At 31.6% G+C, this 72,089-nt stretch overlaps 1 protein-coding gene across 2 annotated transcripts; it reads left to right on the top strand.

Moving 5' to 3' along the window:
- The first annotated feature begins 17,054 nt into the window (after positions 1-17,054).
- On the top strand, positions 17,055-64,697 carry LOC100258383 (uncharacterized). 2 transcript variants are annotated; one of them, XM_010646419.3, is made up of 5 exons: positions 17,055-17,138; positions 28,110-28,223; positions 63,265-63,312; positions 63,399-63,823; positions 63,913-64,697. In XM_010646419.3, the coding sequence occupies exons 1-5, from the start codon at positions 17,126-17,128 to the stop codon at positions 64,525-64,527; spliced, it is 1,215 nt and encodes a 404-aa protein (XP_010644721.3). In that variant the 5' UTR covers positions 17,055-17,125; the 3' UTR covers positions 64,528-64,697. The 2 variants fall into 2 exon arrangements, with proteins under 2 accessions (XP_010644721.3, XP_059591434.1); XM_059735451.1 differs by lacking the exon at positions 63,265-63,312.
- Positions 64,698-72,089: the final 7,392 nt, after the last annotated feature.

Raw genomic sequence — 72,089 nt, 5'->3', positions numbered from 1 at the left:
TGGAAGTCAAGGTTCTTCAGGCTCTTCTACTAAGAAGAAGAATAACTACATCAAATAAGGAAAGTTCAAGAAAAGGAATGAGATAATAAACTCATGGGTAGTAATTCCTTTGTGTCCTTTTAGGACACTAAAAAGAGAATGCTTGGAGTGCCTAAGAATAGATAAGGACACATCATGTTCTCATTATTGAATACATAATGGTGGATCTCACCAATTGTGGTGGATAGATTCCAGGCCCACTATCTGTAGTTCTTTATAGAGTTTTCAACAAGTGAGAAGGTCACATGATGGGATTGTACTTACCTTAGCTTTAGTTACAAGGTTAGTTGTTCAAGTTTGTAGGAGGTATTACCTATTTTATGTAAGACTCCATTATCACTTTGCCAAGTAATGAGAATAATGAGATCTCACTAAAAAAAAGAACCTAGCACTAGTCAAATATTTGAATTTTAATGCCTTAGTCATATTAATCTAAATAAGATCCAAAGACTAATTAAGTCTGGACCTTCTTATTCCAGAGAATCTTTCAGTTTGTGAATCCTATGTAGATGGTAAAATGACCAAGAGGCCCCTTTATTTTTAGAGGACATGGAACCAAGAAATTTTTGTAGTTAGTGCATATTGATGTGTATGAATTTTTTTGTGTTTATGCATGGAAAGTATGAGTATGTGATCATTTTACTGATAAATACTCTAGGTTTGGATATGTAGATAGGAAATCTGATGCCTTGGATACAATCATTGAATTTTAGGTAGAATCAAATAACTTATTAGGCAAACATATCAAGGCACTTTGATTAAATCAAGGTAGTGTGTCTAGTAAGTTTGATTCCTTCTATAAGGAGCACATGATAATATCTCAGTTATGAGCACCAAGAACTCCATTAAATGGAGTAATGGAAATAAGATATCAAACTTTGAGACATAGACTGATCGATGATTGGGTTTCTCATTACTTCCCATAATCTTTAGGGATATATCTTATAGATTATGTAATACCTCTTTTTATAAAGAGGTGTATTAGTTTATAGCATACCCAAGAGAATTTCAAGATTATTACTTTATAATCAAGATTATTAGAAGGTGTTTGTTGCTACAAATACCAGATTTCTGATTAAGACTATATGATATATAATAAGGCAAACAATGATATAGATTGGAGAATACTAGAAGATAGTCCCACTATACATAAGATACTATGGATCCAATACCTGCTTCTAGTACATTGACGCCTTGTCGTAGTGGGAGGGTTGTTATACAACCAAACCGATTCATGTATTTGGGATAGTATTTTGAGCCATTCTAGAGGAACATGAGATCGATCCCATAAATTAAAATGAAGCAATGAGCGATGTGAATGCACATTTTTAGCAAAAGGCTATGGAGGTAGAGTTAGAATTCTTATGATTCTAATGTAGTCTGGGTTTTTGTAGAAGGATTTGAAGGGATAAAACCCATGGGTGTAAGTTAGTCTACAAGAGAAACAAAAGAGTAGATAGAAAAGTTCAGATTTATATGGCTAGGTTATAGCTAAAGGTTATAATTTGAAACATTATTTCAACTATAGGAAACCTTTTCACTAGTAGCCATACTCAAATCCATTAAAGTACTCCTATCTGTTGCAGTGTATCTCATTTATGAGATATTATAATAGGATGTCAAGATACTGTTCTTAAACAATTATCTTGATATTAGCATCTATATGATGTAACGAGATATTTTCATATCAAAGGGCCTTGTGTGTACAAGAAACTGCAAGGAAGCATGTTGGTGTCCTAAGATCCTATAGGTAGATGACAATCTACTCATTGAGAATGATGTGGAGATATTTTCATTAATCAAGATCTGGTTGTCTACTTGGTTCTAGATGGAAATCTAGAAGGGGCATAATATATTCTTAGGTTTGATGTCCTTAGGGATTATAAGAATAGGACAATTGTGTTATGTTAAACATATACTCAAGTATCTTTTGAGAACAAGGGATTATCTATTTGTGCTCCAAAGTGTTGCAATAGTTTAGAAGGTGATGTGATGGTTGACACAATGCCTTCTATAGAGAACTTAGTGGATTCCTCCACCAAGACATTGATAGGGAGAGTCTTTGTTGCTCACAAGGATAACATAAGTTTTAGATGAGTATCTAGTATGCTTTATAGGCATGATGCTTTGAGGGCTAGTGGGAAAATGTTAGGATAGAGCCCTTAAAAGCATGACTAATGTAATAAATTTGGAATTCATTATTTATTTAATAATGTTCCAATTTCACTTTTATCTATCCTTATTCCATGTATTATACTTTATTAGCATTCTTGTCTACATTTTTTGCATTGTACGTGACTTAGGTGCATTAGAGTTACACAAAAGATCCAAATCATGGGTTCCTTATAATAGTTGACTTGTTTACAGTTGGTTCATGGGTCTAGGCAACCCATTAGAGGTTGTAGTGCACTACCTCCTAATTAGAGGGATGACTAGTCTTAGGTATCAGGATGGTTTCCCATGGTGAGTAAACTAGTGTGTATAATTACACATTGGACACGACATACAGTGAGACATGACTTAAGGCTATCAAGTAGCCATGACCTCACTAAGCTGTTTCATTTTATTGTCTTTCCACCTTAAGAGAATATTGAACTTGTACTAAAGTTAGTAGTGACTTTGACCTATAGGTGAAATCGTAAGCTAATCATATATTCCCTGTGGATTGGGTTACTATTGATGGAAGTTGGTAGCAATAAGTATTATCAATAGAGGCACCATGATATCTCATGGGATTGAGACAGTGTGTCCCCTTAGGTGATTTTAAGGAAGTATGTTCATGGAAACTATGGCCATAGTAGTTCCTTAAGCGGAACTTGACATAGGCTCTTTGAGAGTTAAGACATGTCAATTGAATACATAATATGAGGATCTGTAACTCAATGATAGTAGAGGTAGTCTTGAAAGGCTGATAGCTTTCACTTTGTTAGACTACAAACACCAGTTCATGGAGATTGAACACAATGGATATCAAGTCATGAACCTGAGTACATAGTGCCTCATTGTTATTTACATAGGATACTGGAGTTTAGTTGATTATCTATAGTGGGATGTCGAAGCAACTTCATAATTGGATTCTAAGGGAGCTAGTACTTCTATGGGTCTCGAGGGTCCACGTTTTGAGCTCATATACCTTGTTGGCACGGATTTTGAAAGTCGGATTGGCTCTGTGCATAAGTGCGTTTTGGTAATTACACAAGGTTGTACACGGGTAAGTGAATGAGGTCTTTGGATTGGGCTAATTGATTAATTAGTAGGCCTTATTGGGTTAATTAATTAATTAGGACCCATTTTGGGTTAGATTAAGTGACCTAAGCCTATGTGGGCTCAAGTCACATAAGCCCAATTAGGAACCCTATAAATACCTTATAGGGGTTAAGGTTTTTATAACTTTTTGTCTTCCACCATTCAAAGAGAAAGAGAGTTATAGCCCTTGCCCTCTTTTCCTCCCCACCAGAAGTGTGCCTAAAACAAGATTGAGTCATCGAGCAGAAGATTGTGGATTTATGAGACTTCCAACAAATTCAAGGTTATTTTCTACAATTAGAATTTAAGGTTTGGGAACATTCAAACCTAAAGGTTAGTAATTTAACCCTAAAAGATTGTTTTTTTTTAATAAAAAAATTGGTATTGGTTTCGATGCTTAGATCTAAAATGCTAACAAAAATATTAACAAAAAATCGATAATATGCTAAAAAAATTGGTAAAAATTCTAATAAATTATCAATATATCGATATTTTTGCCTTATATATCGTTTTGAGGTCCACTATGTTGAGATTGAGCCCCTAAAAAAACAAGATATGATGTAACAAAGTTAGACTTAACCATCCTCTTGTTACCCTTTTGGGGTATTAACATTGATTTGAGTATTTAGTCCATGTCTCTTACATTGTATGTAACTTGAGTGCATTATGAGTTGCACAGAAGATACAACTCATGGGTTCCTTGTAAGTAGATAAGTTGTTGGTTCATGGATTTGGGCAGTCTAGTAGAGACTATAGTGCACCAACTCCTAATTAGAGTGATAACTTGTCTTGGTCGTCAGGATAGGTTTCCCATGGTGAGTGCACTAGTGTGTGTGATGCACAATGGAAAGGACCTATGGTAAATCATGATGCAAGGCTATCAATTATCATGATTTACCAAGTTACTATACTGCATGGACTCTCAACCTGAAAAGGATACTGAGCCTATGCCAAAATTAATAGGAGGCTTTGACCTTTGGATGAGACCCTAAAGTGCTCATATATTCTTATGGACTAGGTCACCGTTGATGAAGGCTAGTGACAACAGGTATTCTCAACATAGGCACCATGATATCTCATGTGAAGGGAAAAACCCAAATCTCTCCGTTTCCCAAGCCCGAATCAGGTTAGGAATAGGCATAACTATCCTAGGATTTTTCTAAATCCTATGAACAACAAAAAAATAACATTTTAAAGACTTTGAAGGGATTTAGAAATGCTAACGAAAACCATACCTCAGATTTAGATGTTCTTGAATCAAATCCACATGGTGAAGATGAAGAACGAAATTAAAGAAGTCTCATAAACCAAAAGTCTTCTGCCTGATGACTCCAGCCTTGATCTTAACACACTTTTGATGAGGATGGTAAGAAGAGTGGATGCTATGACTCTCTCTCTTTGTGGAGATGGAAGACGACTCTCTAGAAAAAGTTATGAGAACCCTAACCCCTAAGGGGGTATTTATAGGGTTTCCTACTAGGCTTAAGTGACTTGAGGTCATTAAGGGCTTGGGTCACTTAATCTAGCCCAAAACGGGTCCTAATTGATTAATTAACCTAATAGGGCTACTAATTAATCAATTCGCCCAATCTAGAGACCTTGTTCACTTGCCCCTATGGAGCCTTATGCAATTACCAAAACACCTTTATGCATAAAAGTGATCCTAGAGCCAATCCAACACTCATAACCCATGCTAATAAGGTATATGAGCTCAAAGTAGAAACCACTAGGATCCATAGGAATATTGGCTTCCTCATAATCCAATTCTAAAGTTGGTTCAACATCATACTACAGATAATCAACAAAACTCTAGTATCCTATGTAAATAACAACGAGACACCAAGTGTTTGGGTTTATGACCTACTATCCATTGTGTTCAGTCTCCCCATGAACTGGTGTTTGTAGTCTAATAAGATGAAAGCTATCAGCCTTTCAAGACTACCTCTACCATCCTTAAGTTATAGATCCTCCTATTGTGTATTCAACTAATATGTCTTAACTCTCAAAGAGCCTATGTCAAGTTCCATTTAAGGAACTACTATGACCATAGTTTCATAAACACACCTCTTTAGGATCACCCAAGGGCACTCATTATCTCAATCCTATGAGATATCATGGTGCCTCTATTGAGAATACCTATTGCTATTAACTTCCATCAATAATGACCCGATCCACAAGGAATATATGATTAGCTTAATATTTCACCCGTAAGTCAAAGCTATTGCTAACTTTAGCACAAGTTCAATATTCTCTCAAGGTTAAGAGACAACACAATGAAACGGCTTGGGGAGTTCATGACTACTTGATAGCCTTAAGTCATGAATCACTATAGGTCCTATCTAATGTGTAACCATACACACTAGTGCACTCACCATGGGAAACCTGTCTCAATAACTGAGACTAACCATCCCTCAAATTAGGAAGTAGTGCACTACAAACTTTAATGGGTTGCCTAGACCCATGAACTAGTTGCGAACAAGTCATCTATTTGCAAGGAACCCATAACTTAGATCTTTTGTGCAACTCCTAATGCACCTAAGTCATGTACAATGCAAAAGATGCAAACAAGAATGCTCATAAAGTATAGTACATGGAATAAGGATAGATAAAAATCAAATTAAAACATCATTAAATAAATAACGAATTCCAAATTTATTACATCATGTCATGGTTTTAAGGGCTCTATCCTATCATCATGGGATTGAGACAATGTGTCCCCTTGGGTGATCTAAAGGACATGTGATCATGAAATCTATGGCCATAGTAATTCCTTTAGTGGAATTTGACATATGCTCATTGGAGGTAAAGTATGTTAGTTGATCACATAATAAGTGGGATCTGTAACTCAAGGATTTAAGAGATAATCTTGATAGGTGATAGCACTACCTTGTTATATTACGGACACTAGTTCATAGGGAGTCTACATGTGGTGGATAATAGGTCACTGACCCAAGCACTCAGTGTCCTGTTGTTATTTATATAGGGTATTAGAGTTTAGTTGATTTTCTGTAATGGGATGTCTAATCAACTTCAAAATTGGATTTTGGAGCTAATATTCCTATATCCTAATGGTTTTGTGCATAAGAGCATTTTAGTAATTATTTAAGATTGCCTAGGGATAAGTGAACAAGGTCTCTTGATTGGGCTAATTGATTAATTAGACAACCATATTGGGTTAATTAATCAATTATGACCCATTTTGGGCTGCATTAAGTGGCCCAAGCCCATATGGGCTCATGTCACTTAAACCCAGTTAAGATCCCTATAAATACCCCCTAGGGATTAGTATTTCTATAACTTTTATCTTCCACCATCTAGAGAAAAAGAGAGTCATAGCCTCCACCCTCATTTCCTCTCCACTGAAAGCAGGCTAAGAACAAGGTTGAGTCATCAAAAGGAAGATTTTGGGTTTACGAGACTTTCAACAACTTCAAGATTGTTTTCAACACTTGGAATTTAAGGTTTGGAATCATCCAAACCTAAAGGTTAGTACTTTAACTCTAAAAGATCAGTTTTTTTAAAATTAGTATTACTTCTGTTGCTTAGATCTAAGATGCCAACACACCAAAACTCTATATATCATCGAAATATCACAACATTTTAATCCTTGTTTATATCTCTAGCTTTCTTGAAACTCTCTTGAAAGACCAAAGGTAACTCTATCCTTAACTTAGTCTCTCAACATCAAAATTTTCTTTGTTTTTTTTTTTAATGATTTTTTCTCTCACAAATCATGGTCAACTATTAAAAAAACTAAATAAATAATTAAAAAAGTTGAAAGAGTACTCATTTTTTTTCTCATTCAAGATATTATCAGTTCATAAATTTAACATAAATTAAGAAAAAAAATTTCACAATATGTAATGGCTAAGTTCATTTATTTTTTTTATTAGGGTTAAATTTTGTTTCAGTTACAAAAAAATTGATTAAAGTTATGTTTTTAGTTAGAATGTTTGTATGAATGTAACTATCGTTAAGTTTCATTTATGAAATCCTGAGATAATAAGATTAAAGCCCCGATTCTTCAACTAATTGAGTGTGATTCAAGATTTTAATTAAAGAACCTATTAAAAATCAACATATTTAAAATAAAATAAAAAAATCCAACAACACTAACTAAAATCTTACTCATGACAACTTTTTATTCAACCTCATCTTCAATATTATTGAACTTCATATGAAATCCTTAATGAAGAACAAAGAGAAAAATGAAAGATGAGAAGAATATTAGAGAAGAAAGATATATACAAGAACTTCACTCTATAATTTTTTTTACATGGGTAAGACTTTTCATATTTAGGAGGTAGTAGAAACGAGTGGAAAATGAACAGGAAGTGAGAGAGAATTGGTGTTTTAAAGGGTTTAAAGAAGGATAAAAATGTCTCAAATGGGTCATTTCCATAAAGAATAAAGATGAGGAGGTGGGGGGAGGTCATTTTTTCTGATTTCAAACTTCTTTTAATCCTTTTAACCAAATATCCCTCTCACTTTCTTTGCCTGGGAAGTCTTACAAGGGTTGGGTTTCAATTTTTTGGAAGACGTGTATTTATACACATATAAGTAGTTATCAATTTGTTTTAGAAAATACAAATGAGGATCAAAATCGTAGCATATCTATTAATTAATAATAAATCATATTTAGGTTGAACACATTTTATACCCAATGTTTTTATGGACCCACATTTTTCATGTGCACTCCTACTTGTCAGTGAGACTCACTTTTTAAGGGTGAAAAATTAGTTTTAGTAAAATCAGAGTCACCATTTATTTTATTTTATTTTAAAATGGAAAATAAAACAAGAAATAAAAACCCTAATAAAATGTGACTCCATAGTTTTGGAAAAACATGTCTTCAAAAAGCCCGAGTCTAAGTCTAGGAATTAGGTTACCTATCGAGAAGGTACCTCAAAGAGGTAGAACTCCTCTAAGCCCTAAAGAGGTCTCTACTGGCTAAGTTAAGGGAAATATGGTAATTAATCAATTAATTATGGATACTTAGAGAAGCTAAGGTGATTTCAAAATTAACGTGCCAAACAAGAAAGCCAATCACAATCATAAAGAAGAGTTAGGGTGTGTACCTGGATTGCTTCTTAGGCATTATCACAAGACGTCAAAGTTAGTTTAACAATATAATACTACATACCTCATGCATTCAATCCCTTCAAATAATCAAGCAATAAATCAAAGCAATCAAGACAATATCAAACACGAGAGTATTCACAAACAAAGTTTGCATATTTACAGAATTAAAAAAGAGAAAGGGTGTATAGGATGTACATGGATAACATGCATAACTTACAATGCGCTTGCATGTGGCTGGAGAAGGTTAGCACACAAGTAATAACAAATAACTATGACAATAAACCCTAATATACATGGTATATATAAAACTCAAATCAAATGGCATGAGCCTAAAGAAACAACAACTATCACATAGGACACGCATATGGACTCATTGTTAAATTTAAACCAATGCTCTAGATAGTTATAAGTATCAAAGTTAGTAACTAAGACAAAAACATGCAGTAAAGGGGGAAAACAATTGCATTCAATTTAAAAATCCCAAACAAATATCTAAAAACATTATTTTGTCATAAAAAAAATTAAACAACATCCTCATTATGTCTATATTAGAGAATAAAATCCAAAACCAAGTTAGGATATGTCAAAAAATACTAGGTTAAAGTATAAGTTAAACACTATACAAAAGTTCTAGCATGTTGTCAGAATAGAAGTTTTCACAAAAAAAAAAATGATAAAAAAATATATAGAATGCAAATTAAATTGCAAAAAATTCTAAAAAAAAACATCTACTACATGTCTAGTCTATCATCCACATGGCCAAGTAATCATTTAAATAAAAAATTTAAACAAAAATTCCTAAAAGTTCTACAAGGTCCAAAACTAGGCAGAAAAATAATGACATGCATATACTGAATTAAAAAAAAAACATGCAGATGTCTCCTAAAATCATAAAAAAAATCATACACGTCATTTAAAGTGTCTGAATTACACAAAAAATAAAGCTAGGGTTAAAAAGCACTCAAAATTATTTTTAAAACACTCAAACTCATTAGTTGTCCAAAATCAATCATGTACAGTATATACAACTTTAAAATGATAGAAGCTAATTTTAAAATAAAAAAATATAAGAAACAAAATGCCAAGCAAAACAAAAGAATTCCCCTCATTTGTGAATCCATTCTGGTTCCTATATCCCTTAAAAAAAAATTTTGGTTCCTATATCCCCTCAAAAAACATTTTGGTGCTTATATCCCCTCAAACAAGTGATAACAAAATAAAAATAAACAAGTGATTGATAATAATAATAATAAAAATAAAATATAAATAAATAAATAATTGAGCTCTGCAAGCCATGCAAACCATGCAACCATGCAAGTCATACAAGTAATGCTAAGAATGCCTAATGGGTCAAGTGGGCCTAAGTGACCTAGGTGGGCCTAATGAGTCTTAAGAGGGGTAGGGGTGTCCAAATGGGTCTAAGTAACCTAAATGGGCTTAAGTGAACATAGATGGACCTAAGGTGGTGCCTAATGAGCCAAGTGTGCCTAAGTGGGCTTAAGTGACTTAGGTGGGCCTAATGAGTCTTAATGGGCCTAGGTGGTGCCTAATGGGTCGGATAACCTAAATGGTGTCTAAGTGCCTAGGATGATTAGAACAATGCTTAAGTGACATAGGGCAATCGGGAAATTGTCTAAATGACCTAAACATGCCTAAGTATGTTATCCTAAAGGTGTACTTAAAATAGCTATCCTAAAAAAAAATAAAAATAAAAATCCTAAGTCTAATTCAGGGCTGCCAAGGGTCACAATGAGGGGCTAGATAAATCCTCATCCATAGTCTCCAAAGTGGCTCAAAAAAAGGTAAGGTGTATGAGTAGTAATGGGCCACTAGGAAGTTGCTATGAAGTATTGAATGAACACTTAATAGGATATGTGCTAAGAGGACAAAATGAAGAGTCTACAATTTTGCATTTGTTTTATTTTATCCACTTATATTCAAAATCCAACCTCCAACTTGTTAAAGAAGTAACACTTTACTCCTTAAACTTGTTAAATAGCAATATTTTATCCTCTTCAAGGTGGAGAAATAGATTGTTAAGGGTGAAATATAAAAAAATAAATAAATAATCCATTTGTTCATAATCGCATGAAAAAAATCATAAGAAGTATGCAAACATAATAAAAAAATCAAAATTGGTGGTTGCCATATTTTAAATACATTTAGGAAATACTACCCAAGGCTATCAATTCAAAATTGGTTTTACCTAAATTCAAACCAATGTTCAAACAAGAATGTGGAAAAAAAAAAAAAGAACCTTTTTACAATTTAGAAATGGTTTGCAAATGATATTGAATTGTTGCTTTCTGAAAAGTTTGAATGGGTAAAATGATGGATTTCAAATATAAGAGACCAAAAAGTAAAACAAGCAAAAGGTTGAAGGTATGTATTAAGTATATTTTACCTACCATTTTTTAAAAAGGTGGTTACCCTTTTTCTTAAGAGGTATATCAGTTTATAGGATATAGAAGAGGATTTTTGGGTTATTACCTTTATAGTTAGGATCATCAAAAGATATTTGTTAACACAAATGTCAAATTTTTTATGAAGACTATATGATAAGGAATAAGGCAAAGAATAATATAGATTGGAAGATATTAGAAGATAGTCCCACATTGCATAGGATACGATAGATCTAGAGGATTAAAGGCATACCGTTCCTATGATTTCAAGTACACCAGTGCCTCATCTTAATGGGAAGTTTATATGTCATAGATTATGATGAAGCATCGAGTAGTGTTTATGCTCACTTAATGAGCTTTGAAGAGGTAGTTAGAATCTTTGTATTCTAACATAGTTTGAGTTCCTGTAGAAGCACCTAAAGGGATAAAACTCATAGGTGTAAGTTGGTCTACAAGAGGAACACAGGAGTAGATGGAAAGCTTGAGTTTTATGTGGCTAAGACTATAGCAAAAGGTTATAGTTTAAAACTTTGTTTCAACTATGGAAAACCTTTTCAACAGTTATCATACTCAAATCTATCAGATTATTCTTATCTATTGCAGTGTGTCTCATTTATGAGATATAGCAACCAAACATTTTCATAACAATGGGCCTTGTGTGTACATGAAAGCACAAGGAAGTGTGGTAATGCTCTAAGATCTTGTAGGTAGATGACAATATACTCATTGGGTATGATTAAAGATATATTCATTTGTCAAGATCTAGTTGTTTACTCAGTTCTAGATAAAAATCTAGAGGAAGGCACAATATATTCTTAGGGTTAAGGTCCTTTAGAATTGTACGAATAGGAAAAATTATGCCATGTCATCTACATTGATGAGCATTTGGTCAAGTATATGATGTAAAACTCCAAGAAAGGTTTGTTACTTTTTGGATTTAGAGTTATTTTCCTTAAGATCAATGTCCTTGGACATTTGTGGAGAGAGATTGCATTAAGACGGTATCTAATGCCTCTACAATGAATAGTCTTAAGCATTCAATGCTATGTGCTAGACTAGATATGTGCTTTGCTGTAGGAATAATGAGTGGATATTAGTTCATTTCTTGATTAGAGCTTTGGGTGAATGTCAAACATATACTCTAGTATCCTTAGAGAACAAAGGATTATATGTTTGTGAGTCCTTGTACCAAGAAATTGGACTTTCAGTCTGATGAGGACTCTCACATGTCTACCTCTGGGAATGTGTACACTCTTAAGTGGTTTTTGTTACTTCTATAGCAACAAAGGAAGCCTTTTGGCTTATGGGTATTTCCATTGGCAATATTGTCTAAGATACTGTTATTTGGGATGGTGGCATAGTCCAAAGAACTAAAGTACCACTATAAGAGGGAACATATAGAAAACAAGTGATACCTTGTTGTGGGATGGTATAAAAAGGTGACGTAACTATAGAGTAGATTTTTTCTGTAGCACCTAGACTACTTTTGGGGCTAGTAGGAGTTTGTTGGAATTAAGCCCCTAAAAGCAAGATATGATGTAATAAAGTTAGACTTAACTAAGTAAGACATGATATAACAAAGTTAGACTTAATTATCCCCTTGTTATCCCTCTAGTATATTGACATTGATTTGAGCATTCAACCCATGTTTCTTACATTGTACATGATTTGGGTATATTAGGAGTTGCACAAAAGTATAAGTCATGAATTCCTTGTAAGTAGATAAGTTGTCCACAGTTGGTTCATGAATTTGGGCAATCCAGTAGAGACTATAGTGCACTACCTCCTAATTGGAGGGATGACTAGTCTTGGCCATTGGGATGAGTTTCCTATGATGAGTGTATCAGTGTATGTGATGCACACTAGATAGAACCTACAGTGAATCATGACGCAAGATTATCAATTGTCATGATTCACCAAGCTACTATACTGCATAGACTTTCAACCTTAGAGGATATTGAGTTTGTGCCAAAATTAATAGAAGACTTTAACCTATGAGTGAAACCCTAAAGTGGTCATACATTCTTATGAATTGGATCACTGTTGATGGAGGTTGATGACAATAGGTATTCTTAATAAAGACACCATGATATCTTATGGGTTTGAGACAATATGTCCTCTTGGGTGATCTAGAGGATATGTGATCATGAAATCTGTTACTATAGTAATTCCTTTAGTGGAATTTGACATATGCTCATTGGAGATAGAGTATGTCATTTGATCACATAATAAGTGAGATCTGTAACTAAAGGATTTTAGGGGTAATTTTGATAGGTGACAACACTACCTTATTAGATTACAAACATCAATTTATGGAGAGTTTGCATGCAATAGATAGTAGAACACAAACCCAAGTACTTGGTGTCTTGTTGTAGTATACATAGGGTACTAAAGTGCAGCTGCTCTTTGTAGTGAGATGTTGAATCAATTTCAGAATTTGATTCTAAGAGAGTCAGTTCTCCTATGGGTCCCAATGGTTCTTGCTTTGAGCTCATATTTCTTGATGACATGGTTTATAAGGATTAGATGAGTTAAAATTAAAAGATTAAAATATTCAAAAGTTGGTGAAGGTACAAAGAATGTGAGGATGGTACAAGAAATGTGAAAAGGGTATGAGAATTTTGTTTTTCCATTTCTTATACCCTCACATTTCATGCACCCTCTTCACATTCTTCATACCCTTTTGACCTTTTTTGTACTCTTTAAATCTTTTGAAAATTTTAATTATATGTTTTTTTTCACTTCACTCGACAACAATATTGTGTAAAAAGACTAAATACACTTGAAATTGAAACAAATAATTTTAAAAAAATTAAAATATTAAAATATTACAAAATTGGTGGGGTACGAAAAATGTAAGGAGGATATGAGAATTTTGTTTAAATTGAAGCAAATAATATTCGAAAAAAATTTAAAATATTCAAAAATTGGTGGAAATACAAAGAATGTGAGGAGAGTACAAGAAATGTGAAGAGGGTATGAGAAATTTATTTTTTATTTTGTTCATTTCTTGTACCCTTTTCACATTTCTCACACCCTCCTCACATTTGTTATACCTTCTAAATTGTTTAAAATTTTTAAAATTTAATATTTTTTTAATTAACTTGACAATAATATATTGTAAAAAGACCAATTACACTTGAAATTGAAGCAAATAATGTTCAAAAAAATTAAAAGATTAAAATATCAAAAAATTTGTAGGGGTACGAAGAATGTGAGGAGGGTATGATATATATATATATATATATATATAAAATTTTCATTTCTTGTACCCTCATATTTCTCATACCTTTTTTACATTCCTCGCACCCTCCTCACATTCATCATACCATTCTTACATTTTTTGTACCCTCTAAAATTTTTTAATTTTTTAATTTTAAGTTTTTCTTCACATCACTTGACAATAATATTGGGCAAAAATCTTAATTACACTTGAAATTGAAGCAAATAATTTTCGAAAAAAATTGAAAGATTAAAAAAATTAAAAAATTACTATAGGTACGAAGAATGTGAGGAGGGTACGAGAAATGTGAGGCACTTCACATTCTTCGTACCCTCTTCACATTTTTGTACCCTCTAAATTTTTTGAAAATTTTAATTTTGATTTTTTTTTTGTTTACTTCATTTGACAATAATATTGTGTAAAAACACTAATTACACTTGCAATTGAAGTAAATAATGTTTGGAAAAAATTAAAAAATTAAAATATTCAAATGGGTTGGGGCATGAAGAATGTGAGGAGGGTACGAAAAATATGACAATCCTTACATTCTTTGTATCCTTATATTCTTTGTAATCTCTAAATTTTTTGAATTTTTTATTTTTTATGACAATAATATTGTGTAAAGATTATCATTGTTTTGGGAATGTGGAATTTATGGAAATAATCTCCAAAAAAAATTCAAAGATTGAAATACTAAAAGGTTATCATTTAATTATGAGTTAATAGCCTTGTATCCTTTTCTATATTTTACAAAAAGTTTATCGTTTTTTTTAAACTTTATCATTTTACAAAAATATTTTATCCTAAATTTTCTTTATTTTACTACTTGATAAAAAAATTCCAAAAACTTAATTATATAAAATATTTTAACAGATTTTATATAATTGGTTATTGTAAACTATAATAGCAATGTGTGGTGCATAGGATTAATTCCCTCGGCAACCGGACCGTGACTGTGCTAATCCTGGAGAATATCATGTTTCTTTATCATTGTTTTTTTTTAAATTTCCTTGCCATGTTTCTTAATTTTATTGGCCTAAAAGGTGGGTATGATACCTTAAGAGTAAATTTAAGCATGGCTCGATAATAACATGCCCAAGAGTGCGGATTTACATTCTAAGTGAAATTCAAGTCTGTGTTCAACATGCCCGCAGACCATAATTCATATACCATACCTACTACTTCTGGACATCGTCTTAAAATAAAACATGAAAAATTAAAAAGAAAAGACCTAGTAATGCCCAGCAACACAGTCAGAAGAAATCATGCGAAAACAAACAGCTCAAAATCATGTATGCCTATTATTTTGAATGACTCTCATCCACCAGTCATAACGTTTCAACGCTATCTACTCCTTCAGTCAACTAAATAAAGTTCACTTGGAAGACTATATCATTGCACCTCTTATGCTTCAATGGTTCCTGGCCCATTTCCTGTATCTTTTGAAGACTCTGGGAAAAAGAGCTGCTGTTGTCTCTCTTTGGATGAGAGTATCTTCTCTGCCTTGATATAGTTAAATATAATCTTCCGTCTGCGAGGTAAGTTAATTTTGACCTTTGTCAACTGCAGATTTTGTTTAGGTTTTCTGTTGCACATTAGAATAACTTCGCTAAACATTGATATGATGCATTGTTTGTTCACTACTTCTTATAAATGACAACAGCGCAAACAGCCCTAAAAACAGTAACATGGACATGGCTTCCTCTTCATTACCACTCTCGGTAATCGATGACAGCCCAAACAATCCTAACTGTAGCAGCATCAATATGGCGCAGGATACTGATGAATATGTTTCCGGTGAGATGCTAAAAACCATGTTCATGCCCATTTCCGTTTGAGGTCCTCCTGAAACTTTTGGGCATAATTAGTATACAAGTAGAAATATTTTACAAACTGCTGTTAAAATAAAAAATGGAAGAAAATTAAATTTTAATTCGTGTAGTTTATTGGAGGTTCAAACTATTATTGAAAGATATAAAGATGTTGACTAGAGGTAAACAAAAAAGTCCAAGAAAATAATTAGCAAAGAAAAGATATCAAGGAAATTGATTTTCCCGTATTTAGTTATATCGAAAAAAATATTTAAGAAAATCAACTATAATTAAAATTAATTATTAATTTATGAAATTTTAAATCATTTAATTTTTATATTGAATAATTAAAATAAGTGAAATGAGTAACATATAAAAATAATTAATTTATTGATTTTAGATATATTTTATTTCACTTTTTCTCACCTTCTATTTTTTTCAATTTACTTTCTTTTCCTTGTAATTTTTGTCAAATTTTCTAAGAACCAAACATAACTTAAATGATTTATTTTTAAAAAACTAATTTTAGTATTAGGATGTTGTGAACGTTGAAGAAATATACATATCAGGGAAATCTAGGCTGACCTATACATCTTTTGGTTTTGTGACTGCAGAAATCGATCGCTTGGAACTGTACAAAGCTGTGCTCAATGGTGACTGGGAAAGGGCTTCACAATTATTGGTGCATAATCCACAATTACTCTCCGCCCGGTTCGGAACAGATGATTCCGGAATTCTTCACATAGCAGTTGAGTTAGGAGAGGCCAGAATGGGTTTCGTGGAGAAGTTGGTTGAGTTTATGTTACGTGAGGATCCAAGTGAGACACTGGCTCTGCGGGATTCTGATGACGCCACTGCCCTTTTCAACGCTGCAAGGGCTGGCAATATAAAAGCAGTCAAGTTCTTAGTGAAGAAAAACCAAAACTTGCCCAATATCTGCAACCGCCAACATTTTGCGCCTCTTCACACCGCTGTTAAGTATGGTCATAAAGAGCTGACTTTATATTTATTAAGCGTCACCAGAGATGATGTATGGTCAGGTTCGTCTGGAATCGAACTTCTGGGCAGAGCACTAATGGTGGGGTTTCATGGTGAGCTATATTTACCATCCCCTATCTATTTTCTTGATATGAATTACCGTCGGGTTCCCATGTACAATTTTATAATATGCAGATGTAGCACTGCGTCTGGTTGAACGTTATTCTGACCTTGCCACATGCCATTTCGATTCCGCCCCCCACGAGGATTTTGCCCCTTTGACAGTATTGGCTAAAAGGCCTTGGGCTTTCCGAAGTGGAAGTTGCTTCAACTTATGCCAACTCATGATATATCACTGTTAGTTTCTTTACTCGCTTGCCCCTTTTAAATTGCTTTGTGTTTGTCATTGCATCTCCCTTGCTTTTGTTTATAAGTCAAGTTATTTTCTTTTATGTTAATCCTGTTTAGCTCTGTCCTATAAATAAAAAAGAAAAAAAACATGAAAGGAATAATTAATTTTCTGTCTTTGGATAATATAAAAATGTAAGAAAAATATTACAGAAAAATACATGAGGAATTTAAAAATAAAAAATTCTCCATTTTCCCCAGAAAAGTTGGAAACAATTTGGAATTCTGCACTGAGGGTGAGATTGACCAAAAATTTCAATATCACCCATTGCTAGCTTCAAATGCTTTTAAATTTAATGTGTTCCCTTTCTGTCCAAATGCTCATTCCACTGAATGCTTGTTGGATTATTCTAGTATTGTGGCTATTGACTTCAACAAATTGGCTTGATTGTTCATTTTTGTCTCACTTCCTTATCTTATTTAGGCTCAGTGTTTTGGTTTTACCATTCTTTGGAGTTTTCATGTTGCGTTATTGTATGTGTTCTTGTTTGAGTGCATGCAAAAGGTAGTGAAAATTACTTCTTTTATATAAAACTTAGAAGACTTCTCGGTTACCTACCCACACCTCAATTGATATATATGATGGTGGGGTGGACAAAAGTCTCCAAGCAATTATGGTTTTATTTGGGAAGACATTTTTCTTCCAAGAAGTTTACATAAGAGAATAAAGATTTTTATTATGGATGGCGTGCTTGCACAATAATACAAAAGAATAAGTAGGCATCCCATGAGAAATGATTGCGCACTTATGGTGTGTAATTTAAGCTGGGCAATATAAATGGTTCCTTTGGATGCACCGTTTAAATTATTCTCTTTGGGTGTGGAATTTCAGTCATGCTTTCAAAGTGAACAATTTGAGTTATGCTCTACAGATATGCAATTTAAGTCATCATACAAGTTGGGTTAGCGAACCTCAAAAGTGCGCAATTCCTATATGTCCTACACTTTGTGCACCTTCCTGTTGTTAACAATTTACACCTACTCTGAAGCATGATAAAACCAATAGAGTATAGAGAAATTTATACTTGAGTTCTTATGAGATGATAAAGGTTACCCAAATGTATTGAGTGGACTGAGAACATAATATTATAGGCTTCACAATGATGGTGCTCCTACATACTAAATTGGCCAAAGCAATAAAAACAAAAATAACAAAGAAAATAAAAAATGAAAGCTATTTACAAGTTTTTGGCTAACTTCTAGCTAGCCAATGGTTCTTCACTTTTTCTTTGCTTCCCACAGGTAGATTGGAAGCATCCATTTTGATAAATTTTTCTTCATTGTTTCCTAAAATTTTTTGGATGCCCTCCCCTCTAGTCAAGAAAATTTTTTCATTAGAAGAGATCGATATTGAGAAGCCCTCTGATGATACCTTGAAGATCAACATTTTTGGGTTGCAAAGAGAAGGGAATTGAGAGACAAATAAAGTTGGTGTGATCATGCAATACATTGCTCCATTCCTCCTCTGTTTCTTGCTCTTTAAGGGTTTCTTTTTTTGTTTTTTTGTTTTTTTTTTTTTTGTTTTTGTTTTTGTTTTTTTTTTTTTTTTTTTTTTTTTTTGTGAAAAGAAGAAAAAATGCAGCTTATAACCTTATTTGCAACCTGTTGGAAGTTCTCTTCTTCAACTGATTCTTTTTCAACAAATTCTTTTCAGCTGCTATGTACACAACTTCCTTTTCCTTGACCTCAGTGGCTTCGTCCTCTTACAGCATCCAAAAATCATCTTCGTCAAAACTCTTGTTCTAAGGGGAAATGATAAATAGAGAGATGAGATGAGAGATAATATGTTGTTGGGGTTGGCTTTCACGTTCTAGAAGATGCACTTGAGGACTAAGGGGTCCCAAACCCTTGATTTTTCAGCAAGCAATTTTAAATGCTTAAGTGCTTCTTTTGGTTCCTCCTGTATAAAGTACCCACCAGTCATGTTTTCAACAAATTATTTCATTTAGGGGGATGGTCCCCTTTAAAAAGAAGAAGCAATCCTTGAGTTTTCAAAACTATGGTAAGGAAGTTAAACAACAAAACTTTAAATTTATCATAACAATGATGAAAAGTCTCATTCTCTATAAAACAAAAAAATTTAATTTGTCTTTCAAAGGAAACAATTTTATATACCAAAATAAATTTGTGAAAAAAATATTTTATATAGCAGCCTAAGAACTTATACTATAGTCACATGCTATACCACCAATGGTTATCCTCTTTCTTTAATGAAAAAAGAAAACCTTGAGTTTTGAATGATCTAGATTTCACGAAGGCTCTGCCAAAATAGACCATACCTCTTCAAATTCTTTTAAATAAGAAAAAGGATTTTCATCCTCCCTTCCACAAAATAGAGATAGCAATTGGATCATTTCAAGATCAATGTTTATTTGAGAAGTGTCAAAAAGAAATATCAAGCACGAAGGAGCATTGACCCGACTAGGCTGTACATAATCCCTCATGGTCCTAGGTGGCTAGTTATTGGGGTTAAAAACCCCATTCATCACACTTTTATTAGTACTACCAATAGTTGAATTTGGAAAATAGATATTAGATAGTGATGGTCTGGTGTGTTGAGGAAAAGGATAACTAGGGGTTGGTTGATTACTTAGTGTCCTTCCTCTAAAATCATTTTTTTTTGGTTGATTACTTAGTGTCCTTCCTCTAAAATTGTTTCTTCTAGTTGATTACTTAGAACTCATTTGGTAGTGATTCTAGGAAACACTTTTAATATTCATAATACTTGAAAATTTTTATCACTCAAGTGTTAGAAATGTTAGAAACGCTTCGTAGAATCACTCCCAAACACACTCTTAGTACCCTTCCTTTAAAATTATTTCCCTAATACATCATATCACTTTAAAGAAAATGTTTGAAATGTTGGATTTAACAACTAAAAATGAAAATTGAGCAGAAAAAGAAAATCCAAAGAAAACAAATTAAGTAAAAAAAGAAAAAAAATCCAACTAAAAGATAGGTGGGTAATGGGTGAAATATACTTGTTAAGCTTCTAAAACAACAAGCATATACACAAAAATACGTACCTTTAGAGTCATCAATGTTGAAAGTTCCCTAGTGACGATACTAATTTTTGTTTGTCATTCTCTAATTCATTACTTTTTATCAAAACTTGGAAATATATTTAACAGTTAAGTTTTACAAAGAGAAATTAAACTAGATCATTCATTGAAACTCTCAACTCCTTAACCAAAAAACAAAAAAAAAACAAAAAAAAAATTAATAGTTGTATAGTTGTTAGGTTGCCTCCACAAGGAACTTTAAATTGGTAGCAACTAAGGTAACAGCTTTAGGAGTGTGAATGTCCGCTAAAAGATTAGAAAAATGATTTTATAAATAAAAAAGACATACACACACAAAGTTTAAAAGATAGAAAATTAAAGGAAAGAAAGCCTCAAACCTAGAGATTCACTAGGATCACCACTTTTAGATACAACTCACCAACAAGGCTTTGAACTTATGCTTTCAGATTTAGGGTCAAAGCAAGGATTTATACCAAAAAGGTTTCCTGCTTCAAATGAACAAGAACCACCTTAATAAGGTTCATCTATCTCTAGTTGCTTTTTATTTTTTAATTTTTTTTTATATCCTTACAACCAAATGATTTAGATAAGATTCTTTTCATGTCAATATTCCTATCCTTAGTTGAAAGAATCATTAAAACAATGCCCAAGTATGCTTCCAAGGTTGCTTGACTTACAACACTCACAACCAATGCAACATAGACTTTTTTCCCCATGGTTACTTATTTTGGTCATTATAACTACTGATAGGGATCATATTGTTTGTAACTAATGCACAGATAAACCAATAGACAACTAAACTAAGATATGGGAGACTTGAGCTCTTCTCACCCCTTAGAGTGTTAAAGGTTATCTAAGCATGTTAAAAATTAAGTAAAGAACTAAAAATGCAAATTTGTAAGTTGAAATTGAAAAACTGAAATATAAGATTAACTAAAAAGACTAGAAAATTCATTAAATTAGAAATTAGGGAAAGTTTATAATAAAAAGAAAATATTACAATGAAAAACTAAAAACTAAAATTACATTGAGTTACTCTTATTCCTACTTCTGTTCCTTCAAGAAGAAAAAACTTATCTGTAATTTCACTTTCTATAATTTGCTTCCACTTGTATATTCACAATCCTCCATTTATAGACAAAAAAAACGTCCCCCCTCCCCTCCTTGGTCATTCCAACTACTCTGACACCACTCCATCTTGACTTGTCTCTTCTTATACTAAGGGTCAAGTCCTTTGCCATTGCAATCAACCCACCATCATTCTTGATGTGTTAGCTTATGGTCTGTAGTTGCACCTTTTTCTCTATGTAATTTGGTCTGGGTACGTTTTGGTAGTACAATTGAAGACTTTGAGGTATGAACAACATACTACTTTGGTGGGTGAGCCAATCATTAGAAGAATTATTAAGACTTAGCTATTGTAGAGGTAAAAATGGTTTGTAATTTAGATGACATCAAGGGGTTGCACTACTACACATCCTATTGACTCGAGTGAAGGGGTCCACAACATCTTGGCTTAGAGCACTTAAGAGGTTTGCAGATTGAGTTGCTTGAATAGGGTGTAAAATTTGGTCCAAAGCATTAGAGAGGTCTTGTGTGTTTGGTCTTTAAGGTATACATGGGAGGTGCACTATGAGGCTCTACACAAAGAAAGAAGTGCATGATTGAGTCTTGCACACCTTTTAGGTGTGCAATCTATGTTTCCTCCTTACTTGGGCATTTTTGTCTCTATGAGTTCCTAACAAGGTTCTATTGCACCAAAAATGATGGGAAAAACCTTAATCTTTCTTCTTTTCCCAAGTTTAAATCAAGTTAGGAACATGCATAACTATCTTAGGTTTTTTCTAAATCCTATGCACAATGGAAAAATAACATCTTTATACTTTAAAAAGATTCAAAAAGTGCTAACAAAAACTATACATTAGATTCAGGTGTTCCCGAATCACATCCACATGGTGAAGATCGAAATCCCAGAAGTCTCATAAACCCGAAGTCTTCCGCCCGATGACTCAAACCTTGATCTTGGCACACTTTCGATGATGAGGAAAAGAGGGTGGAGGCTATGGCTCTCTATCTCTTTGGATGATGGAAGACAAAAGTTATGGAAACCCTAACCCCTAAGGGGTATTTATAGGGTTTCTAAGTGGGCTTAAGTGACTTGAACCCACATGGGCTTAGGTCACTTAATCTAGCCCAAAATGGGTTCTAATTGATTAATTAACCCAATAGGACCTACTAATTAATCAATTAGCCTAATCCAAAGGCCTTGTTCACTTACTCCTATATAACCTTGCATAATTACCAAAATACCCTTATCCACAAAAGTGAACCTAGAGTCAATCTAACCCTCATTACCCATGCCAACAAGGTATATAAGCTCATAGTGGGGACCACAGGGACTTATAGGAATACTGACTCCCTCATAGTCCAATTTTAAAGTTGATTCAACATTGCACTATAGAGAATCAACTAAACTCCGGTATCCTATGTAAATAACAACAAAGACACTAAGTGCTCGGGTTCGTGACCTACTATCCATTGTGTTTAGTCTCCCCATGAATTGGTGTCCGTAGTCTAACAAGGTGAAAGCTATCAGCCTTTCAAGACTACTTCTACCATCCTTGAGCTACAGATCTTCCTATTGTGTGTTCAATTAACATAGCTTAGATCTTAAAGAGTCTATGTCAAATTCCACTTAAGGAACTATTATAGCCGTAGTTTCCATGAACACACCTCCTTAGGATCACCCAAGGGGACACATTGTCTCAATCCTAAGAGATATCATGGTGCCTTTATTAAGAATACCTATTGCTACCGACTTCCATCAACATTGACCCAATCCATAGGGAATATATGATCCGCTTATGACCTCACCTATAAGTCAAAGCCACTATTAACTTCAGCACAAACTTAATATTCTCTCAAGGTTGAGAGATAATACAATGAAGCAGCTTGGTGGAGTCATGACTACTTCATAGGCTTCAGTCATAACTCACCATAGGTCCCATCTAACGTGCAATCATACACACTAGTGCACTTATCATGGGAAACTCATCCCATAGCCAAGACTAACCATCCCTCAAATTAGGAGGTGGTGCACTAAAACCTCTAATGGTTTGCCTAGGCTCATGAGCTGACTGTGAAAAAATAATCTATTTGCAAGAAACCCATGACTTAAATCTTTTGTGCAACTCCTAATGCACCTAAGTCACGTACAATGCAAAAGATGCAGGCAAGAATGCTCATAAAGAACAATTCATGGAATAAGGATAAATAAATGTGAAACTAGAACATCATTAAATAAATAATGAATTCCAAATTTATTACATCATGTCATGCTTTTAAGGATTCTATCCTAACAAGAAAACACCTTAAAGCATGTAGAATGGTCGTAGAATGCATCAAACATAATTTTCTAAGGTATTATAAAAAAACAAAACATTCGGTTAATTTTTTAGTACCTCAAACACACTAAAGTGGGCTCTTTAAAGCCATTAAAGTATTAAGTTTGAGTTCTTATCGCTTAGTCCTTACCTTAATAACATGCGCTTGGAAGTAACATTGAAGCTTCAATGTGGCGATCTAAAAGGCAAGCACCAGTTTTTCAATATTTATATATATATCTCAGGTTTCCACATCTAAGAGAGTCTTTTAAACATAGTATATTGGTTGCTCCTCTTTTCATTTTTTTTGAGATAACACTCCACTTACTACTGCTATTGAGACCTTGTAAGACCTCCTTATCCTAGGGTTTATCCAGAATGGGGGTTAGCATGATGTAATGCTTTAGTGATTCATAAGCTTAGTTGCATTTTTTGGTTCCTTTAGTCCATTTTCCCTTCTTGCTAATGTCAAAGAAAGGATGACATATATTTGTTGTTCAATATATAAATCTATTTCAAGAACCAATCTTGTTAGTGAACTGTTGGACTTTTCTAGCCCTTTTGGTCATTGGTATCTCCAAAGTTGATTTTATTTGGTATGGGTTAGCTTTTATTCCTTTGTATGTAACCAAGTACTTCCACACCCTACATTAAAGGTGCACTTCACTAATTTAGCTTCATTTAGTATTTTCGAAGAGTTTGAAATGTTCTTAGGAGGTCGATCAAGTACTCATTCCTCTTCTTACTTGTTACTAACATGTTATTAATGTAAACTAGCATACTGACTTCTATTTGTTGTTAGAAGACCTAGATGACCAAATCTAGCATCTAAGAGCCTAGATACCTTTTCATTCACAATCTAATGTCTTTAAGGACCTAACCACTAGGGTTTATGTTGAGTCGATGACATGTAACTTGGGGATCGATGCCCATGATGTCCTATAATTTCCTAGCAAAGATGTGTTCTTTTCTAGTAGCCATCTTAAACCAATTTTTTTTTGCATGGGCTAGAAGGAACCTCCTAGGTTGAGGGGCTCTAGAATAATGACTTCCTAGGTTCTCTAATTGCCTTCTTGGGTCACCTACTAATTTGTATTTGACTTTTGATTTATGAACTTCCTAAGGGTCCCACTTGATGCACTTGTTGACTACTTTAAGGGCTATGGTGTAGTATACTCATGCTTCCGCCTAGTCCCGATATATTTCCCATATTCCTTATAGTATTAGGAATTTAAGGATGTAATGGTATGTGAATAGTGTTCCTCTTAGGTTGTATATCCATGGTCATCCCATAATAGCATTATCGGGAAAAGGATATCCATAACAAAGAATTGTGTCATTATATGGAAACAACCAATTGGAACCATTAGAGCAACTTCCCCAATTGAGCCACATAGGACTTTGTCTAGTCCCACCAATGACCGAAGACTTGACACTAGTTTTCCTTCGTCCATATTCATTTGTTCATATATGGGTTAATATATTTAGCAAGTTAACTAAACTTGTTATGTCAACTAAGAATAGGTGCATGTTGTAGTCAATAATCCTTAAAGTAATAACCAATGGATCTTGAGTAGGATTTGGACTCCTCTTAAGTCTTTATTAGAGAAACATATGACATGTGGGCAAGTGGTAGTTGCTTCATGCAAGGATGTGAGGAATTTTGCTTCAATTGCCATATGCTTCTATAACATCTTGATACCCTACCTAGTTGCTCAAATCTAGTAGATGATCTACCATGGATGGTAGCTATAACTACCTTGGGTTATTTGAGGCTTTTCTTTTGTCTTTTTAAGTGAATGTACTAAGAGGTAGACTTCAACCTTAGGGTCTTAATATCAAGAACAAACTCTAAGGTCAGTTAATAAAGACAAAACAAAGTTAGTCCTTGGAGGATGGAGGAGAAGATTTTACATAAAAGTCGACCATTTCCCTTCTCTAAGATCATCATATGCTTAGAAATGCATGAGTAGTCTAGTGTGTCTTTAGTTTCATTGAAAGAAATTGAACTTAGGGAGGTAAAACTCTCATATGGCCCCCTTCTCCTCCTAAAGGGACTTGGGCTCAATCACCTCATATGGCCTCCTTCTCCTCCTAAAGGGACTTGGGCTCAATCACCTTATTCACCAAGATTATGCATTTTGTGGTAGCTCTGGTGGCAAGAAGCCCTTAGAGCATTGGGGCCTTTGGCAAAGTGGTCTGTTTGGTTAGTTTAATTAAGGTTTCTCCCACATTTCTCTCCCAATTTAATCTATATGTTGGTCTAACTGCTTCGATAACTATTATTCATTAATTTGCATCTTATTGGTGTTTGCCAATGAGAGCTGTTGGTCAAAATCACATTGGTATTTGTCTATCCTTACCCTGAAGGAAACATTTTCTTGAATGAGTTAGTCACTTCTTTTAGTGAGCTCCTCCATCTATTGAAGGGTTTGCTCTCACTCATTGCTCCACTTCATTTCTGTCATGATTGCTTTTCCTACCAAGACTCTATTGCATAGTCTTCTATTGCCCAATTGTTGCTATAGATCTAAACAATGTCTTCAAGAATTTTAATGCATTCCCATATGAAGAAGCTAAAACTCTTCATAGATAATCGAAAATTTTTATTCCACCAATTTTTGGATACAAAGGAAGGTTTCTTGATACAAAAAAATAGGTTTCTACATTCAAAGAAATCTTTTTCAAATGAGGGAGGGAATTTTTTTTCTTTGTTGCTTATGATTTCCTTTTATAGGTTTTCTTCCCTTGTAGGTTCAGGTTATTCTTATAAAGAGGGAAGCTTTCTGTAGGTTTTTATGCAACCTTTTCAACCTTATCATGCATGGAACCAAGTTTAGTTGACTTTATTTCTTCAACGTTAGGTCTTCGATTTGGGTGGACCTCAAGGAGTACTCAAATGAAGGTCCTTGCCTGGGGGTGAGGTGTTTTTTAGTAGCTTTACTATGATTTTTTGGTGAGCTGAATTTTTGTATCTTCACCATTTCCAACTCTTAGTTCACTTTCTTACTTCAATGGATGGTTAGGACCTTACAATCATACGAAACCTAAAGTGAATACTCTAGGCTCCTTACGGTTGTAGAGCCTTCAAAGGTCAAGTTAGTAAGAAGAATGAGGAAACTACCAGACAAATAAGCATCAGCTCAAAGGTTAACTTTCTAAGTTTTTGGAATACTAACATGGCATAGAGGATGTGGCCACTTTTAAACTTCCCCTTTAAGGGAGAAATTAGGGTCTCCCCACATGGAGGCATGAGCCTTAGTATGGGTGCATGAGTATGGTTTAATTCAACATTTAGTTCTCCTTAATGTGCTTAGGCGAGAAATTGATAATTTAACACTTGTGTAAGCTTTCTAGTTACTTATTCTTTGGCTAACGTGTGGTCTTCTCCTGTAGAGCAACCACACACTCACTATTTTATTCTATCAAATAAACATAGCTAGAGGATTTTATTTCTTATGATCTACTATACCCCAAACAAACATGTACCAAAGCAATAGTTTTAAGTCACCCATTTTGCTTTCGACTAATTACTTGATTAATTACTTTATTTAAACTTTTTATTTGACAATGGCTTTGGCATTCATAGGAAAAAAGAATGATATAAAACACTAATTTATAGCTTTCATATTTCTCTTAATTTCCATTATATATGTTTTTTTAAATTACAACTTTAGTAATATTAACCTAAAGAAATTCCTACAATGAAGGAACTATATAGAGAAAAACTCTTATAAACTAATACTCTTATGACCAAGAAAAATTATGATCTTAGCGAGGTTATTGATTTATAGATAAATGAATATTTATTAATTGATGAAGAGTATTATGTTGTTACTGTACATTATTAGTACATGTATGACTTATAAATTTAAAAATAATACATGTGGTAAAAAGTTGATACATAGAAACCTAAGAGACTAAAGAAAAAAAAAATTTATTGATTATAAAAGAAAAAAAGACTCCCCAAAAAAGACGTGGCATCAAAACTTAATGTTGTAAAAGAGCAAGCTATTTCAAATATGTGATAATTCTAAAAGAAGTGAATTTAGAAAAATAAAAGTAATAAAAAATTACTTAATACTATATTATGAAGTTCTATTTGCTATACTATGAATTTTTGTTTATACTTCATCAATTATTAGTTTATATTTCTTGAGCCCTTAAAGATTTTTGAAAATATTTTTATCTTATGTATTTAGCAAGATTACTAATTTAGTACATTGGCCTGAGTTAAGACTAGAAGATTTTGTTTTATAAGTAAGATTATTAATTTATCAAACATTCATTTATTGAGCTTTTACCATATGGACCATTATTTTGTATTAGTATAGCTTACAAAGTTTCATTGAAAGGGGTTTTATGAGTATTGGGAAGAACATCACAAATTTTCTTTTTATTATATTCATTATAATAATTGTTATATTATTATGTTTTTTTCCTTTAAAAGTCTTGCAGTCAAATTAGACGAAGCATAATTTTCCTTCTCTTTTCTTGACATTTTTATTCTTAAGGTGTTCCTGTGAAATTAAACCATTCTCTTGGTCAACCTAATAGAGGAGGCATGGAGAATCAAGTTGATAGCTATGAATCCACACAAATGGGCTATTGGACTCGATTGTTCAAAGGTAAGCATTATTAGTTTGTCAAATTCTACTAAATATAACAATACAACTCATAATTACTCAAAAACTCGAGTATATAGGTACAAAAAATGAATTATATATATATATATATTTAAGAAAAACTAATTAAATTGCAAAGAGTGGAAACAACCAAGGCTGAAAATGAGAGATTTAGTATGTAAACTCATTAGGTTCAATTGAAAGATTTAGCTTGCAAACTTATTCAAAAATTAATTCTATTAAATACCTTTCCTAACTTTGAAAACCCTGATCCATATTTTGGTAAAAATCTTTGAACTCCACAATCAAATTGGAAGATTATTAACCAAGGAGAATACAATAGGAATTAAGATATCTAATAAGCATATAATAAATCTAAACCTAAATAGCAAGCTTTAAAAAATTATAATTGCTAAAAACTAAAGTAGAAGTATTTAACAACTGCCACAAACTAAATTGAAAACATGCAAAAGGACTAGAATTGGAATTGAAAAAAGACAAACAACTCTTACAGATTCTTACTAAATCTAAATATGAACCTTCTCTCACAAGAGGAATCTTAACTAAACTTTCCTCCCATGAGGAATCTTAATTGATAAGTATGCAACTTACTCTCAAGTTCTTAGTTGATGAAGTCCTACTAAGAGTATCTCATGAAATAGAAACTCCATTGTCTCCCACTCATGCATAGTAGGCAAAATAACATTATGCATTTCTCTCAACTATATCATTGTCATCCCTGTTTATATTGACTAATGGATTGTAAAACTTTTGAACACATTGATAAGAAAGGTGTAAGAGTATTAAACTAAATTTCATCTTAACCAGTGTAATTCATCCCTAAAAGGCATCTTGTTATATCTTAAACACATTTATTCACATTGAGTTAAACATGGTTAATCCCCCTAGAAAAATATTTCAAACTACACCATACTTGTAACTTATGATTGAAAATCACAAGGGCATAAAAGTTTAACTATATATTGACCTATAAGATTAACGCATAGGATGAGGAAGTAGCTAGGAATATATTCATTCATTCATTCTTGTTTGATTGCCAAGAAGATAAAGTATGAAAATACATGCTAACATGGAGATCTTCATTATGAGTGTACCTTAGATCTTCTATATCGTACAAATCTTAGTTTAATTGCATCAAGCAAAGAACTCAAGTTTTGCACATCCTTACTAAATCAAGCACTACATTAACAAGATTTGGCAATTGACTCCATTACAAATGTGGACTATAGGACTATCTATACTTGGTCGCTACTAACATGTAAGTCATATTGGATACAAAAAGGAGTATTATAAATATCAATGACCTAACACACTATCTAAGTGGTTTGGACTCATTATGTTTCAGTTGTGCAAAGTAATGAAAGTGCATGTCGATAAAGTAAAACAAATAATTAAATGCCACCATCAAACAAGATTGGACAATGAATAAATCGTAAATATATTGGTTAATTGAAATATATAATATGTAATCATAATCTACATGATCCAATGCTCACAACTTAACTCCTATGTAATCATGATCTACATAATCCAATGCTCTCAACTTGACCCTAATAAACATCTTTACTTATTAGCTTAGTCAACAGGAGGGGTGAGGGTGGGATTTTTAACCATGCATCAAGTAGAAATATGTTCCTATGTAACCATGTCTCATATAAACTAATATTTAAGATTGATGTGTTTGGTTCAACTATGATACTTGGGGGGGGGGGGTCTTTGACATAGGCTAAAGTTTCCATGCTATCACAATAAATAGTAGTACGCTCAAAAGAACAAGCAATATTGAGAAAAATATGTATGAACATCATAAACTAGTCACTTTCCTAGACGACAACTAATGTACTCCCAACTCCATGCATGGTAGACAATATTATACATGATTTTTTTCTATTTCACCAATATATGCTAACATCATAGAGCATATATAAAATTATAACCATATGTGGATTTGGGTTCATTTAGGATGCTACCTCAATTATCATTGTTGTAGCTAATCAAGTCCAAATTCAATCCTCAATAGCAAATTATATAGCCTATGGTGACTTTGAGGTATGAAATCGTCCAGTTCATTGTTTTTTCGTAAGCAAGGTTTAGATCTAATTGGAAGCTACTAACCTAATTATATAATATATATTAGTTCATGTACACATCATTGGATACTTTAAGCTACTAACAATGCTAGCATATATAGGAACCGTGAGTGATCTTTTCCTATTCATCTAAAGTCTTACGACACATGTTAAAGCTTAAGGTCTTATCTTTCTCTATATGAATGACAATAGATTTTAAATTTTACATCTAGAATTTTTTCAAGAATATTCATTGTGTATGATTTGTAAAACAAACCAAAAAGCACTACAAGATATATGATTATTAGCGACACAATTATTTTATCGCAAAAAAGTTAATATTGTCGCAAAAACATTTTTGCGACAAATTTTTTTTTGTTTCATGAACGTCGCCTTATCCTCGTCGCGAAAAGTTTTTGCAACAAATTTAATGTTTCGCCTCTAATAGTTTATAGAGACATAATTTTTTTGTTGTCTCCAATAATTTTTTTTGACGAAAAGATTTGTTGTTAAATGTTCAAAATTTTGTTGCTAAAAATTCTCGATAATCAATTAAATTGTCGCCAAATTAGACACATACAATGACCAAAATTATAATTTTGTTGCCAAATGGATTTTGAAACAAAACTTTATTTCCCCGTTGGAAGTTCAGGTCATATTTTAACAAAAAAATAAATAAATGGCTCTAAACATATGAACTTTTGTCTATATGTATATAATAATTTTGTCATCATATTTTAATATATTCAATTGATATATTCCAATATTTAAATTTAAACTTAAATTATAAAACTTAATTAAACAATTAAATTTTGTTATAACTTAATTTATTACATAATTGATAATTAAAAACTCCTAATGAATAAATAAATTATGTGACAACAAAGCTTTAATAAATAATTGATAATATTCCATTGAATGCAAAAGAGTTTTGGTATATTCACATATACAAAATAAATAAATAAATAGTAAGCACTGACATCCACATTTGTAAAATGTCATAAGTTCTAAAAGTAAAAGAAAAGTAGCAAACAAACACATGTGCAGAATGTGATAACATAAAAAAATAAAAATAAAAAATAGTAAAGATTGATATGTAGCAAGCAAACTAACACATATGCAAAATGTGATAACAAAACTAACACATGTGCAAAATGTGGCCACAAAAATAACACATTTGCAAAATGTGATAACATCCAAAAAAAATAATGCAGTAAACAAAAGTACCATATATACATGTCAAGGAAAGATAATGTCCAAAAAAACTCCAAACCAAGTGTTAATGGAGAAAATGTCAATCATCATCCATGAAGTGTGACTAAGAATCCATAAGCGGTGTATCATCTGAAGGAGATGAACTTCTTGAGTTTGATCCTGGAATATGCATGTGTTGGCGCATTTCACTAACAAAACTAGCTAATTGAGCTATCTGGGACTGCTGGTGCTGGATTCGAGTCTCTTGACTTTGTAAAAGCTCTCGTGTTGCTTTAAGCTCATTCTCCAATTCTATCTCTCGATGTGACTTATGTGTAGATTTCGATGAGGATGAGGGTGGTCGAGGGCCATGACCTAAGCCCTTGATATATCCAGATCTTGACCCTAACACTTGAACACATATTTCAGCCTCTTTCAAGGCTTGACCACCTTCTGGCACTGGTTGCTTTTGCAATTCTAACATTTTTTCCTACAAATACAAAAAAAAAAAAATGTAAAATAATGTAAAACACAAACTAATTAAATAAAATCTTTTCAATAGGCAACTTGGCTAATTCAACTATAATTTATTGCAAAAAGAGAATATATATATAACAATTTGCTTAAGTTTCATAGCATGTTCTTTATGATTATGGCAAATTTTTGGAAGATTCATATAAATTTCTATAGAATTTCATGAAAAAAAAAATTGAAACTTTTTCATAGCATGTTCTTTATGACTATGGCAAATTTTTGGAAGGTTCATATAAATTTCTATAGAATTTCATGAAAAAAACAATTTGCTTAAGTTTCATAGCATGTTCTTTATGACTATGGCAAATTTTTGGAAGGTTCATATGAATTTCTATAGAATTTCATAAAATTTTCCTACTATATATAGAATCACAAAATTTAATAAGACCAATTTAATTCATTTTTATCTATCATTTTTAAACTCAGTCAAATGAAAATAAAAAAATTACATAATGTGAAAATCCAATTTTGTATAGTGACCTACTTAAGCTACAAGTTAGAAACAAATTGAAAATCATATTTAAATAAAAAAATAAGCAAGCTGAAGATTCTATAAGGAAAACTTACATAAGAAGCCTCTGCTTCTTGGTTTATCCAACCATTTTGAGAAGTCCAATGCATTAACTTGAAAAGTTCTATTTGTCCTGGCGCTTGTCCGGTGTGTCGTGCCTAGATAACAACATGACGAATGAGTAAAAAAAAATATATAAATATAATTTTAAAAAACAATAAACTATATAGAACCTCTCAAATAAATTTGCATCCATGGTGATCAAAATTCATGAGTCACACAAGAAAGATCTCTTATGCAAGTTAAACAACCAGATTTTTATTTTATGTTTATTGTAATATAAAGTAAGTCATTTTTGAATGTTGTATTATAATCTAATTTTTGTTATATTATTATTTTTCTAGCCAAAATTATGATATTTATAATAAATTGACTCACTTAAAAAGAAAGAAACAAATATATATGCTTTGTATAAAGAAAAAAATGCATATTATAAAATTTACAAGTCAAAGTCCCTATTCTAAAAGGAAAACAAATCAAGAAACATATCTAGAATATTAGATAGAACATAAAATATACAATTTGGTTGCATGACATGAAAAGTATGTGCAAATAAGTATAAAAATTGATCAAAGTAATCAACAAAGGCCAAATAAGTTCATTGTGAAATGCTAAACGTAGAAAAACTCTAAACCTTAGATCTAACACTACAAATACCAACTATCCACAAAATAAAAAATCAGAATGATGGAAAGATCAAAATTCAATTAAAAGCATGGTATAATACACAATCTAATTCAAACCCTTAGCTGCAAGTGGTCAAGGTTTCATCATTCACCAAAATCATAAATTAACCAATAATTTAAAATCTCTAATTCAAACAATAGTTATGAATATATACATATAGAGATATAGAAAAAGTGAAACATAGTTGAAAGGTTTTTGAAAGGAGCCGGATGAAAGTAGTGATGGAAAGAAAAACCCAAAGAAACCTCTATCAGAAAAGGGTTAGATTGACTTGGTTTCACCAAAGTCCATATTTTTTTGTTTAATTTTGTTAATTTAAAAGATTTATTAATTCTTTTGATTTTAATTTTGGTCTTAAGTTGTGTTATTTATGTGTAACTTAATCTTTTTGAATGATCTATATGTATAATACAAATCCACAATATTAAAGGGATAAATCATCTCTACAAATGTGTACACCTACTGAAAAAAGAAGGCTGCAAAAATTGGTTTTATAAAGGAACCCTATGGTCAAGGCTTAACATGCCTTGACCATACTAGGCCTATTTTCATAGCCCATGACATGTCATATCTAGAACCCTTCTATGTTATGAATATAATAGTACCTTGGCTATATGCCTTTCTTTATTTTTGAAAAATCACAAATGGTCCATATTTTTTTCCCAAGCAATCACTACCACAACTAGTAAAAGCTGAAATCTTCTTGCTACAAGTATACATGCCTTCTAGTCATGGTTTTTATTGACACCTACTTAAGTTGTTGACTATTCCTTTATTTTCTTAATAACATACATATACAAGCAACAAAAATATAAATTTAACAATTCAATTTCATTTCCTTAAATTCATCCTAAAAATATATTAAAAAAATACATCCTTATTATAGCTACTATGGACTTATTCTAATGTATAAAGTAATGTTAACATCATAAAAAAAGACTATCCTACTTCAAGTTTAACATAGTGATCATTGTATAGACATACATTTGTTTTACAAATGAACATTAAACTCAAGGCTAACGAAAACATGCAAGTAGAAGAATATTCAATATTGTCATTCATACCAAGTCTTAAGAGTATGGAATTCGATATTTATATATAAAAAAAGACTATCCTACTTCAAGTTTAACATAGTGATCATTGTATAGACATACATTTGTTTTACAAATGAACATTAAACTCAAGGCTAACGAAAACATGCAAGTAGAAGAATATTTAATATTGTCATTCATACCAAGTCTTAAGAGTATGGAATTGTAATGAAATGCACCATAGCTTTTAATGACCAAAATCTATACATAATAACAATAGTTTTAGTTAAAGGATGGAATCAAAATATTAGATCCAACACATGATTCAATACAATAAAGACAATATTAAGCATTTAATAAGCTAATTATTTCCAAAGATAAAAGTTGATATATCTCATTAAACTAAAGAATAAAGTTAAATCATTTGTGAAGTACAATAATCAACAATTTAAAAGCATTAATAAAAATAACATAATTTCTCTTAATTTTACCAATTCTTCCACATGTTGTACAAAGGACCGTGATCCACCTCGATGAGTAAAAGGTAACTTCATTCTGTTTTCAGTGTTCAATGTTGAGCGTCGCTTTATGATTAAAAGTTAAGATCAAAGTATCAATATTAAAATATCATATCATGTTAAACATGATAAAGCAAACCAAACAAGATTTTGATGAAATCTTTACCTGGAATTTTTCTGAGGCAAATCTATCACATAACCAATCCCACTGCTTTTGGTCACTAACATGCTTATATGGATTCTGCTTTGCCAAAGCTATTGTTGGGTACTTCTTGAAATGCTTGTGGCACTTGTTTCTGTGATCTCTGTATCTTGCAGCCATTTTGCCTTCTATAGCCTTTTTCACATGATCTTGAGTAAAATCAATTATAAACTTTTCCTAGAACACAAATAGTGAAGTAAGAAATATTTAAGCTTCTAAGCAAATAAGATGACCAATTGAAATTTATAAATAAAACTTTTAGTACAATAGTTAGATATTTTTCTTATTCTTTGTCACAATTAGCTAAGCCAATAAGATTATTAACCAAAGAAAGGTTAGTCAATAAACTAAAGTTGATTTATTATTATTCATAGTGGACTAATACTTAGATATTTTAGAGAGAATGAAAAAAATATAAGAAAAAATAGGACAAGTTAACTCTATATGGGATTTTAGTTGGAGATGATTACAAACTTTATAATTAGAATAAATCATGATAGTGTAAGGATAGTAATGGATAAAATAGAAGGTAATAAAATTATAAAGATCACATGCTTACAAAATTTAAAGTTAGAATGCATAAATATGGTAAAACAAGGACTAGAAATTAACTACTTTTAGTTGGTTATTTAATCTACATGGAATAGTTAATTAATGTTTCCTGGTAATTTTAAAACTTAAATTTTATTTGCCTCTACCTTTAAGGAGAAAATGGAAAATAATGATAAAGTATTGTTTTCCATAGGCTCAAACTAATATATATATTTTGTAATATAACATAAAATTTTACATCTCACATCTTCCAAAAATGGAAGTCAAATTACCATAATAATAATAATAATAATAATAATAATAATAATAATAATAATAATTACAACAACAATAATAATGCAAAAACATACACCCATATGGTATCAATACCAAAGCAAATCTAACAAATAGCAAGCTCACAAATTTTAAATTAGTATAACACTCATTTAACATTTCTAACTTTAAGTCAAAAAGGTCTACATTAATTTTCACTCATATACATGCATAGGTATACATATAACATATAAATTATCATTTCATTACTAAACCTAATTAGTAATGGAAAAATTATGCATCAAATTAGGAATATTTTCAAGCATCATACCTGCAATTTCTCCATCATGAAAACTTTGTCACTTTCTGATATATCAGCCCACTTCTCAACGTCCAATGGTGCATAATTTCTTACAATGGTTCCTATTTCAGATTTCATTCTACTACTGTTGACACCAGTCGGAGCATTATTTTCGGGTTTAATCTCAACCCCACCAAGTGGTCGACTTCCATTGGCTTGGATCAATTTGTCTGTCCCAACACCTCGACTGTCCCCTCGAACTTTCCTACGTCCTATGCATTGATCATTAACAATAATTAGTTCACATAAAATATTTGTAAAAACAAATAGAATGTTGTTATAGTAATTGTTTTATTAAAATCTCCATAAGGTAGTCCAACTTATATAGATAATTTCTATATTATAACTATATAGAAGTGAATCCAATAAAATGTTTTCATAACACTAAAGTCTCAAATGTTTGTTGTGATTAAATTATATTAGTACAAAGATCATCTAATTTTGTTTCAACTTAAATAAAAAACTATGAAAATTAATGTGTTTCTTAAGTAATGCACATAAACTTGATTAATCTCTATTTATGATGTTTTCCATAAGATAATCTAACTTACATAGAAGTATATCCATATGTACACTAAAGTCTCAAATGTTTGTTGTGATTAAATTATATTAGTAGAAAGTTCATTTAATTTCAATGCAACTTAAACAATGAAAATTAATAATTTCAGGTGATGCAACTGAACCTGTTGAATATATATATGTATATATATACATATATAAACTAATCCAACATCCTTACCAGTGGTAGAATCAGCATCCATGGTAGAGGTGTTGTTATTGGGATCAAAAGGTGTCTCACTCGTGTCCATTATTGCAGGGGCTATGGTGTCCTCTACATTCCCAAAACCCTGCATGAGTTCATCTATACCAACTATCCGACTGTGACTACGAGTCATCCTTCGAGCTGAGCATTAGAAAATTATAAGAATTAATTAGCACATATAACTTCATTGAACATAAAGAAATTTGTTAAACAAACATACTAATAAAGCATAATTTAGACTAAATTTGACTATATTTCAAAAATAAAAGTTAAAGTTTTTTTAATGCCTATATAGATTTAATATTGTTAAGTCTATGACAACAAGAAGAAAAATTCCAAATTTTCTTTAACCTATCCAATTAAACCAATTCAACATGCTTACGAGTTGAGTTTTTGTTAACATTTCTTGGTGTCCCACAATCTTGCAATGTTGGAAGGGGAATTGGGGTGTCATCTCCATTCTCAATATCTTGCATAGGTAGAAATGTATCAAGTCTCTGACTATCACTACACGGCATCCTGCGTACTGAGCATTGAGAAATTATACAAATTAATTAATGACATATATGATGTTGTTCAACACCAAGATGGTTTCTATAAACAATGATTTTGCAAAGCATATTTTTCATAATATAGTCTAATACATTTAAAATAATAATAAATAATATAGGTATTGTTTTTCTTTCATACAAATAAATTATAACACTTTAGTTTAGTTATATTTCAAATAAAAAGGAATGGATTTTAAGATAATGAATAGAGCAAATACAAATGGAGTTAGCCAAGTTTACACTTTTATAGCTTTAGCACTAGTAAGTATATAACAGTAATAAAACAATCACAATTTCAAATTATGAGGTAACTTATCTAATTAAACTAGTTCAATATGCTTACATGTGGAGTTGTTTTGATGCCTACTATGTGTTCCATTGGCTTGCAATGTCGCATTAGTTGTAGTGTTCTCTAGATTCCCAACACCTTGAAGTTGTCGGTCTATGCCTCCTCTCTTGCTATCATTATCAGTCATCTTACGTGCTAAGCATTAAGAAATTATATCAATTAATAGAAATTAAGTCATTGAAGTTAAATGTATAGCCATTTGATCTAGTTATACATATGAAATAAAATGAATACATTAAATCTCTAATAATAAATTTATCAATTACAAAGGGACTTAACTAAGTTTATATTTTTATACCTTCAATATTGTTACATCTACAACAATAAAAAAATAAAAAATAAAAATCAAATTTTTATTTCAACATATCTAATTAAACCAATTAAACATGCATGCTTACTTGTGGAGTTTCTGTTGAGGCTAGTATGAGCAACATCAACTTGCACATTTGGAGGAGTTCTATTAGCTTCCTTGATTGGACTTGTACCTATAATCCTTCCACTTCGTGTCCTCTTTTGTGCTAAATAATGACAAGAACATATATTTTGTTAATCTACATGAACTTATTTAGAACATTTATATAAAGTATTTCAACTTCTTTACCTGTGTCAAAAATCATTTCCACTGTGAGGTTGGTGTTTAACCTCTTACATGTCCCACTAGTTTGCACTAACGGAGGAATACCTTCTTGACCTTGGCTGAGTTGATCAGTACTAAGTCTTTGAATGTCATTCTTTGTCATCTTATGTGCTGAGCATTTTAATGTATAAGTGTTAATTTGACATCATTAACTCATTAAACAAAAAAAATGTCAAACATATATTTTAACAAGTTAATTTTAATTAAAAATCGATATGACCTGCATTCACATTATCCTCTAACTGCTTAGGTATGATAGGTGGACGTGGTCTTTTTCCAGGAGCCATCTACAACTATGCTGAAAATATGTATATAGAAAGACAGCTATTATTAATAAGGTGAGAACTTGTAATCAATAAAATAATGAAATTTGAATAAAACATATATATGTAAAGATCAAATGAATTAGTAAAACATGATAATGGAAAACATAGTATCATTTAAATATCATACTTGCATGTTTAGTCACTCTCACTTTCACTTGAAAGCCACTCCTCCACAATGTTATCATTATCAACAATGATATCTTCTTCTATTATATCATCGCATATGAAATCATCATCACCATCATCATTTCTATCACCCATACACAAAATGTTATTATTTATGACTTCTGGATTAACATTAATGCGATCAAAACGTTCTAATTGATCATCTAGTTCAAATGACCATTCAATATCACATGACTCATTTTCTTGGTAAGCATCATCTTTGTTTGTCTCGTCAAAATTTGCATCAACTTCTATATTACTGTCCACCTCTAAAATATCCCACAAGTGTCTATGTTGAACCTTTTGCACAACTTTCCAATTTTGGCCATTTTTATAATCATCAAGATAGAACACTTGATGAGCCTGAGTAGCTAGTACAAATGGATCATTTTCATACCAAGTAGAACTAATGTTTATGATGGTAAAGTGTGGATCTTGTTGTATTTTTTTCCTTTGGTGATTTGTGTCAAACCACTTGCACTTGAAAAGGATAATCTTATACCCAAATAAATAATCTAACTCCAGCACATTGGTTAAAACACCATAAAAATTAACATTTTCTCCATCATGCTCCCCTGAAACACAAATGCCACTATTTTGGGTAATTCGATGATCATCACGATCTTTTGTGTGAAAACGAACTCCATTTACAATACATCCTGTATATGTGTGAATTCGAGCATCTGGTCCACATGCCAATGAATATAGTTCTTTCGTGACTTCAAATGGATGCTTAATACGCATTTGTCTCATCTGTAATAAGAAAAATGCATTTTAATTGTTGTTGTTAAAATATATACTCTACCATTAAGAAATATGAAAGACATGATTAATAACTTACATGATCTTTAAACCACTTAGGAAAATATTTTTCTTGTTCCAACTCCAAATTTGAAGCACTTATCCTTCGTAACTCATCCAAGTGCTCACTACATGTGCATTGTTCACAAAAGTGTGTATATAAAGTGTTATATTACACAAATGCTCTAAAAAAAAACATATTTAAACAACTCGCACAAGATTGGTTAACACTTACTCTAAATAGGGTTGCAACTCACGACAATTGTTTATGACATACCAATGTGCCTTTTCCAATTCTTCTTTCGAAAGTTGTTGTAATTGTCGACCACCTATTGGTCGTGCTTGTTGTGAGAAAATAGATAAATGGCCACTAGCTTGTTCTTCTCGATTATCCTCATTCCTTTCATCTCGAGTGAAACATGTTTCAATTCCATGAAGGTACATTGAACAAAATGTTAAAGCTTCATTCACAGTGTATGCTTCAGCAATTGAACCCTCTGGTCGAGCTTTATTTCTAACATATTTTTTTAAGGTGCCCAAGTTCCTAAATATGAAAGAAAAGTACCAAAAAAAAAACAATTTTATTTATCACATGATAACATTACATAAATTTCATTATTTTTTAATATAGTTAAATGTATGTAAAATACCTCTCAAATGGATACATCCACCGATAGCTTACTGGTCCAGCAAGCTTAGCCTCACGAGGTAAATGCACTGCTAAGTGGATCATAATATCAAAGAAAGCCGGAGGGAATATCCTTTCAAGTTTACACAATATTATGACAATTCCTTCCTCTAATCTTTCTAGGTCCGCAACGTACAATGTCTTAGCACATAACTTTTGGAAGAATCCAGATAATTCAACCAATGCAGTACATATGTCCTTATTTAAGTAAGGACGAATACCAACAGGGAGAAGCCGTTGAAGCAAGACATGACAATCATGAGATTTTAACCCTAAAATCTTCCCATCGCTAATGTTTACATTTCTAGATATGTTTGCTGCATAACCATCTGGAAACTTGACTGACTTTAGAAACTTACAAAATTCTTTTCTTTCTTCGAAAGTCAAGGTATAACATGCATGGGGTTTTAATAGCTTATTTCCTTTCAATTGAAGATGTAACTCATTCCTTATCTTCATGTCGGCCAAGTCCAAACGAGCTTTCTCAGTATCTTTAGTCTTCCCTACAATGTTCAACAAGGTATTGACCACATTATCACAGACATTCTTCTCAACATGCATGACATCAATATTATGTCTCATCTTAAGTTTTGACCAATACTCCAACTCAAAAAAAATACTCTTTCTCGTCCAATTTAATTCTTCAGGCCCTCGTTTCCTTTTCTTGTCTTTATTATTTATATGCTTACCAGGCCTAGAATTATAAACATGAGACAATTGTTGTAAAATATCCTCACCAGATAGTGTCTTAGGTGGTGGTCTATGTTCAGGCTTACCATCATGTTGTCGACTCCTTCTCCAACTATGATTAAGAGGTAAGAATCTCCTATGACCCATATAACATATTTTGCTTCTAATGCCCTGTGAGGATGTGTCTTCATTACAAGTAGGACATGCCTTATACCCTTTTGTGCTCCAACCAGACAAGTTTCCATAAGCAGGAAAGTCATGTATAGTCCATAGTAGACATGCATGCATGCGAAAATAATCTCCACTTGACATGTCAAACGTATGGACACCATCATGCCATAACTCTTTAAGCTCATCTACCAAAGGGCGTAAGTATATGTCAATATCCTTACCTGGAGCATGTGGCCCAGGAATAAGTAATGACATCATGAAAAAACTTTCCTTCATACACTTCCAAGGTGGCATATTGTATGGCACAAGGACAACTGGCCACATACTATAGTTGTTACTCATAGTACCAAATGGATTGAAACCATCAGTTGCAAGGCCCAACCTCACATTTCTAGCATCCTGAGCAAACCAAGGATATTGATTATCAAAATCCTTCCATACCTCTGAATCTGCCGGATGCCTCAACACTCCATCTTCATGGAATCTTTTTTCCTTATGCCATCGCATATCAGCTGATGTATATCTTGACATAAACAATCTTTGTAGCCTTGGCTTTAATGGAAAATGTCGTAACACTTTCTGAGGGATCTTTCCATTTTTATATCTTGGTTCGTTACACACAGGACAATTGTGAAACGTCTCATTCTCTTTCCAAAATAATGCACAATCATTCTTGCATGCATGAATGGAATCATATCCTAAACCAAAATCTCGCAACATCTTCTTCGCATCATAATGTGATTTTGGAATGTTTGCTCCGTCTGGAAAAGCATCAAGTAGTAGTTCGAGCAACATGTCAAATGACTTATTGCTCCATCGATTAAGAACCTTTATGTGCATCAACTTTACAAGAAAACTCAAAGCTGAGAACTTAGTACAACCTGGATACAACTCTCGATGAGCTTCACTAAACAAATAATCAATATTCTTCCCATTTCTACCTATTTCATGACCAATAGATTCATTCAAGTTAACTTCTTTATTTCTTGGCCCATGCATATCATTTATTGCATCATTAATTTCATCATCAACATAGTTGTCATTGATCGCACACCCATTACTATCACTACACATATCAGGCTGCGCATGTGAAACACCTTCAACTTCATCACCATGATGTATCCATCTATTGTAACTACTTGAAAACCCATATCTAATTAGGTGTTGTTCAACTATGATCAAATCTTGGAATCTTACATTTAAACACTGTCGACATGGACAACGTGTCTTATTATCCACTCTTAAGTGTTGCTTTGCTGCCTGAATAAATGTTCTCACACCTTCAACATATTCATTACAAAGTCTATTTTGTAGTTGCATCCAACTCCTATCCATCTTCTTAGATCTGATACAATCATCAATGATGTATAGGCATAAATTTAGACTCTCACACACACATATGTATGTAAGTATGTATGCATATTTGTATATACCATATGTGAAATAAGGAAATGAGATAAATTAAGTGAAAACAATGTGGTCATAGTCTCGCTATTACATGGTCATACTCACACATATAAAGTAAAGAAATTGCTCATGCACAACTAGTTTATCTTGTGATAGAATGATGCAAAGGTGAGGTGTTGTTCTTTGCATAGGCAAATTCCTATTTTCACATATACGAAATCCTTATTCCTTAATGAGCTTGGTAGCTATATGCGTTAATAGTAGTTCCTGTATGTTGCATTGGATCTTGAAGTTACGATTCTAGGTAAATATTACTGATAGAAACTCAAGACCATCAATTTAAAACAACCGACAAAAGGTAAAGAAAAACCAACAATGTAATTAATTAATCCATAAAAAATTTGGAAAAGAAAAATCATAGGGGAAGTTCAATAAGGATTATCAACCAACGATACGATCATTATAATGTCAATGCTCACTTAAATAACAACCAACTAAGAAGTAGTGAACACTATAGATTCATGAATTATAATATGATGTCTTAATAAACACATAAAGACAATATTAAAGTACTTATTATTCTACCTAACATTAAATAGAAGGAAGATATAAGTTATAATTCACATTCCAATGTTAGTAATTTTCTCTAAAGGTATGACTATGAAAGATCAAAATTGTAGAGAAAAAAAAAGTTAAAATTTATACCAATATAGTTACAAAAAGCTTCTAAAACAAATTACATTGAATCTTAACTTTGTGTTGTAGGCCTTCTAGAATCTTATTCTTAAAGTTAAAATCTCAACAACAAAGAGAGAATCTTAAGGTTCATATTAGAATAAAAAAAATAAGTTTATAAATTTTCTACCTAAGACATAAACCTTATAAATAAAAATTATAATAAAAATGGATCATGATGATTTAAGAATACACAAAAAAAAAAAAAAAAAAAGTAATTTGAGCATATCAACATATGATGAGTGTCTTATGCATTCTAATATATCCAACTTCCTAATTTAGGTGGTAGTTCCTATTCCATATAGGAATGCATAATCCCTATGACTCAACCACTAATAAGCTTCGTTATACTTCAACAAAATTTTGACAGCATTTCCCCATAGTTCTCCAAGTACACGAAATGGCCAAGACATTATTTAACCTTGTCCAAATATGCACCCAGAGAACAAAAGGAAATGTTATCGAAATTTTAAGAAATGAGCGAAGCATATGAGGGTGATTTCATAGACATTATGTTATCCTATACTGTCCAACCGGACAATTCAAGCATAATTTGTAGACAAAATTTTAATCACATGTTAGACAAATTAAGAAGTTGTCAATTTGAAACTACTTCATTGATAGGACCATTTTCACTCTTTGACAACTTCAATGTCTCTAACATGTAATAAGAAAAAAATTTGTCACACAAAGATACTTGAACGGAAGTCTAAGGTTTTATGCATGCATATATGAAGAATAAAAATGAGAAATTTACTTCTTTAACTTTTTTTGTAAATCAGGTACATGTGCATGTGTTCAAGAAGGCTTCTAAAACAAATCATATAATTTGCAAGATTTTTTAAATAAGGTCACATGTTGCGAATCAGCATTTGTGCGGCAATTTAGTGATTCGGATTAACTAGGAAACTCAGCAAGAAAACTGATGCATTATAACCATATAGATAAGAGAGAATGTCCTTTATATTTCATAAATAAAAAAATGATTCAACAACCTCAAGGTAGTATGTGACACATAGCCCTTTTTTTGTTCTTAGCACAATTTTCTAATCATAATAATATGCTAAATTAATTGAACCTTTAATATCATAAATAATTTAGTAAAACATAATAAGTATTTCCTATATAAGGGAAAAAATTGAAAATAAATACTACATATATGAATATTAACATGCTATCACTATTAGAAATATTTTTAAAATTTAAGTATGTATTTCTAGATTCATATAAAGAAATAAAATATTTTGATCAATCAACTAATTTGATGCATAACAAAAAAGAGGAAAACATACTTCACAAATTGAATTATCAAGCATATAATCAAATATAAGAAGAAGTGAAGCCCAAATTATTACTAACCTTAATGCAAAGAAATATTAGCTACTCAACAACCACTCAACAAGTCTACAAGACAACACCATAACAAATGGAGAGGAAAATTGTTAGAAGATCAAGAAACTAGCTGTTAATTTTAATTATGCATATGGAATTGATCTTTAAGATAACCAATATTCTTTATATCAATGAATGAAAATTGATAAGAAGAGGTTAAAATTATACAACATGCACAACAAAGATATCTACTGTAAATATTTAGAAACTTTTGTAATATAAGAAAATTCTTAAAAATTATCAAATTAGAGTCTCTTGCACCACATTCATTTTCCATGAGAAACACATAAAATGGATTCCAAATTGAACATATATAATTAAGTCCATTGTGCCCTGTCAATTAAACCCAAAAATCCTACGAATTTAACCTTATTCATGACCTTTGCAATATTCATGTCAAAGCATTGTTATTTTTAAATCTCCTCAAAAAAGAGAGAAATCTCTAGATCTTCTCACCACCTACTGCCAGTCCGTAAGTCTCCTCTTTTGGCTCTATCTTCGAAATCCTCTTCACCTCAAAAACTAAAAAATAAAAAATGAACAACATTCTAGAGGATCCAAAAAGGTAGGCAGAGGGCAACATTCAAAATAATTGCAGTAAAAGGATCAAGAGTAGTATCATAAAATGAAACGAGTAGGGAGCTATAATGGTTATACCTGAGAGCATTATCCTATCTTCTTTGCTTCTTGCCTCCTCTCTCGGCTTCTTTTGCTCTCTCTATCTCCAAAAAACCAGTCCAGACCTCTCTCGCTCTCCACAGTTCCCAAAAGAAAACCCCCTCCCCAAAGCTGTCCAAAAACCAGTCCAGACTCCTTCTCCCAAAGTCTCTTTCTTTCTCTATTCTTTCTTCTCTTTCACCCCATTTGTTTTTCTGAAAGCTCCCTAAAAAATCCTTTCAGACCTACCTCTCAAAAGAAACACATGAGAATTTCCCCCAAAACCAGTCCCCTATTTTTTGGTAAGGAAATTAGTAGGTAGGGAAATGAATAGCTATGAAGAGAGAGAGTCTAAAAAAAATATTTATTTTATAATAAAGATTTTATAATATAGTGAAAAGAATGGATTGGAACGTGTAAATTTGAAAAAAAAAAAAAAACATGAGGAAAGATTTGGAAGAGTGCAAAGTGTAGGGTCCTTTTCCTCTAGGCTACTGACAAGTGTGTACACAAAAGCTCAATCTGCCTGATTGAAGCATTGGACGACGCTTGCAACTAAGCTCCTGTTGATATGGATGTGTCTTGCCTTCTCTTCTACATTGATGTCTTCATGCTCCCACAAACTCCATAAATATTATAAACTTGAGAAGTTGGTAGTCTTTTAAATCATTCATATTTTATTCTTAATAAATCACAACGCCTTTTGAAGTGTACTGGTGATGAGAATTCATATGAGGACTAAAATGCAATCTAACTTATATTTAAATTAAAAAAAAAAGTAACAGTAATTAAAAATATTATTAAACAAACAAATTAAAAATCATGAATTATATGGGTATGTACTACATGCTTAATTAAAGGACTGTTTTTTTTTTTTTTTTGATTGAAAATTTTTATAAATTCTGAATAGACTTGTTTAATTGTTGTACGCAGTGGAAGTTTCCTGAGCCCTCGGTTTCAACAACTGAACCTAGTTCCAACTTCCAAGTTGCGAGTTGGTAAATCCAAACCCTTCCTTTCAAGCAAACACCAAAAGGTTTGATTGTTTGTCTCCCGTTCACAACATCATTATGCTCTAAACAAACACTTCTCTAGGCATATAGACTTGTAGTTCTCATAATGAATGAAAGGACAGGGAAAAAAAAGCCACTTCTCTTACTTAGTGTTGCACCACTAACTCTCCAAAAGCTATATTTTATTTCTTGTAATTGATGAACACTGACCCACTTTGATACTCACATCCTCTCAAAATATATATAAATATATTTCCTTTTACATTTGAGTATTTATTTTATACAGCTAAAGCATAAAGATTCCTTATCTCAAACTTAGTTTTTCACAAATGCATATTGTAATAATATTAGTTATTATTTTATAATCAAAATAGGATTATAACTTTATAAATAAAAATAATTAAATTAAATTAAAGTCTAAGAGTAATTGAAGAATATTAATTTCAATTAACTATTATTATTATTATTATTATTATTATTATTATTATTAATATGAATGTCTCTTGTAAAATTATAAAATTTTAGTTTACCATCAAAATTCAAAATTACTTTTACACTTTAATTATAACTCACTAAAAAAATTGATTTTTGAAATATATTGTTACTAATAATTAAAATAGAAAAATAGAAGATTATCATGAGTGAAAAAAACTGATTGCAAATTAAAATTCATTAGCTAATACTACAACATGGAACATATGCCAATGTGATCCTATAGTTTTGATATTACCTAAACTACATCTAAAAATGATATTACAATAGTTTTTAGTTAAATTGGACTATCATTTTCTAATATGTCATATGAATATTTTTATGCTTTTTTTTTTCCTTTTCATATCACGAAATTGTGTGTTTTAATAGTTTTCTTATATATATATATATATATATATATTGTTTTTATGTCACTTTCCTTTATTATGCCCTATATGTACTTAGTAATTATAAATGGTTATAATAATGTTATATAGTATAAGTGTTATTAATTGTAAAATACAAATTCTAAAAAAAGAAATTAGAAGGGAAAATTAGTGAAGATATTTGACTTCTTAATTAACTTTTGGATGGACATTGAAAAATAAAAATATAAAATAATCTTCTTCAAGTCCAACTAGATTTCAAAAAATATCAAGTTTGAGGATTCCAAAATTCTTATATAAATTTTGTAATCTTTTTATAAAATTTCTAAAAAATTATAATTAGATTATTATATTTATTTAAAGATATAGACATGATCATTATATATAATTTAACAATTTTGAGCATGCATTTTATATTCAACATGACCTTTCTTTTAACTTAACCATCCCAACATAAGACAAATGAGGAAAGTAATAAATATAGATGTATAAATTACAATTTTCAAATCATCAAATTTTATTATTTTTGAATTTTTTTTTTGGATCTTGAGTAATATTTACTTGTATTGATAAAATAAAAATTAGTTTCCCCTATTTGTCTTCCTCTTTCTCTCTCTCATTTATGTCAACTCTCTTTCCATCATTTACATCAACATCACCTCCTTCTCTCTATCTTTGACATCACCTTCTAAAATAATGATTCACCTGCAAACCTACAAAGCTACAAGAGCTTCATAGTGAGCCTAATAGTCTCCCTCCTCCATTCCCGTTTCCTATATATATATATATATATATATATATGTAGATGTTTGTTAATATACGGGGAAAGGTGATTGGTATGAACAATTTTTTATTTTTTATTTTTAAGTTTTGCATTTAAGTCTACCATAGAATAACTTTCATATACAAAATCATTGATAGAAGTATACAAAAATTCAAATGAGGTTTATTGCATAAGATACTATTGCAGTATATTTTCAATCATTTTAATATTTGAAAAATAAAACATCAAATTAATTTGTAAAAGTGATTGACATGACCAAGTTGTAAAACTTACCTAATAACAGGTTAAAGGTTTTGAATAATAATTGTGTTAATGGACCACATGGTCTTTATAAGGTATAAGTTATACAATGAACAAAAATTATATAAGAGATCGTTATTAAATAAAATAAATCTAAAAAAGTAAATTTAACTATGGGTATCACATACACTTACATTAATTTTTGTAGTATCATTTTTCACATGATATAGGGTTCTTGATTATACTATATATGGTATCACCTTTTCCAAGAAAGTTTTAAAATTTAGAAAAAGGGATTCTACTATAATTATTAGAAATTGAAAAAGAAAAAAAAATTGTGAATATAATATAAGTCCTCACCATCATCTACAATTATCTTTATCTTCCATTTAAAAAAACAATAAATAACATGTGTGTATTCATATTTACACTTCTATATTGTAAATGTTCTCATTCAAAATGTGGTATTTTATACAAGAGATGATCGGCAAAAATATAAAAAATGGGTGGCTTCCTTTTTTTTTTTTTTATAGTATAATTCTTATTTATATGAATTATAGTGACTTTTATGACTAATCTATTTAGAATATAAATTATAACTTTTGGTTGATAAAATATTAGTCAAATTTGGGAGAACTTCTCAAACTTAGTAGAATTATAAGGTTGAATATAATAAATAATGATATTTAGGTAGAATTCTTACATTTCATTTGTTAGTGATTTTAAGAAATACCTTTTAACATAAAAAGTGTTTTAAGGAAAAAAATATATGCTAGACAAAATTTCAAAAATATTATTACAAATATAAAAAAAATTACTTATAATTTTCAAAAATCACTTGTAGTAGTTCCTAAAAAAAAATTATAGTATTAGAAAATCACTTATAATGTTTTATAAAAAAATACTTTATAAATAATTTTCCTAAAAACATTTGTAGAGAAAACACTTCTATGAAAAAACATTTTGAATAAAAATACTATAAAACTCTCTCTTAATAGGTAATTTTCCTAAAAATACTTTCACATAAAACATTTATGTTAATAGCACTTCAAATAAAAATACTACCAAATACACTCTTAATTAGTGTTTTCATACTTGTAAATTAATTTGTTTACATTTCAAATATCAAAAGAGAAATAATTTCCTTCAAATGAGATGTGAAACATATTTTTATTTAATTAAATTTTTTTAATATTTTTATTTAATTAAATTTTTTTAATATTTTTATTTAATTAGAAATTTTAAATTATAATAAATTATTTTATATGGTTACTAAATATATTTTTAAAATACATGTTTTAAATATAAATCCCTTATATTGTAATTGCATAAATCTCAAATTTTTTCAATTGAAATTTGAAAACGATATTTGATACATTGAATACAATAATTTGTTGATAAGAATTTCATATTTTATCTTTTCATTTTTTTAATATTAGAATCAGTTTATTCTAGCTGATAACAAATTTTTATATTTTTTTATAAATATAAAAAATTATAATTATGATAAGTAATTGGTTTATTACATATATATTAGTTTTTTGCATTATTCAATAGCTTGGTATCCAAGTATACGTTATTTAACAATATTATTTAATACATAAATAATATATACCATTATTTTTTGGTGGTGGGTCACATAAAAAGTTGACTATGATTTGGTCTTGAGTCTTGACAGACAACTTATTGTAGACCACTTATTTGGAAGGCTTTTATTTTTATTTTTATTTTTATTTTGAGAGATGTTGGTTTCCACGTGGAGAATGCATGTGCAAGGAGACCATATAAAGCTCATAGCAAGGAGGTTTCCTTTGCTTGTTGGTCAAACCAAAGAGAAGTGGTAGGTGGAATTGAACATGAGTGTCTAGTCCTGTAGGAATGAGTGGCTACTCTTGAAAGACTAGGTGAAATGATGAAATTGTGATATTTTAATTTAAATGATGTTTGGGTATGAGCAGATACTCCACCTTTCCTTTAGTGCACGGCTCTCAATGTGATAATTATGAAAAAATTAAAATTAAATATATAATTTATATATTATTAAAATTAAAAATAATTATAAAAATAAAAATAATTATAAAAAATTTAAAATAAATTAATTAATTAATAATTAATTATATTATTTTTTATATTTGAGATTATCAAATTAAATTATTTTATTAAAAAAATATGTATAATATTTAAATGTGAGCATGTTAAAAATAAAAGGAAATTTTATTATTTTAAAATATATTATATTTTTATTTAATATTATAAATATTTTTAGAAAAGTAAAGTGGTATTGTAGACCACCAAAAGGTGGCTTTGCTTTATTTGGTTTTTTTAAGGCCTCATTAACGTTTTTGCCATGGAGAGATAGGGAGTTTTGGGCAGACATGAGGGCCTTAAAAAAGCTCTCCCACTTTGACCTTGGCTTCATGTCACCACCATGCTGAAAGGACCACCTACAGCTTAGAGGAATGGGGAGGTATGGGTAGAGAGGTTTTTGGGAAAGGGGAAAAACGGAGGAGGCTGAGAGAGGTTTGGGGAATTTTTGAGAGAGAGAAGGATGAGAAGGGGAGAAAGAGAGAGTCGGGATTGAGGGGGGTTTTTCAATGAGTTTTGAGAAGAGAGTGCGGGAAAGGGAGCTCAGAGTAGAGCTGATTCTTGGGTCCATTTTTTAGAGAGAAAGCAGCGGTTGGTGCTAGAAGAGATGGGATAACAGAGCATTCGAAAACGAGAGAGAGAGAAGAGAGTTGGACTTTTAGAAGAAAATAGAGGAGTTGAGGAAGGAAGCGGAGGTTGGAGCTTGCAGGGAAAGATTTTTCTGGGGAGGCGGAGGAGAGCTCACGGGGGGAATCATCTTCAGTAGCGGGCAAGAGCGAATGAGAGGAGGCCAAACACCAAATGAGCGTCTTCTCCATACCATCATCTTCTCTACCAACATAAGGAGCTTTGAGAAGACGCTACGGAGGGCCGAGTAGTAGAACTAGCATAGGTCTTCTTCAAAGCAGCCACCTCTTCAACGTTGCCATTCGCGAGTCCATGTAGCACACAGTAGTTGCAGATCACATCCGCCAGCTATAATCTTTTGGGAATGCAGCAACCCATCTCGACACCATCTCGTCCATAGCCCTAAAACCAGATTCAAACAGTGTTGAACCTCTTTGAATTTAAGGTTTGGCTCAGCCATTTTGGTCATTTGTTTTGGCTTGAAGTTTCGTGTTTTTGTCTTGAGGTCTTAGCCAAAACTGGTAGGATTTAAGGGCCTAAAAGGCCACCATTTTCACTGTGTTTTGAAGGGAGTTTGGAATGTTAATAAATCATGTTTGTTTTTGGAAGAATATTTATTTTAATATCTCATATCTCTAAAGTCTCAAAATTTGATTTTCATATACTTGAGTTTGATTGGCTTGAACATAGATGGAAGATTCTTTCTGTTTCCTATAATGAGTTTCGGTGTTGGTGTTGTTGATTAAAGTAAAAAATAACAATAATAAGGACATTGAAGTATGTGGTCAGCTGTTCAATGAAATAGAAATAATGTTTGTGGTTGGACTTAATGAAACTATTGATCTGTGGTTGCCATGGAAATTATAAGTTAATGGGATACAAACGGTGAGGCCATGCATGGTTACAGCTGGCCATTGGGTTGTTTATGTTAATGTGCCCATGTTCTATTTTTTTTTTTTTTTTAAATGAAAAATGAGAGTGGGGAAGTACAGGCAGCTGCCACATTTCTTTTGTTAATCATCTTTGGATTAAAAGAAAATGAATTTGAGATTGAGAAAAGTGTGTGACCTTCATTTTTTTTTTTTTTTTTTTTTGAAGAAAGCCATTCAGATTTGTTTTAGAAAGTTATTAGTTCTTGTTTTATTTATTTATGTTTTAGAATATTTAAAAATCAATTTGAATTGTTTCTTATTAATTTGTAGTTGTTTAGAGTTTCCTTTGGAAAGTTATTAGTTCTTAGGGCTTTAGTTTACGTTTTAAAATATATGAATTCATGTAGTATAAATAATTTATACGGTCATGGAATACTTTCAACATGTTAGTGGTTTGTTTTATGGAATAAAAAATATATATATATAATTTCAAGTTGACAGGGTCATGGTGTCAATGGTTTGTATTGTTTTAAATTTAAAATTAAACAATTGGAAGCTAATATCAATGTAGGTTTATAATATTCATGCTAGTTTATGTAAAATTATTTGTTGGTAACTTTGAATACTCATGTCATTTTTTTTATTATTTTTTGTTGGATTTTGAAATTCCATGTTTATCTATATTATCCTTGGAATTATCAATTCTTATTTTATTGATTCATGTTAATTTTTAAAATTTTTAAAATTTTTAGTTGCTATTTAAAATATCCATGTTAGTTTATATTACCCATAAAATTATTAATTGTTATTCTAGTTGATCCATGTTAATATTTTTGTGCTCCTTTGAATTAGTTCTCAATCATTCATCTTATGTAGATTACGTGTGTTTCATAATTTATTCTATTAATTTAATTGGTTTCATACTCCAAGTTTATTATTTTAATTTAGGATTTAATATCAATTTAGTAGATGTATATAATTTTATTTAATTAATTTGGTTAATTTCATGTTATTGTTTACTTGTTTTAAAGTTTGCTAATTTTAGTTTTGAAGCATCAATATTTAATTTGTAGTTGTTTATATATATAACTTTAGTTAATTGATTTAATTAAATTGGTGCCATATTTTGCATGTTTTCACTTTGTTTTAGTTGTAATCCGTTGATTAATGTGGAATAGTTAGAATTAGTTTGGCTTTGTTTGATCCAACATTTTGAATGAATGAGCTTGACGTTTCCTTTATTATTATAATTTTATCGAACATCCAAAGTACATTAATTTGATTATTTAAGGATTAAGGAATTATTGATGCATGGTGGTCATTGCATTTCGTGTGGGATTTATATTATATTGTGCGGTCATAACATGTTCAGTTTCATGAATTATATTATTTCTATTATTTATTGGGCTATTACACTATTTCTATTATTTAATAAGTTTTTTTTAAAAACTTCTTTTAATTTTAAATAAAAATTTTCAATTTTCCTTGATTTAGAATAGTTTTCCCAACTCTCACCTTTTTTAATAAACATGAATAAATCTTCTCATTTTCCTTGATTTAAAATAATTTTCTCAATATTGTTCATGATTCAAAATTTCTCAATTTTCAAAACTGTCTCTGGCTAGGTGTGGCCTCCTAAGGTGGTCCCTGCGGCTACAAAAAAAGATAAGAGGAAAAAAATTTCCTTGACTGTTGGCCCAAAGGAGCTAAAAATGAGGCCCCCCAATGAGGTCCCTAAAATGCAACTTACTAAAACTATAGAAAGGTCCAAATGGGCCCAACCCACTCTTGGAAAATGAGGAGTTATTTGAAAACTCAAGGTGTTTGAGAAAATGATTTTAAAAATCATAAAAAATGCATGCCAAGAAGAAAACATGGCAGCATGAATTTTTTTAAATCTGGAATTTTATTCGCCTATGAAAATTTCTAAAGAGGAAATTTTGAAAAGAAAATATAGCAAAATAAAACTCACCTTGGGAGGAGGCCAGGTGGATGTCCATGCAGCAAAAGGGCCCACGTCCATGGGAAAGTAGGCCATGAAATGCCAAGTATGAAGAAGATCCAAGCATAAGGTGCAAAAGGAGAGTAGCCTTGCATAAAGAATTTTGGTGGGAACCACGCGCAATCATCTTGTTGTTCCCATTAGTCTCTTTTTTTAGTCTTGGAAATGAGCCATACCCTCAGCCTTTGGGATCAATTCCATACTCATACCCCCCACTTGGCGAGAAAGTGTTGTAATTTCCATAATTGCACTTGTGTGGTGGGTCCACATCCAATACTTATTCCCTTTTTCTCCACTCCCGTGCAATTCACATCCATCCACTCACATGGTATCATGATCACTAGGATTCCAGTTATACAAATTTGATTAAACTGATCATTGAGCCTCTTCTTTAACTAAAGAAAACATAGCCCCTCGAAATTCAACCCTTCTGAACCACAAACCAGAATAGCCGCAAGGATTTAAAAAAATCCAGTAAATTCCAACTTGGAAAGTCTTCTTGATTTGCAATTCTTTGACATTCGAATAACCATGGGAACCACCAAATTTATTTTGACAAATTGATAGTTCATGATATCCACATCCGCCAAAATACATCTTCTAACCCCACCGAGTGGTCAGTCCTTGGAGTTCCCATCCTTGAAGAAGAAAACGAACTGTTAACCTCACCATGCACTGGCTTCTTTTGCAACCCAGAAAAAAAATCCATTGAATCTCACCATCAAGAAAAATCTTAGATAATTTCCAGATTTGAAACCTCATTCGCTGGTGCCTTCACAGTTTCCTGTGTGACTTGGAGCTCATGTTTCAGATTTTTTTAACTAGTTGAATTTCGCCACCCGCGTTTTTGTCTCCAACTCAGTCCGTGATTCCGGGTATTCCTCAAATTTTCTTCTAAATTTCTCTCTCTGACAAAGCCACCTCTCTCTCTCTACTGAATACACTTCTCAAATAAGGTTACCCCACTTTGGCCTTGTTTCTGCTGTGGAAATCCTGAGAGCTTTCTTGGCCATATATTGTTCCATGCAAAGTCAGTAGCAACAAGTGAAACCGAGCACAATTTGACTTAGTGAAAGCTTCACAACGGGTTCCAAAGATGGTGACTACACGGAAGATACATCTTGTATAGGATGAAGACGAGATTTCCACCATGGCAGGGATGCCGTTAATAATACAGAAAGCAATGGCAGTCTCAAATGAGAAGTTCACAGGCCCAGGAAATCAGCAAGGTTGATGAGACATTCCTTCCCCTGTTCTTTCTCTCTTAAAATCCTTAGGAATATCATTACTCACCCCATAACACAGGGAGGGCACCAGTAGAATTCCTCTTGGGGAGTCAAAATGAACCCAAACCAAACTCCAATAGTATAGAGAAAATATCAAAAGCACGATTAGCAAAACAGACTCACAAACAAAGAAGTCTTCTTAACCAAGTATCTGTCATGAGTCATTCCTGTGCTTATGAATAGAGAGGGAAGAAGCTAAACCCAGATTTATGAATGAAAAACAGAGATGTAATCTTCCAAGGCACAATGTAGTTAAAAAGAAAAAGATAATCAGATTATTTTCAAGCTAGACCAAAGGAGAAAGGGATAAATAAGCCACACCAAGCTCGTGAACAACCATAAAGAAAATCAATCAGGTTCAGATGCTTTCTCTGATACTCACATCTAAATAGCAAAGTGATTTTTGAGCTCTCTGAAGAAAAGAAGAGAACAGCATGAATAAATAAAGGTGAAACCCACAGTGACCATACCTGGAGGACCCAAAAGCCCTCTCTAGAAGCTAAGGCTCCTCTGCTCTGCTCCTCTGCTCTGCTCCTCTCCAATCCGTTTCCAGATGTTCCTCCTCCTCAAGGCCCTGCTCTCTAAAAATTCTCTTCGTTCAAATCCTCTCTACTCTGTTTTTCTCTTCTCCAAAGATGCTTTCCCAACCGTCGCCTTTTTCTCCCAAAATGGAAGGTCCTCTCCTTGCCCTAGAATTGCGTGCTCAAACCCTCGCCGAAAATGGCAATAAAAAGGCTCAAATGGATGGCCAAGTGAGGGCACTTGTCCTCATCTGGGTAGGCCAAATAAAAGCTCAAACGGGCCTACTCTCTTTAAAAAAAGGGCCAAGCCCAACAAAGACAGCCCAAAAAAGAAAGAGGCCCAAGGGGTGGTCTACAAACATATTAAATTTAAATACATTTTAGTATTATATAATATTATTCAATCTAATTTTAGTAATATATCCTAATAAAAACATAAAATAATATTTAAAAATGTAATATTATTTTTGGATCATATAACATTAATTGAAAAGTATTTAATGTAACAAAATGTTACAATTACAAAAGTATAACTATGTCATACACAGATTTAATTAAACAAAATTTTAAAAACTCACTATATAAAAGACTAATCAATGCAAAGGAATTTTACATATTAAAATCTCATATCAAATTCTCATCCAATTTAATGACTCGAGTAGAAAATTCATACTACATATATGGATTGTAATATATTAAATTTAAATATATTTTAATATTATATAATATTGTTCAATCTAATTTTAGTAATATATTCTAATAAAAATATAAAATAATATATAAAAATAAAAATATCATGTTGTTGCAAAATAACCATAAGTGACAAATTTTGTGTCTAAATTTCTATATCATTTTTTACTAACAAAAAATTCAACAAAATATTTCATCGTCAAAGTATATATCTTGAAAAAAAAAATCATCCTTAAATGTCTACTTTCATAGCCAAATTTTTTATGAATAACTTACTTATGTGAATGTCTTCATATCAGTATATTTGGTGACAAAAGCTATATTTTTGTCTCTAAATCTCTATAACATTTTTAGTAACAAAACATTAAATAAATTATTTCATCGCCAAAATATATATCTTGCAACAAAAAAAAAATCATCCCTAAATGTCTACTTTCGTCGCAAAATTGATTATGAACAACTTATTTTTTTTGAAAGTTTGCATATTAATATAATTGGAAACAAAAAGATACATTTTTCGTCTCTAAAACTATGTATATAAAAATATTGAGACAATTTTTTAATTTCGTCGCTAATTGATACATTTAGGGACAATTTTTTTTCCCAATCTAAAAATTTTGTCGCTAATTATTCTATTTCTTGTAGTGAAGTCTCCTTGATTGATTGATTAGGATCATAACTTTGAACACATAGTTTGCTTTAAGGATATTGTTCATTTTAAAAGTTGACGACCATCACACTTTAGAGGCAACCATCTCATTATCATCCCTAACCAACATTTCATTTGTATACAAAAAATAGAATATAGAATCTACCCTTACACCATTTAACAAACATGCAATAGTGTTCTTAGACCATCATAAACCCATTAGTGTAATATACCATTGTTTAGATGATTATTGTAGGTTATAAATAGACCTTTGTAGTTGTTAACTTTACCTTTCTATTTAGTTGCCATAAAACAAGTTAGTTGATTTATATAGATCTTCTTATTGAGTTCTCCATTTAGAAAAACAATTTGAATTTTTATTTGATATAATTTAAAATCCAAAGATGTGATAATGGTTTGAATAAGGAGAGTTGGGGCAAACCTCACTTCTCATGAGAAGTTCTTTTTTTTTTTTTTTTATACTCTACACTCTCATTTTGGTTGTATCCTTTCTTCATGAGTTAAGTTTAACACCTTGCATCATTTACCTTAAGTTTGACCTTAAAAACCTACTTATTCATTAAGGTCTTATGTCTTAACAATAGTTCAATTAATTCTCAAATAGAGTTCTTGATAATAAACTTCATATGCTATTTCACTGTAGCTTCCATATATTACAAGTAGGGATAAGAGAGCTTTATTAAAAATTTCAGGCTTCTCATGTGTTGGAACATCTAGATTACTTAACTTCAAGCCCTAGATCATTAGGTGCATGCTACTATCTTCACATAAATGCTAGAACTATGTAATGGGATAATTCAAAACAATGAATATTAGATTTAAGTGCTCAAGGAATTGAATCTAATTGGTGAAAAGGTTAATTTAAATCTCAAATACCTCACAATCTTTTGCTTGATAGCTCTCTTTCCTCTGTCCTAACACATAAGGATGTTAGATTCCTCTCTGTGGGGATAGATATTAAGATAGAAGATTGAATGGATGAAAAGTACTAAGCCTTAAACCCTTTAAGGAGTTTATATAGGCTTACCTCTTAGTTTGAGTGACTTGAGCTAATCTTACATTTGGGTTACTTAATCTCACTCATTGGGTCTTAATTAAATAATTTGCTCTATTGAGCTACAATTAATTAATTATCCGAATCTAAAAAGACTATTTATATGTGCTAGTGCAATCTTCTGTATGTACCAAAATGCTCTTATACACACATACAAATAAAGAATCCAACTATTCCTCAAATAATTTTTTACAAAGGAATATGATTTTGAGTGGGAACCACTAGACCCATAGGGAAGTACTGGCTCCCTTAAAATCCAATTTTTCCTATAATCCTATGGGACACAATGAGGACTTTATGTCTTCATGGGGGTGGTTTTGATAGCCTACATTGAATAGGGGAAAAAGTTCTTAGCATTATGTATGTAAGAGCTCTTCTTAACCATGCAAATGTGTCTTAAATCTCTAAGGTCCCTTTGAGTTCAGAGTAAACAATATCTACTTGATTGGGAGTGAGTTTTTATAGATGTTAAAGATCTTGCTAAGGATATGAGTGACTCGACAAGATAGTAACCTTGAGTAGTGACTTGCCACCTACTAGATTATGCCACTAAGTGGGATTTTACCATTACATATTAATTCACTAGATTTAGATGTGTGTGGAAAAAAACTTGGAACTATCTCATAATTGTAATTGTGGGCATTAAGGTGAAGCTTTCATGTTTGCATCATAAGATCATGATATTGGGATAGATTCTTTAAAAGCTTGATATGATGTAACCATAAATGGAGTTCATTAATACTTTCATTATGGCTTCGATTTTCTATTTACTATCCTATTTATGAATTATGTATGTTAAGCATTCAAACCTACATTACTTGCATGTACATGACTTGAGTGAATTAGGAGTTACATGGAAAATCTAAGTCATAGATTCCTTGCAAGTTAATGACTCATTCACAACTAGTTCATGGACTTCAATAATCCATTTAAGGCTATAGTACACTACCTCCTTATTGGAAGGATGACTTGCCCTAGTCATTAGGATGGGTTTCCTATGGTGAGTGTGCTAGTGTGTTTAGTTATGTTGTGAAACCTAGATCTCTCTATTCCCATAACCCTAGATTGTATAGGTGCATGCAAAATACCCTAGAGCTCTAAATCTTATGCAACAGAAGCAAAAATCAAAATTTTAACATTTTATAATCTAAAGAACAAGCATTAAAAACTTTGAGAAAATAAAAGGCTAATCTTAATATAGAAAACACCCAAGAGGGGAAGGGAGAGGGGGGGAGGGGTGAATTGGGTTTAAAAAAAATATTTTTCAAACACAACGAATTCAAGCAAAGGAAACACAAATATAAAGAGATAAGGTTAGAAAGAGCAAACTCAGATTTTATAGTGGTTCAACACTTCCTTACCTACGTCCACTCCCCTCAACCTCCTAACTAAGTGAAGAATCCACTATACTTGAAGCTTCAACCAAGCTTTTAATCACCTTTACACTTGGATTCCAACTCTAATGGGATATTACACAATCCCTTCAAGTGTTACTCACTTGAAGCTTTTAACACTCAAATGATAAGTTTGAATCTCTCAACCTAGCTCAACAAGGGCTCAAATACAACTTAAATGTTAGGAAGAATCACAAAGGTGCACTAAAGAATATGCAAATGGAGATTTAATGCACTAAGGAAAGAATGAGAACTTTTGAGGCAAAAACAAGTAGGTAGACAAATAAATGCAGGTGTTCTCTACCTCATAAATGAAGCGGAGTTCTCAATTTATAGGTTTCTAGCATTGGGAACCAAAAATGCCAAAAAGTAGCCTTGATTAGTCGAGTTGAGTGTCAACCGGTTTACAAGCCATTGGACAATAAATGCATGGTAGGTGACCGTTACGCCTCGACTAATCCTTGACCAAACCTCAATCGGATCTCGACCAAGAAGGCATATCCCTCGACCAGGAATGCAAAGCTACAAGAAGAGAGAGAAGATTTATTGCATTTCTCAACTAGACCTTGATCAAGAAGGTGTAATCGATTGACCGGTGCCCTAATCGGTTGAGTCAGTTGACTAATACCTTGACCAGTTCACCATTTTTTGCCTCAAAACCTCTTTTTTTTTATTCTTTTCTCTTCTAACACTTAGGCAAGGTATTTCGGTCAATTAATATGTCAATTATGAAACAATTTTCCTAAGTTTCATTTGATAAAACCCGGGTTTTGACGGAAATGTAACTTTAATGCCTATACCTAGTTTTTAAAGAGCATGAAAAAATATGAAATCCTAAGTGCACCATGCATTCATCTTACATATATTTCCTATTATTAAAGGGTCTTCCAATTGTCTTGATCTTGCATCCATTGAGTCCTTTGATGAATTTCCAAACTAATACCTGAAATTCTTTATAATTCAAACCAATTAACGACTTAACCATGGTTTATTATCATCAAAATGCGATTAGGAGAACCCTTGGGCTAACAAAATTTACCTTTGATTTAAATGGTTCTCAAATCAATTCTGCTTAATGAAGATGAAGCCTAAAGAGTCCAGAGGTCTCATACACCGAAAATATTTTGCTTGATGACTTGATCCATGATCTTGGCACTCCAAAATGTGGGCTTTGGAAGAGAGGAACGATAGGCTCTCTCTCTGTAGATGTAGAAGATGATTGTCTTTCAAAAAGTGATTGGAACCCTAACCCTTAAATGGTATTTATAGCGATTCCCTACTAGGCTTAAATGACTTGAGTCCACTAAGGCTTGGGTCACTTAATATTGCCTAAAATGAGTCCTAATTGATTAATTAACCATACAGGATCATCTAATTAACCAATTCATGTCAATGAAATAATAAAGAGAAAGTAAAAAATATAAATAAATCTCTATCTGTTACATCATGTCATTCTTTTTAGGGCTCAATTCTAATAGGTTAGACATTAAATAGGATTTACAGTGAGTCAGACATTGGTCATTAGGTAGTCTAGACTTCACCAAGCTGCTATGCTGTATAAGCTCTCAACCTTTAGAGAATATTGATCTAGTGCTAAGGTCTTCAATGGCTTTGACCCATGAGTGAGACCCTAAAGTGCTCATATATTCTCTATAGATTGGGTCACTATGATTGAGCCATGTGATAATAGGTATTCTCAAGATAAGCACCATGATATCTTAGGGGTTTGAGACATTATGTCCCCTTAGGTGATCCTAAGGACATGTGATTATGAAAATTGTGGCCACGATAATTCCTTAAGTGGAATTTGACGTATCTTGGAGAGTATGTCAATTGATCATATAATAGGAGGATCTACAACTCAAGGATTGTAGGGGTAGTCTTGAGAGGTTGATAACATTCATCTTGTTAAATTATGAATACCAATTCATGGGGAGCTTGCATGCAATTGTTAGTAAGTCACATACTGAATTTTTCTATCTCGATCTATGAGGATACACTTTGATACCATTTGTAATGACTCACTCCCAACCATGTAAATATATACTATCCACTTTGGGCTCAAAGAGCCCTCATAACATTAAAATGTGTCTAAATAATTAAGAGAAGCTTCTATTTATATAACTTTTTCCCTTATTCGATATGAGATATCATAGTATTTTCCTTTGGTTTAATTGCCTCAAATAAATTGAGACTCCTGTTCAATGCTCCTTTACTCAAAATATCATCCTATAAGAAATTAACTTCATATGACTTAATTTCAATTATACTCCCATTGAGTTGTTCACTAAGCATCACGCAACCTTTCATTTATTAGAATATCTAATGAAAGTGCACTTGTTTCCTTTATAGCACAATATCTATGAGAATTTACATGAACTAAACCTGCTAACCCTTAGGATCACAAGTGAGTTAGGTTTGGCTTCTTAACTATATGGATTTGAAGTAATTGATTTTGAGGGCACTCTATTCAAGATTTAAGTTGTAATCAAAATAGTAACCCTCCTTTCCCACCCCAAAAGATGTTAGATAGTTGGCTTGTGCCTTTTTGAGTGAACCATATCAAAAGTTTATGGTTACTTTTTTCAGTTCAACCATTTTACAATGGAGTCCTTGAAGATATTGATTGTTCTTTGGATTTCCTTTTCATCATAGAGATTTTTAAAACTCTTCAATGGATACTCATGTCCATGATTTATCCTTAATGCTGTAATAGTTTTTTCTTTTCAATTTTTTTACAATATTCCTATAACATATAAATCAAAGCAATTCTTTGGACTTGTAGATATAACCATCCGTACATGTGATGAAGTAGTAGGCACCATGCTTGGGTCTCATGTTCATTAGGCCCTGTACTTTTGGATGCATAGGCTACAAAGGACAAGATACCTTTTCGGCTTGCTTAAGAGGCTTCCTAATTAATTTTCTTTCCAAATAGTATTCACAAGGGGGTAGGCAAATTTCTGAGAGTTAGCTTAATATATTTTGATGATTTTTCCCTTAAACTTATTTTATAAAAAAATTTGATATTATTATATAGTAATACATTCTACAAATATTATAAAATATTAATGGAGTTTAATTCAGCTTAGATTGTTGAAGCATTAGTCTGAACTCAGCCCAAAATTGAGCTTAACCAAAATTAACTTTTGGTTGAGAAACTCGACCAAATCCTAACTTGAGTACTAAAAATGGTTTCTCAACTTCACCGAGATTCGAGTAAGGTCAAACCAATTTGCCAAATTGCACCCGGTAGAGAAATGCTAATTTGTTGAATTCGAGGTCCTCACAATTTTAATTTGTCCTCACAAAATTGTCTGCATTTTTTTTCCTTAATGGATTTGAAATCAGCTCTACAATCAAATTCCCTACTCAGAGATACACAATTTTCATTGCTTTGATAGATTTTGTGAATATCGAGTAATTGAGCTTCTTGATTCTTAGGCTTTAAATTCAAGTGCGACGGTTTAAGGGAAATATATGAAATATGAGTTGGCAACTTCTCACGATCACTTTAATTTAGATTAGTGTTTAATTGGTACTTGGTTCAGGGTTGCTTTTTTGTTTTTTCTTCTGTTAGTCCTGCTTTTGCATCTGACCTGCTTCAATTTTACGTTGCACACAGCTTGCCGAAAGGCAAATGCAATATTCTGGGAACCGGTTGGATGGTTAGGTAAGGGACACAACAAAACTACCACTAAAGCATGCAAAAGTCTTGAATGCAATGTTATGTTGTCCTTAATATAATTTTAATTGCAGTGCCACCACCCATCAAGCATATCCAAGAAACAAAAACAATGCATACTCTGACTCTTCAATTGCTTAACCACCTATGTACTGAAGTTTTGAAAGTGTCAAGAGCAAAGGAAATATTTAGACAATCATTCATTAATGGGGCAAAATATGGGATTCCCGAGATTCTGGAAGAGATTATAAAGTCATATCCTTTTGCACTCGAGTATCTGGATGAGGATGTATTCAAATTGGTAGTATTAAATCGTTATGAAAAGATTTTCAACCTCATCTGCGAAACCGGTATGCATAGACAACTTATAATACGAACCAGAGATGATACAAATAACGATAATATCTTGCATTTGGCTGGAAAATTGGCCCCTCCGCACCGGCTCAGTCTTGTTTCTGGTGCAGCTCTACAAATGCAACGCGAGTTACATTGGTTTAAGGTAATAATTTTTGTTTTGAAGGGGAATTAATTTTCTTATGCATATCCACTCTTTTTCTGTATCTTAGAAACTTTTTTATTTTTACACAGGAAATTGAAAAATATGCCCCGAGAGCCTTCAGTGAATCTGAGAACAGAGATGGAGATAAACCGAAAATGGCATTTATAAAGGAACATAAAAAGTTGATAAAAGAAGGGGAGAAATGGATGAAAGGCACAGCAAAATTTTACACATTGGCAGCAGCGCTTATTGCTACTGTAGTGTTTGCAGCAGCAATTACCATCCCGGGTGGCAACCATGATGATACTGGCATACCAAATTTCTCCAAAGAAAAGGCCTTCAAAGTTTTTGCAGCTGCGGATGCTCTTTCCCTCTTCCTATCCATTGCTTCGGTGCTGATATGCCTATCCATTCTCACGGCACGATATGCAGAAGATGATTTTATTTTTGCCCTTCCCAGGAGGTTGATATTTGGCCTTGTTACTCTATTCCTCTCCGTAACATTCATGATGATAGCCTACAGTAGCGCAATCTATCTTCTCTTTGGTGAAAATAAGGCATGGATTCTTATTACCTTGGCTGCATTAGCCTGTTTTCCAGTGACCTTGTACGGAATTTTGCAGTTTCCCCTCCTTGTGGAATTGATTTATTCCACATACGGCCCAGGCATTTTTGGCAAACATAGTAATCGTCTGATCCGATAGATTGACAATCATGGTGAGAGTATTCGACACAATTACGTACTTTGGGATTTGCATCAAATTCATGACTGAATGTATTGCCTTCACTCTCTCTCTCTGCTCCAGCGGACATTTTCTCCTAGATATTTCATTGTAATTCTAACTTCTGTCAACTATGATGAACAGGGTTAAAGCAAACTTCTTAAACTTTGCAAAATTGACTTTTTGGTACATGGCTAGATTGGTCAAGATGATAGTGATTCCTACAAGGAAAAGAAAGGTACTAATTGCAAAATCTAAATCTAGTCTACGGCTAAGGTGACTTATCAGGAAGGCCACCGGCCAAGAACACCCCTCTTGGTCGGACTTTTACTTGCTTTTTATTAGTGGGTTAGGGGAAATTCGGTTTTCAAATAATCAAAATTGTATACATTACAAATAAGCCAACAAAATACATGGTGGAATGAATAAATATATGCAAATATGAACATCTAATTTGATAATCAGGCAAGAAGTTATAGACAATGACTGAATAGATGGTTAGGCAATCTAGGCAGATATATATAAAGAGAGATTTTTATAGATGGATTTTAAAATGAAAGTCAAAATGTGGATTGATGAACAAAAATAATGTATTATCCCTTTTGTTTTAAAATAATTTTGCATGTAAAACTGAGAAAATGAATTATTTCACCTATTTAAGGAGTTGTTTTGTTTGTCATTACCATCAAAATGATTCTAATAAATTAAATATCTAATTTGTATTAAAAAACTACAAAATTGTTATTATTCTTAATAAATAAATTTTTCTTGGGCTTTATTTTCGAAATTTTTTTAAAAATGGTCACCTAGCTCGAAGTGATGATAAGCTCTCCCTTAAGGGTCACCAAGTCTCAAAGTCTTGTCAAATTCACAAGTTATAGTTTGATAATTTGATCATTTCATAATTCCAATTACATCATTTTGTCTTTTCCTCCTACTCCCATATAACTTTACTTTTCTACTTTTCTTTTCTACCTTTTGTGCTTTATTTACTATATGTTAAGACTAACTATACTATTTATTAAAAAAAATTATAATTATATATTTATTATTATCATCATTATTAACATATTATTAATATTATTATTTATGATATTAGTTTTATATTATTAATATTTCATATGTATCATTATTCATATTTTTATTTTCATAATGTCATTGATTATAAACCAATCTTAGAATATGATCTTTCTTTCATCTAATTCTTAAAACTTATAGGCTTTATTATAAAAATCATGCATAATAATGATTCATTAAATGTATAATGCTAGTACACCGATATTATGTATTAATATAAAAGCCAACGTATACGTACCACAAAAATATAATGATCTTACAACATGAATACTTTAAATGTCTTATACATTACTGCAAAACCTAACTGTATTTTAAAATTTTCCTTTTAAACAGGCATTGATGAATGGTTGTCATATATTTTATATATTTTTTAACATTTCATCTACTATAAATTAACCTTATAAGACATTTTTTTTTATAAGGTGTATGAGTTTCATTATAAGAATTATTGCTAATAAGAATGCATCTAGTATATGATGCTAATTCATTGGGATGCCTTAATAATATAGAAATCAATATAGTAGGATAAGACAACGCTTCTAACACTATTAAGTTTGTTCCAAAATGTATGTGTCATAGTTATGCATTGAAATTACAATATAAGTACACTGAAAGTACGATAACACATGCTTTAATTTTGATTTTTCATAATTATCAATACTAATTTTTTATTGTAATATTTTCTTAATAATCATATTGTAAAAAACAATTGAAAATTTATGAAAGTTTATATAAGAAAACTGTCTTCAATACATGAATGAAACAATATTTGTAAAATTATTTTATTATTATTATTATTGCATTATAAGTTATATATAATATTTATAAAAAATTTGAAATAATAATTATAATAACTAGAAGGGAAAAAAATAAAATAAAATAAGGAAAAGAAAAAAATAAGTGTTGTAAAACGAGGATAAATGCAACGTAAATAAAAGTAGAGAACAACTATATATTATTTTAATAATAATATATAATGGGAATGAAAGAATCAGAAAAGAGAATTAACAGAGTTGAAAGAATGAAAGACATAGAGAATAAGAGCGAGAGAATTTCTTTCTTTCCTTAGGATACATCTTACAGGGGATGGGAAGCCATTTTATAGGCTTTCCAAATGGCTTCCATTAATGAATATTAATGGAATTCATAAATAATATTAATTAATATTTAATATAATAAATGTGGTGGTATTCATTACTTTATTTATAACACTTTTCTTGGATGTCAACCACATTAGAAGAATATGTCTCATTAAAACCTTGCTAGTAAAAAACCATATAGGAAAACCTAGTGAAGGAAAAAGAGTACAATATTATGATAATTATTTAAGTTACTCTTGATATGTTAGGACTTTCTCATTAAAAACCTTGCTAGTAAAACCCAACGGGACAAAATCTGGATAAAGGGAAAAAAAGTACAATACACTAACACCCTTTTACAAGCAAACTCTCCATCATGTTGATGTATTCCAATCTTGTGTATTGACATCTTTAATGTTGAGGTTGGAAATGACTTTGTGAATAAATCTGTTAAATTATCAATTGAGCGTATTTGTTGCACACTAATTTCACTAATTTTCTGGTGTTCATGTGTATAAAATAATTTTGATGAAATGTGTTTAGTTCTATCTTTTTTAATATGACCTCCTGTTATTTGTGCAATGCATGCAACATTATCTTCAAATAATATTGTCGAGTCACTTTTGATAGAGGAGAGTCCATATGGTTCCCGAATATGTTGGATCATAGATCTTAGTTATATATATTCACGACTTGCTTCATGAATTGCAAGTATTTTTGAATGATTTGATAATATGACATCATTGATTGTTTGACAGATCTCCATGAAATAGTAGTACCGTTGCAATTAAACATATACCCTGTTTATGACCTACCTTTATGTGGATCTGAAAGGTATCCTACATCTACATATCCAATCAATTGTTGCTTGATTCCCTTGAGTAAAATAGACCCACATCAGTAGTTCCACAAAGATAGTGCAATATATGTTTGATATCATTTCAATGTCTTTGAGTTGGAGTGGAACTTTATCTTGTTGATAAATTGACAAAAAAAAACAATGTTTAGACATGTACAATTGGCAAGATATATAAGTTCACCAAGCACTAATATATGGTACTTTAGGATCAAGTAATTCTTCACATTTTTTGCAAGGCTGAAATATGTTTTTTTTTTTTTTCATATCAAGTGATTAGACAACTATTGGAAAGGTTAAAAGATGCGCTTTATCCATATAAAAACACTTCAAAATTTTCTTAATGTACGTTGATTGATGGAATAAAACTCCATTTGGAAAATGCTCGATTTGCAAACCAATAAAAATTTTTGTTTTTCCAAGATTCTTCGTCTCAAATTCCTTTTTTAAGTAATTTTTTGTTCTTATGAGCTCTTCAGGAGTTTCAACGAGATTTAAGTCATCAACATACACTACAATAATTGCAAATCTGGTTTCTGATTTCTTAATGAAGATGCATGGACATATAGGGTTATTCACATACCCTTCCTTTAGTAAGTATTTGCTAAGGCGATTCTACCACATGCGTCCCACTTACTTTAATCCATACAAGGATCGTTATAACTTGATTGAGTACATGTTACAAGTCTTTGCATTATTTGTTTGAGGCAGTTTAAATCCTTCAGGGATTTTCATGTATATATCATTATCTATGGATCTATATAAATATGTTGTAATAAAATCCATGAGGATCATATCTAATCCTTTTGAGACTACCAAACTAATTAAGAAACAAAATATGATTATGTCCATGTCGGGAGAGTATGTTTCTTGGTAAAAATACCCCTTTTTACCCAACAAACTTTGCATCTTCAAGTGTTTGGAGTACAGGTCCAAAAACTTCTCGTTTTGTTAATAAGTTTAACTTTGCTTGCATAGCTTCTTTCCATTTTGGCCAATCATTTCTATGTTGGCATTCTTCCATATTTCGTGGTTCAAGATCTTCATAATTTCTTATGATATCATGGGCCACTTGAAAAGCAAAAATATTGTTAATAACAATATTATTTGGATCCCATTTTTTTCCCATGTGTACATAACTTACTAAGATTTCACAATTTTCAGGTACATGTGCCTTTTCAAGGGTTTCTTGTTCAATATGTGCCTCTTCAAGGGCTTCTTGTTTAATATGTGCCTCTTCATGGGCTTTTTGCATTATTTGTGCCTCTTTTGGGGCTATAGATTTATCAATTTTAGACTAATCAGTCATTTTAATGACCTCTTCTAAAGTGCCAAGTTTTTCTTATGTTCTCCTCTTCCAAGGAGTTACATCATTTGAGCCAACAAGTCTACCACACTTTAGGCATATCTTAGGTTCATTTTTTAACTGTCCTACAGGGACATCAATCCGTGTTGGAGTATTTGTAGCCGAGCTATGTGATTTTGTCACTTTCTTTATATCAATGAATGCATCTGGTAATTAGTTTGCAAGATTTTGCAAATAAATGATCATTTGAACTTCTAGTTCATATTCATTTGTATAAGGATCAAGATGGGATCCTTATATGCATCTATCTTTATATTGTTTTATTATATATTTGCATATAATTGTCTCTCGTATTCATATAATTTAAATTTAAAAAAAAAATCATCACTCTATTCATCCTCTCCTCCTCTTTCTAGGATGATTACCTTAGGTTGGATTAGCTTAATTTTTCTAACAATATCTTATGATAGATGGAGAATTAAAACCTAAATAAATCCCAAGTCTTCATTGGGAACCCATTTTAGTGCATTGCGTAGGTGCAATTGGTACATATATTGCACAACCAAATATTCATAAGTGAGAGATATTTGGTTATTTTCCAAGTATGAGTTGTGGAGGGAAGTATTCATGGTAAGTTGTAGGTCGAATACAATCTAAAGTTGCAGCATGCATAATAACATGTCCCCGAGTAGAAGTAGATAATTTGGTTTTCATTAGTAATGGTCGAGCTCTTAATTAGAGACATTTGATGAAGGATTCTGCTAGACCATTTTGGGTATGAGTATGAGCAATAGGATGCTCAATATTTATTCCTACCAATAGACAGTAGTCAATGAATGTTTGAGAAGTAAATTCGCCGACATTATCAAGATGTATTATCTTAATTGGATAACCTTGGAATTGTGCTCATAATTTGATCATTTGTGAAAGGAGTCGGCAAAGGCAACATTACGTGTAAAAAGGAGACAAACATGTGACCACCTAGTAGAAGTATCTATTAAGATCATAAAATAACAAATTGGTCCACATGGTGGATGGGTAGGCTCACATATGTTCCCATGTATTCTTTTTAAAAAGACTAGTGACTCAGATATGACTTTAGTTAAAAATGGTTTGACTATCAATTTACCTTGTGAGCAAGTAGCACATGAGTATTCATTATGCAAAAGACTTTTTTGGTTCTTTAATGGATGCCCATGTGAGTGTTCGATTATTTGACGCATCATTGAAAACCCTAGGTGACCTAGTCTCACATGCCAAAGGACAAAAACTTTTGGGTCGTTGAACTTCTGGTTCACGACAAAATATGATTCAATAGGCTTTATAGTTGTATGATACAACCTAGAGGAGAAAGTCGAGAGTTTTTCTATTATAAGCTTCTGGCCAAATATAATGGAAGTAATGTAAAGATAATTACATTATCTTCATTCATAGTTTCAATATGATGTACATTTTTGTGGATATCTTTAAAACTGAGCGAATTTCTTCTGGATTTGCTAGAATATAAAGCATCATTTATATGAAATCTAGTTCTATTTGGTAGCATTATGTGTCATCTTCCAGAGCCTTCAACTAAGCTTGTAGTACCAAATATGGTACTTACATTAGCTTTTATCAATGTCAATTCAATGAAATATCTTTTATCTCGAAGAATTGTGTGTGTGGTTTAACAATTTGCGAAACATACATCATCCTCATTCATCTTGAGACCAAATAACACGTGGATTTTAGATACAACTAATATTAAAAAAAACAAGGCATAATATAAATAATAATATAAAAGAAAATGTAATAATCAGATATAAATATAAGACATAATAATATATTATTTGATATATAAAGTAACACCAATCAATGTTAGCATTCTCATCATTTATTAAATGGTCTATTTTTTCACTAGGACTTCCAAAGAAATCAATGTCATAGTAGGTTAGGTCCAATCCATCACCATTGGTAAAGTTCATCTCTATCTCTTTTCCTTTTGCTTTTATTGATGCTTGGTAAAGGTTGACCAAATGTTTGAGTGTACGATAGGTACATGACCAATGACCCTTCATACCACATTTATAACAATTATTCTCATCGTTCTTTGGAGGTTTATCTTGTAAACACTTCCCATTTTCTTGTTTTGCCTCAGTATTATTCCACTTTTGGTGGTGCAATGAAGCTTTCATTTTATGAGAATTTGAGGAATTATTACCATAATAACCATTATATCGGGGATTCCTTCCATGACCACAACCATTTCCTTGTCCTTGCCCATGTCCATGAGTTTGGGATGATATTGCATTCACTTCAGGGAATGGTTCAGATCCAATTGGATGAGACTAGTGATTTCTCATCAAAAGCTCATTATTTTGTTCAACAACAAGAAGACATGATATCACTACTACAAAAATAATTTATGGTGCCACTATTTATGGTGTCACTTTTAAAATAATGACACCATATGACTTAAAATTTACAAAGGTGACACATCATATAAAAACATTCAATTAGGATCGATGATATTAATTTTAGGTTTATAGTGTCAATGTTTGAAAAGTGACACCATATAAAATAATTTGTTAAAAATATTATAACTTAATGGGCCCACTTTGAGAATAATGATAGTATATAAAAAGGTCATTGTTTCCATATACCCACAATCCAAAAAAAATCTCATCCATAACCCTAGCCAAAATTTTCTTCTACCTCTTCTCACACTCATAGTTAACACACAACTGCTCTTCTTTGCTTCATGGACTCTCAGGTCACCCAAAATCTCTTAGATCTATCATTTTAATATTTTTTATTAATATCAAAATCTTTATTAGTACAATTGATTTATATTCATTGATTTGGTATATCTGTAATATGGATTATGTAAATAATGTTTTTTTATTGAGTTGTAGGAAAGTAAAAATTAGGTTTAACATTCCACCATATCTTATGTTTCATTGTTAAACCCATAAATCCCAAAATGAATGAAAATAAGAAAAATGAATAATTTTTTAATATATTTTATACTCAAAATGAGAGATAAACATTTTACAACATGAAATTTTCTTTTGATCTTGCAGGAAATTTCCTTTGATGGGACTTCCTATTTGTTTTCAAGGAATATTATAGAATATTGTGATGAGGATATTGATTGGTGATATTTGAAAAATAATTTTTTAGAAAATTATTCTCAATATTGTCATCTCTCACAAAAGGAAAAATGAAATAGTTTCCATATCATATA

The sequence above is a fragment of the Vitis vinifera genome, chromosome 19, assembly GCF_030704535.1.
Source record: "Vitis vinifera cultivar Pinot Noir 40024 chromosome 19, ASM3070453v1".
NCBI classification, from domain to species: domain Eukaryota; kingdom Viridiplantae; phylum Streptophyta; class Magnoliopsida; order Vitales; family Vitaceae; genus Vitis; species Vitis vinifera.
This window is presented reverse-complemented; position numbering and strand designations above follow the sequence as displayed.

Coding starts and splice junctions, on each gene's coding strand:
- LOC100258383 (XM_010646419.3), top strand. Junction 63,313..63,398: donor GGAACCGGTTGGATGGTTAG/GTAAGGGACACA, acceptor TTTTAATTGCAG/TGCCACCACCCATCAAGCAT. Junction 63,824..63,912: donor GCGAGTTACATTGGTTTAAG/GTAATAATTTTT, acceptor ATTTTTACACAG/GAAATTGAAAAATATGCCCC.